General features: G+C 36.6%; 3 protein-coding genes across 3 annotated transcripts; all 3 read left to right on the top strand.

The window, feature by feature from the left end:
- Positions 1-18,133: 18,133 nt before the first annotated feature.
- LOC115702026 (late embryogenesis abundant protein At1g64065-like) lies at positions 18,134-18,938 on the top strand. The gene has a single exon (XM_030629486.2). It carries the CDS (start codon positions 18,144-18,146, stop codon positions 18,789-18,791), a length of 648 nt encoding a protein of 215 aa, XP_030485346.2. The 5' UTR covers positions 18,134-18,143; the 3' UTR covers positions 18,792-18,938.
- Positions 18,939-41,636: 22,698 nt separating this feature from the next.
- On the top strand, positions 41,637-42,628 carry LOC115702034 (late embryogenesis abundant protein At1g64065-like). Its single transcript, XM_030629495.2, has one exon. It carries the CDS (start codon positions 41,700-41,702, stop codon positions 42,369-42,371), a length of 672 nt encoding a protein of 223 aa, XP_030485355.2. The 5' UTR covers positions 41,637-41,699; the 3' UTR covers positions 42,372-42,628.
- An 18,050-nt stretch (positions 42,629-60,678) lies between these two features.
- Positions 60,679-61,719, top strand: LOC133038129 (uncharacterized). Its single transcript, XM_061116182.1, has one exon. The coding sequence runs from the start codon at positions 60,679-60,681 to the stop codon at positions 61,717-61,719; it is 1,041 nt and encodes a 346-aa protein (XP_060972165.1).
- Positions 61,720-72,089: the final 10,370 nt, after the last annotated feature.

The following is a 72,089-nucleotide window of genomic DNA, read 5'->3' as shown; positions in this document are numbered from 1 at the left end:
CCCAAAGTATCCGATAATAGTTTGAGGCCATGTAACATATAATAGATGCTTTTGAAATCTCCTGTACAAAATAAGAGAACATCATCTGCAAAGCTTAAGTGGTTTAATCTTAATGATTCACATTCGTCATAATACCCAAAATCCTACTTAAGGCCAACCTTATGTAGTATCCTGGTGAGATATTCCATCCCCAATATAAAAAGCAGATGAGACATGGAATCTCCTTGACTAAATCCTCTCTTGGTCTTAAAGAAGCCTTGCATAGTGCCATTGAACATGATCGAGAATCTAGGAGTTTGTACAATTCACTGCACAGAAGGATCAAATTGCTAATGGGTACAAGATGCTTTGGCCTTCTCAGGAAAAGATTAGATGGTGTAATGTTAGCCTATTTAGATTTTTTGAAGCTTGGTTCAATGATGTAAGCTGTATGGAGACCATTCTTAAGGGCTTAAAACGACAGTTAATGAGGACAACAAAAATCTCTCTAAGAGAATCAAAAATATCCAATTCGTACTCCAAACATGGAGCAAGAAGAACTTTGGTGATTGTCATGAAAAAATTAAAGCCCTAGAATTTCGGCTTCTAAATCTCCATTCTGGTGATGTAAACAATACTAATCTGAAAGAAGAAGAAGATACTGAAAGAAAAATTTTTGGGCAATGGCTGAGACAAGAGCTTATTTGGCATCAGAGATCAAAAGAAACCTTGTAACGCCCTAAATAATTAGGCACGCTACCCAAAATGCTTATGAAACCCTAATCCCCTAATCGGGATTACTAATTAAAATAGCGCAGAATTTGAACTTTTATATTAAACAAACTGAAAATAAACTTGTAATATATTTAAACTTTTCAAAATAGTTGGGATCCCAAAAATATTTACAAACTTATTACAAGTTCTTTCTTACTAGCCGACCTAAGCCGCAAAACAGAATACAAAAGTCAACACTGTTAGACCCATAACCCGCTTGGTCTGAAGTGGCATGAACATGTACATTCTTCGCCCTGCTCCTGAAACTCATTGTTGATCAGCCACTGACTTACCCTTTCCTGCACAGTAGAGCACCCGTGAGCCAAGCCCAGCAAGACAGTATAAATCATATCAAATATATTATGCTCATTTACATATGTCTGTCTAGCACAGACCTCATCACTATATCAACATGCCCATTTATGTCTACGTGGCGTAGACCTATGTGTTGCGCTCACACATCTAATTAAATCTACGTGACGTAGACCCCACGTGTTGCTCTCACACGTCTAAATACATTAAGGCCTTAGAAGTGGTTCATCTTGGTTATGAGTACCGAGTCTAACCTGATCATGCCATGAGCGCATAATCCCTAAATCTCATTTCAATTAACATGGCATGGCATTTATACACATATATCACTAGGGTAATAACCCTAGGCTATTAGACCGTTCCTATTAGGGTAATAACCCTAATCCCGGTTACTAAACATTCATGCATATCATTCTCAATATAAGCGCCACTGCGCATACTCTACGTGCTAATCATTGTCTTACCTGTTGTCCTGCAAAGGCAGAGATTACAAATCCCCGAGTGCTCCTGACCAGGTGCCGGTAATCCTAGTCACACACAATTCGAGATTTTTACAAATAGGGTTAACCCCTGATTTCACATTTATCAAATAAATTCAGGCATTTCAAATACAGATAATCACATAGAGCTCGAAAAGAGCTTTCCAACGGTGTAAAGAACGTCTCAAACGGAGTCTCGAGTCAAAACTTATGGCCAAAATAAAATCGGGAAAAAAAATAGCCCTCTGCTAGGTTTATGGCCGCGGCGACCATAGATCTGGTCGCGGCCACTGGGTTCGAAAAACTTAGAAAACCAGATTTTAAGATCTAAACATGCCCACTTTTCCATATAATCGAACCTCAACCAAAACAGATGATAAAAACACAAAATTCATGCATTAATCCACAACCAAAATCAGATTTTACAATATACAACTTTCAAGCTCCAAACTTGACCTAAAAATTCCATACAACATCTATTCAAGCTCTTGAATCTCACAAGCATATTTAACCACAACTTTCAGCAGCAAGAACGCCAAATGAAACATGAATTCCAACCCAGAATCACCATATAATCTCAGCCAAAACTCAATTACAATACTAAGCATCAAACATACAAAGGTTTATTCAATAACATGCTCAAATTAATCTCAAGAACACAACATGCAATTATAAGACCAAATCATTTTTTTCCAAGCTTTTCCAACATAAAATTCAGCAAGAGAATCACCAACAATTTCTACATAAACTTAGCAAGAAATTACCTAACTCCAAGCTCAAGAATCCACAATTCCAAAGCTTCAATCCACACCCAACTTCAAGCAATTTCTCAACAATTAACTTTGAAAATCAAAAGGGTTTTAGGGAAAGAGAGAGTTCGGGTGAGAGAGAGAGATAGAACTAGAAAAATAAATCCTTTTTTCTTTCAAAAATCATTTAATTCAAAGTAAATCGCTTATGGTCAAATGACCATTTTGCCCTTAGGGCTATAAAACAAACATAAGCATTTTTAAGGGCATAAATTCCATTTCACACTTAATTATATCCAAATAAATTTCAGATTATCGCATGTCAAATAAAATGCCAAATAATCAATTCAATTTACATTTCGGGCCCGAACCCGGTTCGGCCCGAAATTCCCGGTTGTGACTATACCGCGCCAACCTGTCAGAACACACCTGAAAAGACAACACAGGCATACTATATAATAATATAGTTCTATTGAGCGCGTAATTCAATTAACTTCATCAAATTACCCCCTCTCGGGTCATAATTACCAAAATGCCCCTGGCTCACCAACGGGGTCTTTAACATATTAAAATTCATAAAATTTCACATATATTGAACTGTATGATAAAATAATTCCTCAATTATTCATAATTATCTAATTAGGGTTTTGCTAATCCTTTTCTTAATTCCGGGTATTACAATTACCCCCTCCTTATAGAAATTTCGTCCCGAAATTTACCTGAACAACTCCGAATATTTCTGCTGCATATCCGTCTCGAGCTCCCAGGTTGCCTCTTCTACTATACTGTTCCTCCACAGTACTTTCACCAGTGCCACAGTCTTGCTTCTCAAGACTTTCTCTCTTCTATCAAGTATCTGCACTGGTTGTTCCTCGTATGATAAGTCCGGCTGAAGTTCCAATGATTCATAACTCAGAACATGGGACGAGTCTGAGACATACTTCCGAAGCATTGAAACATGAAACACATTATGTACAGCTGCCAGCGCAGGGGGCATAGCCAACCTGTACGCTACTTGCCCTATCCTTTCTAGGATTTCAAAAGGTCCAATGAACCTCGGGCTAAGTTTTCCTTTCTTCCCAAAGCGTTTTATACCTTTCATCGGGGATATTCGGAGAAATACCATGTCCCCGACCTGAAAATCAATATCTCGATGCTTTGGATCGGCATAACTCTTTTGCCTACTTTGAGCCGCGAGCATTCGCGCTCTAATTTTGTCAACTGCCTCACTTGTTTTCTGAACAGCTTCGGGACCCAAGAACTTTCTTTCACCCATTTCATCCCAGTGAATGGGCGATCTACATTTCCTTCCATAAAAAAGTTCATAAGGAGCCATCCCGATTGTTGGCTGATAGCTGTTATTATAAGAAAACTCGATCAGGGGAAGGTACTTTACCCATGATCCTTCAATGTCAAGCACACATGCCCGTAGCATGTCCTCTAAAATCTGAATGGTCCTCTCAGATTGTCCATCCGTTTGAGGATGAAAAGCTGTGCTGAACTTTAACTGAGTTCCCATAGCTCGATGCAAACTTTCCCAGAATCTTAATGTAAACTTCAGATCTCTATCCGACACAATGGACTTTGGGACACCATGCAGACGAACAATTTCTCTAACATATAACTCAGCATACTGATCAATGGAGAAATTCGTCCGAACAGGTAAAAAGTGAGCAGACTTTGTAAACCTGTCCACTATGACCCACACAGAGTCAAATTGTCCCGTGGTTCTAGGCATACCTACCACGAAGTCCATGGCTATATCTTCCCATTTCCACTCTGGTATTTCAGTGGTTGCAGCAACCCTGCAAGTCGCTGGTGCTCAGCTTTCACTTGCTGACACGTAAGGCACTTTGCAACATACTCAGCGATGTCATTCTTCATGCCTGGCCACCAAAACATGGCTTTCAGGTCTTGGTACATCTTTGTCGACCCTGGATGAACTGAATAAGGAGTCATGTGAGACTCATCCATGATCTCTTTCTTGATGTTCTCATCCATAGGCACACAAACTCGATTCTCAAATCTCAACATTCCCGTTTCATCTACTGAAAAATCACTAGCCTTCCCAGCCGAAACCCTAGCTCGGGTTTTTATCAATTCTGAATCCTGCTTTTGTGCTTCTTTAATTCTCTCAAGAAGAGTGGATTGCAGGGTAATATTAGCCAGTTGCTCTACAACCAACTCAATCTGAGCTCGAGTCATTTCATTTTCCAGCTCTTGAGAGATTTGCTTCATAGAATTCAGCTGACCCTGACCTTTTCTACTCAGGGCATCAGCAACTACGTTGGCTTTACCAGGGTGAAAAAGGATCTCACAATCATAATCCTTCACCAATTCTAGCCAACGCCTCTGTCTCATATTCAAGTCTTTCTGGGTGAAGAAATATTTCAGACTTTTATGATCAGTGTATATCTCGCATTTCTCGCAATAAAGGTAATGCCGCCAAATCTTTAGCGCAAATACCACTGCTGCGAGTTCTAAATCGTGAGTAGGGTACCTCTGCTCGTACTCCTTTAACTGCCGAGAAGCATAAGCTATTACCCTCCCAGCCTGCATAAGCACACAGCTGAGACCCTGTCTCGAGGCATCACAATATACCACAAACTTTTCCTTATCTGAAGGAAGAGTTAGTACAGGAGCTGTAATCAAGCGTTGCTTTAACTCCATGATACTTTTCTCACACCAATCAGTCCAAAAAAACTTCTGGTTCTTTCGGGTCAGCTCCGTTAAGGGTACAACAATCTCTGAGAAACCCTCAACGAATCGACGATAATAACCAGCCAAACCTAGAAAACTTCTGACCTCTGTAGCTGACTTCGGTGCTGGCCAATCCCGAACAGCTTCAATTTTGGCCGGATCCACCATGATCCCATCTTTATCCACTATGTGCCCCAGAAATGAGACACGGGATAACCAGAATTCACACTTTTTGAACTTAGCATAAAGCTTGTGATCCCGTAATCTTTGCAAAACCGCTCTGAGATGCAACTCATGCTCTTCTTCTGTCTCAGAGTACACCAAAATGTCATCGATAAACACATTCACGAACCTATCCATGTAATCCTTAAACACTCGGTTCATCAAATCTATGAATGTCGCTGGGGCATTAGTGAGTCCAAAAGACATCACCAAAAATTCATAGTGTCCATACCGAGTACGGAACACGGTTTTCGGGATATCTTCCTCTCGAATTCTCAGCTGATGATAGCCTGAGCGAAGATCGATCTTGGAAAAGACCGTCTTCCCCTTCAGTTGATCAAATAGATCATCAATTCGAGGTAAAGGATACTTGTTCTTAATGGTAAGCTTGTTCAACTCCCGGTAGTCAATACACATTCGCAGGGTTCCGTTTTTCTTCTTCACAAATAGAACCGGAGCACCCCAAGGTGAGTAGCTCGGTCTAATGAATCCCAGATTCAGTAACTCTTGCAATAGTATCTTCAATTCCTTCAACTCAGCTGGAGCCATTCGGTATGGTGCCTTAGATACTGGATCCACTCCTGGAGCCAGTTCAATAACAAATTCAATTTCTCGAACAGGTGGCAATCCCAGCAAATCTTTTGGAAAGACATCAAGGAACTCACATACCAATCTCGTATTCTTAGGCCCTGATGTCATAGGTTGGCTAGTGTCCACAGTAGTAACTATGAACCTTAGACAACCTCCACCCATCAGGTCTTTAGCTTTCAACAATGATATTCTCAGTATGCGTGCCCCCTGAACTTTACCCACGAACATGTTGGAATTAAATTTACCAGGATCTTAGATCTACTCACAAGTATGTTGATTTAACAACCTAAATATGAACTTCTAAAACGATAAACAAAAACACATAAAAGTTAAGAAACCTTACAGTGATGTCAGCAGAATTAAGTGTCTCTTTCCACTCAGATCTCTAACCCTTGATTCCTGTCTGCAGCAGAGTATAATCAAGATCTTAGCCCGAATGTCCTTCAGTTGGATGTGATCCTTCACAGTCTTCTAAACTATGATTGAGGTACTGTATGTTGTGTGTGGGCACTTCTCTCTCACAAGGAATTCAAAATTCACTCTCTTTTTCTCTTGATTTCGTGCGATACAATATGGCATGAATATCAAAGCATTCAAAAGCATACCAAGAGTAGAGAGGGGGCGGCTTTATATAGGAAAAGGGAAGAGCTCAACTTTCCAAATAAACAGTTTCCTCTTTTACAGTGTAATTGATTAACTGCCTTATTTAGTGTGATCCACCACTTTCCTATTATTGCAAGGCTTTTATTAGCAATTACATGGAAATTAAAATTGAAAATAATAATTGGGAAACATGGAAAAAGGTGGCTGGCCATGGTGTAATATTGGCCTCACTTGGATTTTGCAGTTTCCTCAATTTTATTTCTATTTCTCCAAAAATGCCACTTTTCCAATTCTAACCATTTAAATGACAAAACTAATTATTTAATAACTAAAATAGATTATTAAATAATATTGTCATTTAAAATAATTATTAATTAGGCATACAAAGTCTCTTAATTAATAACTAAACCTAGAAACCCTTTTATTTACAATTTCATCCTTAAACTGTGAGAATTCACAAATTAGACATAGTCTAACTTTTAGAATTATAATTGATTAATCATAAATACATTATAGAGTCTTACAAACAGTATAGTCTCAACTAGAATGGGGACCATGGATCTATATTGCTGAACTTCCAATAAGTTGAATCGATTTACCAAGTAAATCCCTAACTTATTAATTCCTTGTTGAATCCACTCTTAGAACTTGGAATTGCACTCTCAGACTTATATAGAGCATACTATATGTTTCACGATATACATATGCTATCTCATTTAACTATTGTTATAATCTTAATGTGATTAAAAGATCCTCTATATAGATGATTTACATCGAGATGGGACAAATTTACCGTTTACACCCCTCAATGTATTTTTCCCCTTAAAACACTTAGTTACCTGTAAATGATGTTTTAGTGATCTAATATATAGTCACTGAAACAAGAGCTCATCCATTTACTTCTATTTAACTAAGCTCGAAGGGAATCATCACTTGACTTCTATACACCAGTAGAAGCTATAGATTCCATATTTACGTTCAGCACTCCCACTCAGTTATGCTATCATGTTCCCAAAATATACGTATCAGCCTAACCCAAAAGTAGGCTTAACTAATAAATCAAAGAACATGAATAGCACTCCTGAGATTGAGCCTGAGCATATCAGGATTTAGATTCTCTTAATCTAAGATCAACTTCTGATATTGACTTGGAAAGATACAACGGTAAGTTTATAATATCGTATCTAAGTTTAATATCGGTCCAGTCCAATGTATACTCCATACATTCGAAACTAGTATACTTTACCAATGTCCTGGAAAGAACATAACCCTTACTCCAAGTGTAAGTATACTTTATCGCTGATTATCACATCAGTGTAAATCCAAAACACTGATGAACAGGGACTAAGTCTTTTGAATCATATAATCACAATCACATTCCACTATATTGACAATACTGTAATTGTGAATGTATATATGTTCTGGATTTAACTGATTTTGTGTATATATTAAATATATATTAAACCATAAACATGTAACATACATGTAAACATAAATCACTTCAAAATTCTATATTGATAACTAATCAGATTGTAATGGGTTTTATTTAGGGCACAAAACCCAACAGAACACTACTGGGTTAGCACTATCAGGCTCAAACACCACCATCTTCTGTTTACAGTCAATCATTTCTCCATATTTAGACAGAAAATCCATTCCAAGGATTATGTCAAAATCAGATAATTACAGTTCAATTAGATTGGCGGTCAACTCACAACCGTCAATACAAAAAGACAAGGACCGAATCCACCTTGTGGATACTATCAGGTCTCCCGAGGGTAACAGGGTTCCAAACCCCGAAGCATAAATATCACATGGCTTATGTAAACTTTCTATCACTCTACTCGATACATATGAATTAGTAGCTCCCGAATCAAATAACACAGTATAAGCACAACCATTAATAGATAACTGACCTGTCACAACTGACGGACTAGCATCAGCATCTGCCTGAGTTATAGTGAAAAGTCCCCCCGGGTTCTAAGCAACATTCTTCTTAGGCTCTTCTCTCTTAACTTGGGGACAGTCTCTGATAAAGTGGCCCACCACGCCACACTGGAAACATGCCTTGGCTCGACACTCACCAGGATGATGCTTCTTACATTTAGGGCACTCGGGGTATGGCCGGAATGAGGACCCGCGACCTTGACGGCCACCTCTGTTTCCCCAAAACTTTCTATTTCCTCCTGAAGCTCCAGAAGCCTCAGCCTTCGGCTTGTGCTCATGGTTGCTACTGTCGATCCCCTTACTGACATTACCACCAGCAGGAGGGTTTGATGCCATGGCGGCATCCTTTGCAGCATGCTCTTTCATCACTTGATGCTCGGCCTCTTCAGCAATTAAGGCCAAGTCTACCACTCTCTTATACAGAGTGTCATGGGATGTGGTAATTTTCAAGTCTCGAATGATTTTAGCATTCAGTCCTCGAACATACTTCTGTTTTCTGATAAAATCGGTAGGCACCAAATCACCAGCAAATTTAGATAACCGGTCAAACTCCAGAGTATATTCGGCCACAGACATCTTCCCTTGAGTCAACTTCACAAAGTCTTTCTGGTGTGAAGTCCTTATAGCCACATTATAGAACTTTTCCTCAAAAACTTTTTTAAATTCATCCCATGTCATCACACTGACATCCCGGGTTTGATTCACTATGTCCCACCAGACGCGGGCATGATCTTGAAACATAAAGGCCGCACAATTTACCCTCTCAGTTCCCGTCACCCCCATATTATCGAGGATACGGGTAACAGTGCTCATCCACTGATCGGCCTTAATAATGTCAATACCTCCCAGAAAAACTGGAGGTTGGAGCTTCACAAACTGCTCGAACACAGAGTCCCGGTGCGGCATAACATACCCTTGGTTACCCACCACTGGCACAGGAGCTGGTGGTAACCCTTGATTAGCTGGGACAACTTGTTGCCTCAAACGTTGCAACTCTTCTTCTTGACGAAGTATGACACTCCGCATTTCATGAAACATCTGCTTCCAGTCAGCAGGAGGATTAGCATTAACAGCCTCCGCATTATCCCCCAGATTTTGCGGAGGTGGAGGCGATGTTGGTGGATCCGTTTGGGTAGTCTCGGGCTCTACTTGCTCGCCCTGTGGTCTGGATGATTGCGGAGGGTCCATTACTAGTACCCCTGTAATCAACAACCCCAGCGAGTTAAGCACCAATACCACACTTACACACTTATTGCCTTAAACCCTAACTCATCTATTTACCTCATACATATTTACATAAAAAAATAACATTTATAGCATGGCATCACATAATACATACATACTCTAGATATTTGCATACTGCCTAAAATAGAAAACGGTAAACAGATGATCACACATACAGTCAAGTATTTACTCTCAATACTTACTGCTCAATGAGTTGAGCTTATCTCTGAAGACGAATGTACATGTTCGGCCGGTCTACAGGAAGTTTAAAAACCTTGGCGCTTTGATACCAAATTGTAACGCCCTAAATAATTAAGCACGCTACCCAAAATGCTTATGAAACCCTAATCCCCTAATCGGGATTACTAATTAAAATAGCGCAGAATTTGAACTTTTATATTAAACAGACTGAAAATAAACTTGTAATATATTTAAACTTTTCAAAATAGTTGGGATCCCAAAAATATTTACAAACTTACTACAAGTTCGTTCTTACTAGCCGACCTAGGCGGCAAAACAGAATACAAAAATCAACACTGTTAGACCCATAACCCGCTTGGTCTGAAGTGGCATGAACATGTACATTCTTCGCCCTGCTCCTGAAACTCATGGTTGATTAGCCACTGACTTACCCTTTCCTGCACAGTAGAGCACCCGTGAGCCAAGCCCAGCAAGACAGTATAAATCATATCAGATATATTATGCTCATTTACATATGTCTGTATAGCACAGACCTGATCACTATTTCAACATGCCCATTTATGTCTACGTGGCGTAGACCTATGTGTTGCGCTCACACATCTAATTAAATCTACGTGACGTAGACTCACGTGTTGCTCTCACACGTCTAAATACAGTAAGGCCATAGAAGTGGTTAATCTCGGTTATGACTACTGAGTCTAACCTGATTATGCCTTGAGCGCATAATCCCTAAATCTCATTTCCATTAACATGGCATGGCATTTATACACATATATCACTAGGGTAATAACCCTAGGCTATTAGACCGTTCCTATTAGGGTAGTAACCCTAATCCCGGTTACTAAACATTCATGCATATCGTTCTCAATATAAGCGCCACTGCGCATACTCTACGTGTTAATCACTGTCTTACCTGTTGTCTCGCAAAGGCAGAGATTCCAAATCCCCGGGTGCTCCTGACCAGGTGCCGGTAATCCTAGTCACATACTATCTGGGATTTTTACAAATAGGGTTAACCCCTGATTTCACATTCATCAAATAAATTCATGGCATTTCAAATATAGATAATCACATAGAGCTTGAAAAGAGATTTCCAACGGTATAAAGAACGTCCCAAACGGAGTCCCGAGTCAAAAGTTATGGCCAAAATAAAATCGGGAAAAAAATGGCCCTCTGCTGGGTTTCTAGCCGCGACGACCATAGATCTGGCCGCGGCCACTGGGTTATAAAACCCAGAAAACCAGATTTTAAGATCTAAACATGCCCACTTTTCCATATAATCGAACCTCAACAAAAATAGAGGATAAAAACACAAAATTCATGCATTAATCCACAACCAAAATCAGATTTTACAATATACAACTTTCAAGCTCCAAACTTGACCTAAAAATTCCATACAACATCTATTCAAGCTCTTGAATCTCACAAGCATATTTAACCACAACTTTCAGCAGCAAGAACACAAAATATAACATGAATTCCAACCTAGAATCACCATATAATCTCAGCCAAAGCTCAATTACAATACTAAGCATCAAACATACAAAGGTTTATTCAATAACATGCTCAAATTAATCTCAAGAACACAACATGCAATTATAAGACCAAATCATTTTTTTCCAATCTTTTCCAACATAAAATCAGTAAGAGAATCACCAACAATTTCTACATAAACTCAGCAATAAATTACCTAACTCCAAGCTCAAGAATCCACAATTCCAAAGCTTCAATCCACACCCAACTTCAAGCAATTTCTCAACAATTAACTTTGAAAATCAAAAGAGTTTTAGGGAAAGAGAGGGTTCGTGTGAGAGAGAGATAGAACCAGAAAAATAAATCCTTTTTCCTTTCAAAAATCATTTAATTCAAAGTAAATCACTTATGGTCAAATGACCATTTTACCCTTAGGGCTATAAAACAAACATAAGCATTTTCAAGGGCATAAATGCCATTTCACACTCAATTATATCCAAATAAATTTCAGATTATCACATGTAAAATAAAATGCCAAAGAATCCATTCAATTTACATTTCGGGCCCGAACCCGGTTCGGCCCGAAATTTCCGGTTGTGACTATACCGCGCCAACCTGTCAGAACACACCTGAAAAGACAACACAGGCATACTATATAATAATATAGTTCTATTAAGCACGTAATTAAATTAACTTCATCAAATTACCCCCTCTCGGGTCATAATGACCAAAATGCCCCTAGCTCACCAACGGGGTCTTTAACATATTAAAATTCATAAAATTTCACATTTATTAAACTATATAATAATATAATTCCTTAATTATTCATAATTATTTAATTAGGGTTTTGCTAATCCTTTTCTGAATTCCGGGTATTACAAACCTAGTTGACCCAAGGTGATCGCAATTTTAAATTCTTTCAAGTCCAGCCCACTCTTTCCCATGGTGGTCATAAGTTTATTTGGAAAACAATCAAAAACACTACTACAATATGGGCCTTTAGCTTCCCTTTTTTCAACCCATTTTATAAAAAGGGAAGCTAAAGGGTGTGAAAATACCCGCCTGATTTGAAATTAATATTTAGAGGCGGTTTTTTTGGTAAAAACCAAAGGTATAGATATTAATAAACCCTATGTTGTGTGTAGGGGGTTGGAAAATTTTGAGGGTTTTCAATAAACCCTATGCCTTCGGTTCCTAGCAAATAACCGACGGCATAGGTGCACACTTTATTGACACGTGTGCACCTATGCCATTGGTTATTTGCTAGGAACCGATGGCATAGGGTTTATAAAAATAACTTAACCTCGTCTTCTTCTTCTTCCCCACGATAGCAGACCCCTTGAAAACCCACAAAACACTCGCCAACCACCACTAAAAACCCCCTATCTCCCTCATTTATTCACCATTTCATCCCATTTTTATTTTAAAATTTTCTATTTTCAATATCTAATCCCATACACTAAAAAAATTTTATTTTTCTCCCATTTGAACTGTACTTGAACCTATTTTTAAAAAAAGGTGGTGGTACAACTCCGGCAATTGATTTTAGTAGAGAAAACGTTGAATCTCAACGTCCATTAAGGTATAAATATGATTTCTATTCATTTTATTGATGTACATTGGTATTATTTCATTTTTGTAAATTTCTGGAGAGATTTTTCATTTTATTAATATTTTATTGTGTGTGTGCTATAGGTGGCCAAATTTTTGTCGTAATTTATCGCCAGATTGCGTTTATAAGGTAAATATTTATTCACTTGATATATAATATATATGTATATATTTTGTGTTTTATTATTGAATATGTGTTTATATATATGTGTATATACTATTTGTGTATTTTGTGTAATTGTATTGTATATATATATTTATTGTGAATGAGAATGAGGTAGTAGGGATTTAATTAGTTTAGAATTAAAGTTTTTAAAATTATGTTAGTGTGATATATAATTGATTATATATGTATATGTATATGTTATTTTTTTTAAAAAAAAAAATTAACTATAGAATTTAGTAACTAGTAACTTGTTACATTTTTTAATAACTAGTAAGTAATTTAATAATTAAAATTCTTATTTGGTTGTATATTGCATAATATTATAAGTTGTGAGCTAATATTTAAGGTTCGACATATTTTGGTATTGATCGGATTTTAATGTGCAATAGGTATATACATTCACTAACTTTTTGTTATCAATGCATGCTTAGTGGAGTTTGAATATCTTAAATATCATCCTTAGTGAAGTAGGTTCTGCGAATACATGTACTGCGGTCGAATGGGTGGAGAAATTTTGTATTGTTTATGTTACTTTGTTTGTTTTGTATTGTTATATTTGTTTGTTTGTTACTTTAGGTACTTTTAAAATTTTTGGGAATGTCCAATTACAGCTGTTATGCTACTGAAATTTCGGTAGAATTAGAATAAATTTTACTAAAAAAACATAAAATTTAAAGGAAAAGTACATAATCTAAATGGCTAGTTAATTACTTGCTAGTTGTAAGATATTAGGTGACATAACACATTTATATAAACTTTTCAATTATAAATGACAAACCAAATAAATGAATGGATTCACTTTAGGAAAGTCATTCCAATTCTTCCAATATTCCAATCAACTAAACACTATCCTAGTTAGTTAATTACAACTTTTATAACTTATACAACTTAATAATAAGAACCAAACTTAAACAAGAAAATTTAGTAATATATAAATTAATATGAATTAATTGTGAGAAACCTAGTTAGTTACATTGTGTAATTAGTAACTAGTTATAATTAGTTATGGATATTTGTGATGGAAAAATCATGGATGCGTGAGGAGTGAGACACACTGCGATTTCAAGTAGGGTTCGATGCGTTTTTAGAGTTTACCTTAAAGAATTCTAAAAATCCTGAACGTATTCATTGTCCGTGTGTAGATTGTTTTAATGGATCTAAAAGAAATATTACAATGATTAAGGACCATGTGTATTTACGAAATTTCAATAGAAGTTATACTACTTGGTATTGGCATGGTGAACATTTAGCTGATGATCCATATCCATTAGAAAAGTGGGGGGTAGATGATATCGAGAGTAATGATTTCGATGATCATTCATTGGACTTGCTTAACGAAGCACAGAAGGAATGTCTTAATGATCTTGAAAAATTCGATAATTTTCTAAGTGATGTTGACTATTCGATGGTTGGTACAAAACTAAGATTACCAACAATGGTAAAGTTTTACAACATAAAAGCAGAAAATGGAGTGAGCGATAAATGTTTTACTCAATTTTTTTAGCTGCTTTTAAAGATATCTTACCATTTGACAACTGCTTCCCGGAATCTACATCTGAAGTGAAAAAAACTTTAAATTCCATGGGATTAAAGTATGAAAAAATTCAGGCATGTTCGAACAATTATATTTTATATCGTAAGGAATATGCAGACATGGATTATTGCCCGACTTGTGGTTTATCCCGCCATAAAGTAAACAAGAGTAAGGAGAATAGGAAACTTATCCCCCAAAAAGTGATGTGATACATGCATTTGCTTCCGTGACTGAAATGATTATATCGTAGTGCAAAACATTCTGAAAATTTGATTTGGCATGAGACTAGGAGAGTTAAAGATGGAAAACTTAGACATCCTGCAGATTCCCAAGCTTGGAAAAAAGTAAACTACATAAATCCTGAATTCAAATCTGAACCAAGACACATTCGTCTCGGTTTGTCTTCCGATGGCGTAAATCCACATAGATCTCTAAGTACTTGTCATAGTTCATGACCTGTCTTCCTAGTTATGTACAATCTTCCTCCCTGGTAGTGATGAAGAGGAAATTTAATATGCTTTCTTTGATGATATCAGGCCCGCAACAACCAGAACATGATATCGATGTATATTCGGAACCATTGATTGACGATTTAATGGAATTGTATGAGAATGGTGTTCAGGCCTATGATGGTTTTAAAAAAGAATTGTTTAATCTGAAAGCAGTGTTATTGTGGACTTTCAATGATTTTCCTGCTTATAGTAATTTATCAGGCTTAAGCACAAAAAGTTACGAAGGTTGTCTGATTTTTTACACTAACACATTGGCACGTCGCTTGGCAAATGGATACAAGATGTGTTATATGGGTCACAGACGGTACTTGCCTACAAATCATTCGAGGGTACTGAAGAGGGAGATATGGCTCCTTTGCCACTCTCAGGGGAACAAATTCTCCAACAAGTAGAACTTGTAGATTTTAAGTATGGAAAGATGCAAAAAAATAAAAAAAAATAAATGGTTGTTTTCAAAGAAGTCAATCTTTTTTCATCTTTCATATTGGAAAAGTTTATTTGTTCGACATTGTTTGGATGTCGTGCATATTGAGAAAAATGTGTGCGAGAGTATTTCGGTACCTTACTTGATATTCCAAGCAAAACTAAGGACAGTGTAAATAGTCGTTTAGATCTCGTTTAAATGAATATATGACAATCTCTGGCACCTGAGAAGAAAGGTGAATGATTATATTTGCCTCCAGCTTGTTTCACTTTGTCCAAAAAGGAAAAACAAATAGTTTGTAAATCATTTGCAAATATGAAAGTAAATGATGTGTTTTGTGTAGGGTCCACTCGCTCAACCGCCTTTAAGACATGATGCGTCGAAGTGGAAAGCTCCCATACTTTCTCCACAAGGCGATCATGATGAAGAGGATGAATTATTCTCGCAAAAGGTCATGGACTTGATCATTAAATCGCTAAAATAGATGGTTGTTGAATTTCTGAACCTCAAAGATAAATGTGATATAATCACAATTCCTGTGCCTAAGAGATTCATAAAACCGCGTACTCAGATCACGTTATCTGGAGAGGATTTGCAACAGGTTGCATTGTGTGACTTCATCGGCAACCAGGGAATGTTGTTTGGAATGATGTATACTCTTCTTTAATCTAATTAACATTATATATCAAATTCTAGTCAAATTATTATAAGACACTAATACTTAACAATTTAATGCAGGAACATCTGGGAGAGCATCAACGATTTGAGAAATTTTTTTAAGTTTTAACCCAGAACTTCTCGTAGTGAATGGTATCAACGATGAAGAGAAGAGTCAGTCTATTGACAATGCGGCAAGACGATTGGCTGCTTGGTTATCATCGATGAATAGCAACCACCGAATGTTCTTTATTCCTTGGAATATTGGGTAAACACTATTTAGTTCTTTAGTGCTAATTGTTCATTTCTATATTATAACTTCAAATTATTTTTTATACTATCTTACTTATATCACAATATAATTTTCTAGTGCGCATTAGATGCTAGAGCTCGTTGCACCAAAGAAAATTATACATTTAGACCCTATACGTGACCACCAAGTTCCCGAACAAATTACTCAAATGTTGGGAAGGTAATAATTCAATGACTATTTATGTAATAAATTATTTAATTAACTAATGAATTAGAATGCTAATATTATTTTTCAAACAGAGTACACAAATATATAGGGACATCAAATGCGTTTCTTTGCTCGTGGCTAGGAATTTCACTAGCAAATTGTCCAAGACAACCTAAAAATTAAGAGTGTGGTTTTTATGTTTTGAAATACATGACTGACGTCATTGCATGTAAACCCCAACCATTACATACAAGATCAAACAACTGTAAGTTTTAATTATTGATTATAGTATTTATTCTAATAACAAATAATATATATATATAAACTAATATAAATTTTTACTTTTTTAATAGTTTGGAGATAAGCATGCAATACAATCCAAAAATTGAATTGTTACCAATACAGCGACAGTGGATAGAACGGTTGATGGCGGTGATTGACGGCTTCGACGATTGATGCTGAAAGGCCTAAGAATTTTTCTTCCCAAGTATTAGGTTAACTTGTAGTTAGATTTATTAACTTGTTAATACTTGGACTAATTTTACAATATTTGTGTAATTTTTTATTACTTCTATGAAATAAAATTAGGTATTTTGGCCAATCCTAAAATTAATTTAAATAATATTTAATTTACCTTTTAAAAAATAAATATCTAAGTTAAATTTAAATTAAATTAAATAAACCGAAAAAAATAATAATCCTTATGGCTATATGACGTCAGTTATTAGCTAGGAACCGACGCCATACATACCCCTATGGCGTTGGTTCCTAGCTAATAACCGACGCCATAGGGTACTTAATAGCGTCGGTTTTTTTCAACCCTATAGCGTCGCCCTTATCAGCGTCGGTAGCAAATTTTGCCAAAACCGACACTGAAAGACCTTAAAAACTGCCTCTAAAGGTTGTTTTTGTAGTAGTGCTAGTAAGAAGTTAAGTTTTTAATGCTTGTGCAAAAGTATTGGATATGATATATTTTACGAAAATTGCTAAAAGGAATTTTTTGTGCTTAGCACCCTACTCAGTGTTATACTAGTATTAGTGTAAACCTCAGTGTTAGGAATTTTTTAATGTCACTTTAGAAGATTGGACACTACTAATGCCAAATAAACCTCATGATGATTACAAAGTAGTTCTTTTTTAAATGCCTCTCCACGGATATGTTATTTTTTAACTAAGTTGGAAAGTAAATAGAGTCAATTTTTATTACTTAACACAATTAGCAGTCATTATTTGATGCTTGTAGGACGTATTATATATTAGATGTTGGGAACAACAACTATTATAAGCACATTATAACTTCCTCAATCAATACTATTTAGCTAGTCGTCGTTCCAAATCCGAGGATCTCATCATCACCTAATCAGTAAGCCAATCCAATATTATATGTTTTATTTTCCACGTTTTGAAAATTTAGCATAATATTATATTATATCTACGCGTCACATTTGGGTATAAATACAGCTAAATCCATCTCTACTATAACATAAACTATTCAATCCTATTCCTAGTATAGTGTTTATCAAATATGTCAAGTAATAATAATAATGCCCAACAAGTTCATCCAGCTCAAAACGACGACGTCGAAACAGCAACGATGGAATCCAATTCTAAGGAAGTACACCACAAGAAAAGTATGAAACGACTATGCTACGTGGCACTTCTCGTATTGCTCTTATCGATGGTAGTTTTGTTGTTTACAACAACAATCTTTCATGTCCACACTCCCAAGTTTCTAATTCGATCAATGACCATTGATGAGCTCAGTACTAAGAGTAGCAAAAATAATGCCATTGTTATGAAATTTGAAGCTGAAATTGGCATAAAGAATACCAACTTCGGCAAATTCGAATTCGAAAAGGCCTCAGTTGGGTTCTTCTACAGGGGGGCTCATGTTGCTCTAGTCGAGGGTGATGGGTTTGTTGGGGAAGGCAAAGTCAAAGCTCGGTCAACTAAGAAGATTCAGTTCACAGGTGAAATAAGGACCAGAAATAATTCGATTTTGGTTGATGATAATGATATTATATCAGGGTTTTTGACTTTGACTGGTAAAGCCAAACTGAGTGGGACAGTTCACTTGTTAAAGTTGATCAAGAGAAAAAGATCTTCTGAAATGAATTGCACTGTCACTATTAATTTGTATGAAAAAGTTGTCCAAGATATAAATTGCAAATAGAAACTATAATTAATTAAATTTTGATGGTTCTTGAGTCTCCAGTAGTGTCCTGTAATGTGTTCTTCATTTTACACAAATATAAGTCTTTTTTTATTACATAATTTCAGATTAATTCAAATAATTAGGTAGATAGTACCGTAATTATTATGTCTTTAAAAGCAATATATTTATTTTGCAAAAAATCGATCAAAGTATATAATACGCAAAACTTTATTTTTAATTTCAAATATAACATTAGATTTTGTGCTCAACCATGAAATGAGTTCAAAAAAGTAGAAATATAATGGTTGAGGTTTAAAATATTACTCATTAAATTAATTTTTCAGAATACGGAATCTGACATGTATTTGAACAAAATATACCATTCAAACAAGTAATACTTTTCTTTACAAGTATTATTTGGAGATTGGAAATATATATAACCATTTATTTTTTTAATTAGATTACTATTAAGTACTTTTTTTAATTAATGGCATCATGCATGTACTTACTTTAATTTTTTTTTCTTTAAAAAAAGTGACAATTAAAATTTAAATCTATATTTTAACTTTGAAAGAAATATAACACCATAAAATTGGATTTATAAAATTAATAACACCATAAAATAGTAGCAATTAAAGGTATATTATTGTTTTATGTTTTAACCGTGTACATACAAAATTACGTACTATGTTGCATGTACAATAAATTTTAAATATACCAATAATTTGGTTGTCCCACGCACTTAAATTGAAACTTGAAAGTGTGTACACTATTTGTTTATATATGGAAATGAGAATACGAACATATGAAAGAAAAAAGGACAAAACATTAGTAATATGCTTCTAAAGTAGTCAAAAAGTACGTATGATACCTAATTTGTTTATTATTATTATTATTATTATTTTTTGGAAGAACGCCATGTTCGTAAGAAGGAAAACGAGATAGGAATCACAGGGAAAATTCTCTCTCCTTGATAGGAAATGGCAAACTTGCTATCTTACATTTTTTGCTAAGTCATCTACTACAACACTAAATTTACGATTAATAAAGAAAAATGAACAATGCCGAAACTTCTTAATTAAATCTAAAGTCATCAAGGAAACATTCAAAAGAGACTAATTCAGAGCACAACTTCTCTTCTGAAGAGTTTGCACTATCACTTGAGAGTCAAACAAGATAGAGATCCATTTACTTGTTCTGTAAAGCCCACTTCAGAGCAAATAAAACAACCTTTAATATCTGCTTCCAAGGATGAGGCAACAGAAGAATTAGTTAAACAATAGGTCCACGAGTCCTCAGGAGAAATTATCATAACAGAAGCAGCTCCCATGATCCCCTCGCTCCAGGAGGTATCAATGAACAATGTCATTTTTGACCCTAATCTGCTCACATCTATGCCAGAAGCATTTTTCAAAATTCTATCTGCACTAGAACCAGGCAGATTTATCATCTCCTCAAAAGAGTTATGCACTTTTCTCAACATCACTGCCATCTCGATGTTCTCCCTAGAGATGTATGCTCTACATCCTCACAGACCAAATGTCAGAGAAGATACAACCCATTGAGATAATGGCTTTCATTCTACAATTTTTGGGGACAGAGGAAATCAGGATTTCTGTAAATTAAGTTAGAGAAGTTCCTAGTATGGATTCACTCGAAATCGGCGAAGCCCTAGCAAACTACAAAGCCCTTGCCACACTGTATTCTTTGAACAAATGCATACAAGTCTCCTCACTTGAACTACACAAACAACAGTATTTTTCCAGAGCAAAAGGCAATCTACACTTGGTTGGTATAGCTTTGTTTAGAATTATCCATAATAAAACAAAGATTCTTCGATGAACATCCACATGCCAGATCCATTTCCACAAGTCTCTTTGAGCTCCAAACCTGAAAGCTTGATCCAAGCAATAGGCATTCTTAGTAAGGAAATACAGAGAAGATAATTTTTGTAATGTTCAGCTCAATGAGCATCAATTTATTAATTTCTTTTTATAGTACAATACAGGATCATTCTAGAATTATACACCTCAGCAATCAGAATAACAGAAAAGGGAATATTCTTTAAAAGGTAATAACAAAAACGTGATTAAATTAGAGTATGCAATGATTGCTCAATGATGAGCTGTCAGTCGAATGAATGACGAGGCAGGACCACAACGGTTGAACCAGAAAAGCAGAGGAAATGTACTGAAGGCTAGCCACTGGTTCTTTCATTTTTCTCAACACCTCCTCTCAAACTAAGTGGGGATTCAACCACACCTAGTTTGTCAATTAGAAAATGAAAACGAGTCCCAGTTAGACTTTTGGTGAGACAATCGGCTGTTTGATCATGTGATGGAATGTATCGTATTTCCAGTTGTTTGTTGAAGACTTTATCCCGCACAAAGTGAACATCTAACTCTATGTTTTGGTCCTAGCATGATAAACAGGATTTGTTGCAAGTGCACTTGCCCCCATGTTGTCGCACCAGGTTATTGGAGTTGTTGGCAGAGGAAATTTGAGTTCTTGCAATAGAGACTGGATCCAGGTCAATTCAGCCGAGACTTGTGCCAAGGCTCTGTATTCGAACTCTGTACTTGAGCGAGAAACGACAGCTTGTTTCTTCGAAGACCATGAAACCAGTGTGTCCCCAAGATAAACGCAATAGCCTGCTGTTGATCTTCTGTCGTCTGGACAGCTAGCCCAGTCGGCATCGGAGAAGCCTACTAAGCCGAGTCTGTCACAAACTTTGATGTGCAAGCCATGGAACATTGTTCCTTTTAAGTACCGTAGAATCCTCTTAGCAGCAGACCAGTGGGCTGTGGTAGGAGCTTTTAAGAACTGACTTAACTTATTGACAGAGAAGCTTAGGTCAAGTCTAGTGTGTGTTAGGTACTGCAAGGCTCCGATTACACTCCTATAATCGGTTGGATTTTCAAGTGGTTCTCCATCAGTAAGTGAAAGCACTTTTCCCACTGTCATGGGAGTTGGGCAAGGCTTTAGGTGCATCATATTAGTCTTCACCAGCAATTCATGAACATATTTTGATTGACTAAAGTAGATTCTAGTTTCATCTCGCACTACTTCAATGCCCAAGAAGTAGTGCAGGTCTCCAAGATCTTTAAGAGCAAAAACTTGATTAAGTTTGTCTCCAAATTGTTGAAGTTTAGCAGCATTGTTTCCTGTAAGTATGATATCATCAACGTAGATTAGAACAATTATAATGTCAGTTGGAGTTGAGTACCAGAACAGTGAGGAATCAGCCCGAGAATTCTTGAATTTCCAGTTCACAAGGGTGCTTTTCAGCTTGTCGAACCAAGCACGAGGTGCTTGTTTGAGACCGTAAAGAGACTTGTTTAAGAGACAAACATGATTTGGCTTGCTGGAGTCTATTAAACCTTCGGGTTGCTGCATGAAGACCTTCTCTTCTAGCTTTCCATTAAGGAAAGCGTTATTTATATTGAGTTGTTTGATGGCCCAACCTTTTGAAACAGCAATGGTGAGTATGATTCTTATGGTGGAGGCTTTCACTACGGGACTAAAGGTCTCGCTGTAGTCAATACCAGCTCTTTGGTTGAAACCTTTGGCAACCAAGCGTGCCTTGAGCCTTTGAACCGAACCATCAGAGTTGAGTTTTATCTTGTACACCCATTTATTCCCAACAACATTCATACCTTCTATGTATGGAACAAGGATCCAAGTATGATTTTTCACTAAGGCAGTGTTTTCTTCATTCATGGCCTTGTTCCAACCGGGGTGTGCTAAGGCTTCTTCAACACTAGTTGGCACATCAAGATATGGATTCTGCTTGTACTTTGTTGCACCCAAGTAAGCTTTTGGTTTAAAAATTCCTGCTTTCCCTCTTGTTATCATAGGATGTGTGGGTATAACAGGGGTTGTAAGAGGTTGAACGACATCCTCATGATCTTCTCCAGGCATAGTCTCAAGTGTAGGAGTCATAGCAGGTTCTTGAGTTACATCGTGATCTGTCTCGGGCACATCAGGGATCAGTGGTGTAGATAAGTTTGTTACCTGATCATTGTGATGTGAAGACCTTGGTGTAGTCGGTGGTTCTTCTGAGTCAGCTTCAGGATGTGTGGCTGTGTTTTGTTTTGGATGAGTGGAATGTGTTTGGTTTATTGGCATGTTCAGAATCGTGGACCAGGAGGGAACCGAGACATGAACATACTATTCATTTTGATGTGTGTTAAGAAAACCTGCCATAAAAGGGAATTCATCTTCATTGAAGATGACATTCCTAGAGATGTAAAGTCTGCCCGTGCTACTAAGACACTTTTATCCTTTATGTCTATCACTATATCCAAGGTTTACACACTTGGTTGAGTGATATTGGAATTTTATGAGTTTGGTAAGGTCTTAGACATGGGTAACAAGTGCAGCCGAAAGTTTTCATGAACTTGTAATCGGGTTTCTTTCAAAACAAAAGTTCTAATGGTGATTTGTCTTTAAGAACCGGGGTATGAAGTCTATTAATCAAATAGACTGATGTTTGGAAAGCATCCCACAAATATTTTTGGGGAATTCCAGCTTGGGCAAGGAGAGTTAGACCCATTTCAACAATGTGTCTATGCTTTCTCTCTGCCCTACCATTTTGGGCAGAGGTATGAGGACAAGATTGTTGGAAATCGATGCCTCTTTCAGCAACATGGTTACTGAAGGCTTGATATTCACCCCCTCCATCAGACTTTAGTGATTTTATTTTCCTGTCAAGAAGGTTTTCAGCTAAGTTTTGGAAATGAGTAAAGGCTGGAAGGGCATCGGATTTGGCTTTGAGTGGATATATCCAGGTATATCTACTATAGTTGTCTACAAAATGTATGTAGAACCTGAAGTTGGTGTTTGACATTACTGGGGCAGGACCCCAAATGTCAGTGTGCACAAGTTCTAAGGGAAACTTTGCTTTCTCAGTGTTTGTTTTAAATGGCAGTGAGTGTGACTTTCCAAGTTGGCAAGCCTCACAAAAATGTTCAACATCTTTCTTAACAGATTTTTCATTAATTTGGGACAAGACAAAGTTTAACACACGACTGGACGGATGGCCTAATCTCCTATGCCATTTATCCTTGATTGAATTAAAAGACTTATCAGCAGTATGATGTGTTACATTAGACTCGGACAGGCTAGACACACCAGTAAACGGTGCAAACTAAGAAATAAAGAGACTACTATTGCTACTGTTATGACTGGAATTTGTTGCAGTGTTTGGTGAGTGAAAATGGTAGAGACCATCTTTAAGCTTCCCCTGAAGAACCACCTTCTTTGTTTCCTTGTCCTTCACATAACAAAAATCATATGTAAACTCAACATTAACACTGTTATCTCGGGTTAGTTTTGAAATGCTAATTAAATTTTTGGTAATATCAGGTACATGTAGCATCTCTTTCAAAGTAAGAAAACTTTTATCAGCAGTATATAACCTTCCAGACCCGATATGATCAATTTTTAACTTGGTACCATCTCCTACTGTCAATGTTTCCTTACCATTATACTTTGTTTTCTGGTTCAGGTTGTTGACATCGGCAGTGGTGTGATTGCTGGCCCCTGTATCAGCGTACCAAGAGTCGTTTTCCATCATCTCTGGTGTGGCCACAAATGCATAGGCATGTTGTTGGTTGCTGCCTTTGTTGGGTCCTGTTGCACCAGCAGCAACTGAGCCCATATAGCTCTCATCAAACCGGTTATTGTTGGAATTTATTTTACCAGGATTTTAGATCTACTCACAAGTATGTTGATTAACATCCTAAATATGAACTTTATAAAACGATAAAATAAACACATATAAAGTTTAAGAAACCTTACATTGGGTGCAGCGGAATATAATGACTCCTTCCGTTCAGATATCTAGCCCTTGATTCCTTTCTGTAGCAGAGCATTATCAATATCTGAACCTGGATCTCTTTCTTGAATCTTTGATGTTGAAACTCCTTCTTGCTGAAAGTCTTTCTTCACGATCTTCCTCACTATGATTGAGGTATCACTTGCTGTGTGTGGGCACTACTCTAATCACTAAGATTTCGAAATTTAAGAGGGAAGAAAGAGAGAGGGAGTGGTCAGCTAGATAGGGAGAGAGAAGGCTCAGTTTTTTCTGAATCAGAAGTGTCAGAAGAAAAGTGTAAATTTCCTGAAGCCTTCACTATCTATTTATAGCATTCCACTAGGGTTAGGTTTGAATTATTTGGCATTAAAATAATAAAAAAGTCAGAGGTAAATTCCTATAAAAGTGGCTGGCCCTATACTAGTGGATTTGGGCCTCACTTTTTGCAATTTTGCAGTTTTATCTTTTCTGCATCTGATTTTCTCAAAAACGCCAATTTTCTAATTCAACCATTTAAATGCCAATTCTAACTATTTAATAACTATAAATAATTATTAAATAATATTGTCATTTATCATATTTATTAATTGAACCATACAAAGTATCATAATTAACAAATATGCCCCTAAAACTCTTTCTTTACAATTTCGCCCTTACTTAGTGAAAAATTCACAAATAAACATAGTCTAAATTGAGAATTATAATTGATTAATCAAAACCAATCACATGAGTCTTACAATCAATATTATCTCAACTAGTGGGGGGACCATGGGTCTATATAACCGAGCTTCCAATAAGTAGATCAAGAATTTAACACTAAAATTCACTAACTTATTAATTCTTCGTTGAATCCACGCATAGAACTTAGAATTGCACTCTCAGTATATAGAATGCTCTATATGTTCCACCATATAGACACATCATTAGTTATCCAATGTTATAATCCTAATGTGATCAATGATCCTCTATATGAATGATCTACACAGTAAAGGGATTAGATTACCGTAACACCCTACTATGTATTTTATCCTTAAAACACTTGACCCCGTATAAATGATATTTCAACTTATGTGAAATGAGATCTCCACCATTTATTTTCGTTTGGTCAAGCTCGAAGGAGATCATTCTTTGCTTACTATTCACCAGATAGAAGCTATAGATTCCATGTTTATGCTAGCGCTCCCACTCAATTGCACTACCGTGTTCCCAAAATGTACGTATCACCCTGACCTAAAAAGTAGGCTTAACTAACAAATCAAAGAACACGAATAGCCTTTCAAGATTGAGCCTAATCATAACAGGATTAAGATCATTTGATCTAGGATCAACTAGGCGATATTGACTTGAATAGATATTACGGTAAGTTTAATAAATCTAAGTCAAAGTTCAATATCGGTCCCTTCCGATGCATACTCCATGCATCCAACATGAGCTTTACTTTAACCAATGCTCTGGAAAGAACATAGCACTTCTCCAAATGCAAGTAAACTCTGTTGTAGATTATCATATCAGTAAAACCCTATGTCTGATAAATTTAGGAAACTTTATTCACATAGTCATGTTTACTTTCCAATGTGTTGACGGCACAATAAACAGGATCAAGTATGTGAAAAGGGTTTCAGATGAATCTATACATTATGTACATATAATCATGAAATAAATCATGTGAACCATGCAACATTAAATGTTATTTCTGATCTATATTAATAAGTAAATCTGATTATATTGAAACGAGTTTTATTTAGGGCATAAAACCCAACAGTTATAGCAATGGGCAACGGAATGACCATACTTGCCACAAACTTGGCAAGTAGGTTTTGGGCCTCCTGACCTTCCTCCTCTTCCTCTAGTGCCAAATCTGCCTCTGTTATTGTTCTTGTAACCTCCTCTGCGGCCACCATTGTGACTTGAATCACTGGAGCCTCCCAAGTATCCTTGGTTTCCACTGGAGTGAGGTGTTTTATTGGCATAATTCGCATTTGGAGCAGCTGGATTGTTGGGTTGTTTGTTGATGCCTGAGATGGCACTTAGTCTCTCTATCTTGCTGTCAAAACTGAGAAGGATATCCTGCAATACTGGCCAAGTTGTAGAGGCTCTTGCCTCTATTTGCAAAACAATAGGAAGATAATCTAGATCCAAACCAGATAACACATTAGATACGAGCAAGGATTCAGGATAAGGGTCACCTGCAAGGGCCAAAACATCTGCCCACTGCCTTTTTTGTTTCAAGTAATCAACCATACTCACTGAGCCCTTTCTTGCTGTCTGGATTTTAGTCTGATATTCGTCCATTTTGGCTTTCGAATGAGCTCCGTACAAAGCTTCGAGTGCTTGCCAAAGTGCTGCTGAATATTCACATCCCATAACTTCAGTAGCTATCCCTTCCGTCATGGATCCTTAAAGCCATCCCATGAGAAGCTGGTCATGCACTATCCATTGTTCGAATTCTGGATTGATTTCCAGATCTGTGGTTTGTTCTCCACCTTCTTTTGCAATAGCAGTGATGAACTCGACTGGCCTCGGTTTAGTGCCTTTGAGGTATCCATCAAGGCAATGTCCTCTAACAATGGCGGACACCATTGTTTTCCATAAAGAGAAATTGTTTCTGTCTAGCTTGAGGGCAAAGGGCTGGTTAAAGGTGGTTCCGAACTGTGGGACCACTACTCCATGGCCTGTGTTGACTGCTGTAGTTGAGGACGTTGGAGCTGAACGATTTATGGGAGTTTCTGGGTTGGATTGATCACCAGTAGACATGGTGTCGAGGGTTGCTCTGATACCAAGTAAGGAAATACAGAGAAGATAATTTTTGTAATGTTCAGCTCAATGAGCATCAATTCATTCATTTCCTTTTATAGTACAATACAGGATCATTCTAGAATTATATACCTCAGCAATCAGAATAACAGAAAAGGGAATATTCTCTAAAAGGTAATAACAGAAACGTGATTAAATTAGAGTATGCAATGATTGCTCAATGATGAGCTGTCAGTCGAATGAAGGACGAGGCAGGACCACAACGGTTGAACCAGAAAAGCAGAGGAAATGTACTGAAGGCTAGCCACTGGTTCTTTCATTTTTCTCAACATTCTTCACAGACAACTTCTCATTGCTATTATCCTTCCATATAATCTAATCATGATGTAGAGAGAGAATTTTAAGAATATCTAGAATTTAATACCCTAATTCCTCTCCAAACACCTGAATAACAAGCTTCTCATGCCAATCGTTGCCTCTAGAAAGATCTGCCAGTAATTTGAATGTAAAACCCTTCATACTTAAAACTTTTCATAAGCCTACTAAAACTCAAATAATCTAACAAACGTATCCAAGGTTGTTTCTAAACATCTATATCACTACCATCTGCTGCCAATGAAACTGAACCTTTTAAAATGATACCTCTAACATCCAATGAATTCTTCCACATATACGAGTTATTACTCTTAGAGTTCACTGTTCAGAAACTCTCAGTAGAGCAATACTTATTGAGAAGACAGCAAACCCAAGGCCTGGTCTCATGTTGAGCAACAGACCACACCAGTTTTTCCAAAAGGGCTTGATTCATGTCTTCAAGCCTCCTGATACCTAGGCCACCAAAAGATCTTAGTTGACAAATTTGGTCTCAGGTCTTAAAGCCATCAAATGATCCTTTCATTCGTTACCTATCCACCAGTACTTCCTCAACATTTCATCTAAATTACGTTGTTGGTGGACATACAATAAACCGACATGGAAGATGTGAAAGATTTAATCAAGGTAAGGCAACCCGCATAAGATAATAGCTTCAACTTCCACCCCTCAAGCCGTTTTATCATGTTGGTTTTCAGGATGTTATAGTCTTCCTTCTTCCTTCTCTTGAACACAAACGAGTTGCCTAGACTTGAGAAACTTCAAGGGCTAAGAGCAAATCTTTCCTTTTTATTGTTATTTAGATTTTTTGAGAATAAGACACTAGACTTAGCTTTGCTGCAGACTTGTCTGGACCATGTCTCATACACCTCAAGGCATCTAAGCAGTTCCTTGGCTTCCCCCACATTTGCCCTAGTAAATAAGATGGTGTCATCAATGAACATCAAATGCGAAATAGCTAGAGCTGCTCTAGCAATTTGGACACCATGGATCAAGTTTAACCTCTCATCTCTACATAAGAGTTTAGACAGCTCTTCTTGAGCTAGAAGAAACAGAAATAAACCTTATTTTCTGATTATGTGAATATAAAATTTATATATATTGATATATCATTTTAGGATGGGAACCTAAATTTGGAAAACTTTCTTTGGAAAAATTGGCAAATAATAATATATGAATTCTCATTGATTACGGTTGATATAAATATATTATGTACACACGTCAAACAAGTAATTAAAAGTACACATTGAAATTAATTAATAGCTTAGTAGATTATAGTAAGAGTGTAAATGGATTGGGTCAAATCTGAACTGCCTATGATCCAACCCGATACAAATCATTTAATGATCTACCCCGCTAGATCCGAAACCTGAATCTCATCCGATCCAACCCAACTTATTTGGATCAGATCAGATCCAACCTGACTTATCTTTCTTTTTTTTTTCTTTTTTTGAAGAATTTTAATTTTATTCAGGTCCCAAGTCTTAGGTTTGGGTCCGGGTCCAAGGTCTCGGGTCATACTGTGTTCAACAAAATTTACAAACCGCCCAACCTAAATAAACCGCCCAAATCAAACAGAATAAATCGACAAAAAATACAACCCAAAATTTACAATAAAAATCCAAACCACCCAATAATTATAATGGGTGGTTTACAAATTATTCTAAACCACCCAATTAACCTAAATAAACCGAATTAAATCGATTTATATATTTTTTAATAAATGTATATAAGATATTACATAAATTACATTTATTAGTTAAACTGTTTTGTATTTAAAGTTTAGACATTTTAGTGTTTAACTTAATTTTTAGACTTTATAGTTAATAATTTTTATTGTATTTAGATATTAAAGTAAAAATTTAAAATCTACACCATATTATTACTTTTTTATTATTTTATTCAATTATTTTATGTTAACTCAATTATATTTATCTAATATTAAAGTTCTTAAGATTAATTAACACTATATTATTTTTTAGCTTAAAATATAAATAATATATTCTATTTTTTTAAAAATTTAATTATTTGAATACTAGAAACTAACAATAACAATAATTATAAAAAGTAAAGATCGATTTTGTCATTGGGCGGGTTGAACCTTTTCTAATTTTTAATTGGGCGGGTCGCAACTAAATATTTGCAACTCGATATTATATTGGGTTGATAAAAATATGCCATAACCAGACCAAACCGACCGACGTACACCCCTAGGTCATAGGTTCGAATCTGGACCTTAGTCTGGTCCGAGCCTGGGCCGAGTCTAAGCCCAGGTCTTGAGTTCAAGTCTGGGTCCAAGTCCCAGGTCCTAAGTCTAGGTTCGGGTCTTAGGTTCGGTTTGGGTCCTAGGTTTGGTCTGAGTCTCGGTCTGGATCTAGGTTTGTGTCCAGGTCTCGTATCCTCAGTCCTAGGTCCAGGTGCAGGTTCTGGTCCAGGTTTGGGTCCAGGTCTCGAGTCTAGGTCTAGGTTTGGGTATGGGTCTCGGTCTGGGTCTTGATCTTAAGTCTAGGTCTGTGTCCCGGCCCTAGGTCTCGACTCCGGGTATGGGTCTCGGTCATGGGTCTCGACTTCGGGTCTAGGTCTGAGTCCAAGTTTGGGTCTGGGTCCCGAGTCTCAGGTCTATGTCCCGAGTCTGGGTCCGAGTCATAGGCTCAGGTCTTGATCTCGGGTTTGGTCTTAGATCCTAATTTTGGTCCCGATTTGGGTTTGGATCTTGGTTGTGGTCCCGAGTCCTAAGTCTAAGTCTGGGTCTCGGTCTCAGCTTTAGGTCCCGGGTGTGGGGTCTGAGGTTCAAGGTCCCAGTCCTGGTCTAGGTCCGGGTTCGAGTCTAGGTCCAGGTTTGGGTCTTGGGTCCAGGTCTAGGTCTTGGTCCTGGGTTCAAGTCTGGGTCCTAGATTCTGGTCTAGGCCCCGAGTGTCAGGTTTAGGTCCAAGTCTCGGGTTTGGGTCCCAGGTCTTGGTCTGTGTCTAGGTCTAGCCCCGGGTGCAGGTCTAGGTTCATCCTCGGGTTCAAGTCTAGGTCCCGCCCCGGGTCCGAGTCTTGAATCTCAGTTTTGGGTTAAAGTCTTGAATTAAGTTTTTATATATATTGAATCCTAATCAGATCAGATTCGATCCGAAAAAATTAGACGTGTGGAACAGATTTGATCCGAGATCCAATAAGTATCTGGATATTTCGGACCAAAAATGATCCGTCAGATCAGACTCTGACCCGATCCAACTAAATAGATCTTTTTGACATGCCTAGATTAGAGCCTAAAAAATGAAATCTAAAATAGATATTAATAGATAACACATCTTTTTAATGGTAATTTCATTATTAAAAGGTAAATCATCAGGATCAGATCACCACTAACACCACAGACCCAGGGGCACCTCCACGAGCCATCAGAAATCGACCATAAACGGGCTCAAAGGAGACCGAAACTCTCAACCTAAATCTCCACCTTGAATCTCGACGGATATCTAACCTTCACCTACCCTTGTCACTACCAAACCAATCTTACGAAAATGACAACAAACCCCACACCAGCCACAAGCCAAACCAATTTCCAGGCAAAAGAAAACACACCCACGTCGACAGATCCCTTCAGCTCACATCAACACCCTCCCCATGGAACCACCCCCACACTAGGACCGGTCGATCCTGATCCCCCCAATTACAAAATTGAACCCCCCAAAACCAAAGATGAATGACCTCGATCCTCTCCCAAAACCAATCTTCAAACGGTGACCCCCGAACCATGGACACGACTAGACCCACATTAGGTTTGGCAAGCCATGGAGAAAAAGCAGACCTATAGCAGCAACACTCACAAACCTTATATAGAAAACCTAAGTGCATGCCAAGAGAGAGAATCAATTTGCACCACTACAAAATTGGCTTTTCTCAACGGTTTATAACTTTAATAAAAATACAGAACTTTAAAAGACGGTTTATAACTGTTGGGAAAAGTCAATTTAAATTACGGTTTACAACTGTCGGAAAAAGTCACATTAAATGACTGTTTATAACTGTTGGCAAAAGTATTATTTGAATTGAATTTAATTTTTTTTAATATATATTTTTAAATATTAAATATATATAATAGTATTAATTTTTATAAAAAAAATATAATATTAATTAAAATAAATGAAATTAATATATTAATAAATTTAAATATCATAATTCATTACAGAATTTATTAAAAAAAATATATCATAATTCATTAAAACTATACCAAAATCAATGATTATTACAAAAAATACATATGATACAATTCTGAAAAAACAAATAAAGATAAAACAATAAAGAAACTAGATCGGATTATAGGCTATAGCCGCCGCAGACCAGATCGATGTTGTGGCCATCATAATTCCAACGAGTTGTGCACCTCCGATCCATGGTCAGGCAAACAACTCGCACAAATCTCCTTCAAATCTGAGAAAAAAAATTTACAAAACGCATTAAAAAATTAAAAGCTGAAGCACAATCGTTCGAATCATACATGTATAGTATTAGTTAACTTAATTCTATTATTATACAGATATATTTGTATTTACCAATCATACATGTATAGTATTTAAAGAACAATTGCTCTAATAATCAATAACAGATTCACATTTACTCTCATTTCTTCTCTGAGCTCTCTGGTTTGATCCAACATTTCTCTCTTCAACTTCTTGTCAAGCCCACATAACTCTCTTAACTCTCTTAATAATGCATGATTGGAGGATTCAAAATATTTTAAAAAACTCAAAATGAGATCTATAATTTCTATTTCTAACTCAATGTCCAAAATATGGCTAAACAAATGTCAAAATCCACTATGATCAATTTCTAATTTGTAATACCTGCAAGCTCTTCCAACTTTACCCGTTTTAGAGAGAGAAAATGCAAAGAGAGAGAGAGAGAGAGAACGGGAGCAAGAGAGAGACAAGGATGAGGGAGAGGAGTTGGGGTTTTCTGGTTCATTTGAACCATTAGTGAGAGAGAAAATGGAGAGAGAGAGAGAGATAACGGGAGCAAGAGAGAACGATACCTGAAACATCAAGTTTCTCATCAAGCCGAGGCCGCTTCGGCTCCGTTTCTTCGGATGCATCGCCATCAGGTGCGTCGTGCTCGGCGTTTGAATGGGCCTATTCGTCGGTGTTCAGCTCGGCGTGTTCCAATGCTTCGAGTTCCAGCTCTTCCACCATCGCGCCGCACAAAAAGAAGGTAGAGAGAGGGGATCAGGAGAATGAAAGAGAGAAGGGATTAGATTTTCACTTAGGGTTTTTTTTTTATCATTTTCTATTTATACTTTTTAATTTTCCTTACAAAATTTATTTTATTTATTTCATTTTAATAAATAAAAATTTGATATAATTAAATACCCCAAATTAAAAATCCCAAACCTTATATAAAAATAAAATGCCATAATTTTTAATTAAAGACCCAAATTAATTCTCCAATGATATTTTAATTAAAAATTATTGTCTAATAGTATTTTAGTCCTCTAATAATTTTTCTCTTTTAGATAATTTTTTTTGAATAACTTCTACAATAAATTTTTAAATACAACTAATTTTTAAAATTATTCTCTAATTGAAAATCTATAAATTTCAAATTTCCTAATTTTATAAATTCTCAAATTATAAATTTAATAAGCAAAAAAAAATATATATATACATATATTTTCATTTTTAAATCAAAAACATTTTTTTTTTTTTGGTATTTTATTTAAGGTAAAATTTATTTACACCCCAACAATTTCTAAAGACAACCCTATTTTAATAATTTTTATTTTATATAAAATTTATATCATTAATTGTACTAAGTTTTTTAACTTTTTTCTTTCAATTCATATTCTTAAAAAATATACTTATCAATTAAAAATAAATTATATTTTAAATATTATGATAAAAAATAAAAATAAAAAATTATATGAAAATTTTTTAGAAAAAAATAAAAAAAATGCATGATTTACAAAAAATTATGAAAATAAAATCAAAATAAGTATTGAAATTAACAGAAAAAAATGTGTGGAAAAAAATTTACAAAAAAATATTAAGAGTAATTTTTAAAAATTATTTAAGTTTATTTCTTTAAATAACAGAGTATTTATCATTGTATGGGGGTGTAAATAGAACTCCCCTTATATTTATATTGTTAAATACTAATTTCTTTTATTATGCAAAAAATAAAAGTACAAATTCTATTTTTGTTTTTCAAAAAAATCTGAAACTCTTTTTTAGTATTTTCTTTTATTAAATATAAAAATTTTTTATTAAGCAAAAAAAATCTTTTTCTTTTTCTCTAATTTGAATTTTTTGAAAACTAAAAAGAACATTTCCCAACAATTTATAACTGTTGGGAATACTAAGTAAACTGTTGGGAATACTTAGTATTCCCAACAGGTATAAATTGTTGGCATTCACTATTTTCTTTTAAAAAATTCATTTAGTATTGCCCACGGTTGTCTACCGTTGGCATTGGTTTTTCCCAACGGTTTTTTTGCTTTAGTTTTAAACTGTTGAGAAAAATCTCCACTTACTTTTTCCAACGGTTTTCATAATTGACCCTCTTATTAACCGTTGGGAAACCAAATTTTGTAGTAGTGTTGTTTTTTTTTTTTGGAAAAGAGAATCAATTTTATCTATATAACACAATTAAGAATTACACAATTAGATAAATACTTTTTTTAATAAATAAATAAATAAATATAATATAATATAATATTAAGTTCTTGAGTGATGATCAAGATGTTTTGGGTAGTGGAACAAGAAAAAAAAAATAGAAAACAGAGCAGTCATTGTTTGACAAAGATATAGAAGAAGCTACTTATACTATATGAGTATAATACAGACTTTAAGGAATATAAAAATTATTATATTGTTGAATGGTTGTTATTACATTATTACATGTGTGGAAAGAATCTACACAAGATGGACGATCCAACAATATCTGACACTGTTTGATTAAATATATTAAATTAAGATTAAGATAACCATTAATTTATTATTGTAAATCTTCATTCCAAGATTCGAGTTATTGCGTAGTAGCGATGGATTTGATAAATGATATGAACATTCTTTCCTAATTATTTCTATGATTATATGGATATATATATACACACTAGTGGGGAGTCATGTCTTGCATGTGCTGCCAGTAATTTCCAGTTATTCTTTTATTAAATTATAATTCATATGTAATATGTATTTTAATTATTTTATAAAACAACTATAATAAAATTTTATATTTATAGTTAATAATTTTTAGATTTTAAAGTTAAGATGTAGTATTGATCAAAATAATTTACTATAAATATAATTACGAATTTAAAATTTAGGAATTTTTTTATTTTTACACTTTCAAAAATATGAGGATGAGTCTAATTCTAGTGAAGAATTTGTTCCAAAAGAACAACCCCTGCTGATGATTCTAGATTTGGAAGTGAAGTGCCTGAAGATGATCCTGTCAGAACCAGTGACTGTTCCTGCTGCTACTGATCAACAAAAAGACATAGGAAAAAGACCCACTATTTCTCCAAGTCCTACTCTTCCGCGAAAAAGGAAAAGACCCTCCGGTATTACTCTTGAAAACTTCAAGCCTCATTCTCATTATTTTTGTTACAATGATCACGCTAGAGATATGAAATTTTATGAGAAGAGAAATTTTACTGTGGAGAAAAAAAAATTTAATGTTATTCTTCATAATCCTTTTGGGGTATATAATCTGCTAAAAGAAAAACGATGGATGGATACATTGATCGGATTTGATGGTTATGTAGATCGTATTGTCAAGGAGTATTATGCTAATATAACTTATGAGAGTCTCGATGAGGACTCCTTTATGTTCGGCAAAGTTTTTGTTAAGTGACACTGGTATTCTTTTATTGTGAAGGATGTGGCTAAAGCTTTCAATCTACCTTTTGGAATTGAGCCATCTAGAGTAGAATTTGAACGTCAAAAGGTGTTTAGGTTTTTCACTGGTGACAATGATTTGGAACACTTGGGCACAATGCACATGTCTCAATTTACCTATCATCATGCTGCCCTTATGAGGTTTGCCCTATCCAACTTGTTTCCTTGCTCCGATCCAGTAAATGTTGCAAATGAATTTGCTTTCTTTTTGTATAAAGTTTCTACTAGTGTAAAAATTGATTTGACTTACATGATTTGGGAGCAAATTGTCTCTCTTCGAAAGGGCAAGAAACTTAGGTCTAATCTTATTTTTCTTCACTTGATTTATAAGATTTTGTCTAACCAAAAGGAGTTGATTCTTGAGAATGAATCCATTGAAACGTCTATTGTTGGTACCACTTTCAAAGTCCCAGAAAAATCTCCCCAAGGAAAATCTGCTAAGAAAAAGGCTCGGTTTGCTTCCCTTAGTGCTACTGATGAACCTGCTGCTCCATCTTCCTCCACTTCTGCTCCAACAGAATTGGCTGAATTCAATTTGTGTTTGGGAAGGATGGAGACTAGTCAAGCTCTACTTCTCAGGAAGATAGACATCATCATGAAATTCTTCCACTCTAATGATGATTAAGTGGTTCATTTTTTATCTTTTGCTTTTCATCTATGTTTTTTGTTGAACTATTATGAATTTGTCTTTTTTGTTTGTTATCTTTGGCTCCTTGATAGACAAAAAGGGAGAGTAGTATCTATTTTTTAGATTGTTGGTTACAATTATTGACCCTTGTTTTAGGGGGAGTTATTTTGCTTATTGTTTGTACACTTTTCTGATTGAAAAACTATTTTGTTTTATGTGTCAGTATGTTTTCATGTAGGGGGAGTACTTTTTATACTCTATTGTTTTTGTTTCTAACACTTGATGTATGTTTCCTCCTTATAAAATATTTTGTCGATCAAAGTGCCAAATGGGAAGATTATTAATACTATTTTTAGCATTTTTAATTTGAGATAAATATTTTATAATTTATTAATTAATTTTAGCTGTGATATTTATTTGGTTTCTATGTTTTGTGTATTTAACTTTTATATTTTTGTATTAATGTAACGTCCTAATACTAAGGCACGCTACAATGCTTTTTCAATTACAATGCAATCTTTGCTAACCAAAGAATTTTTCCCAAAAAACGTGTCAAATTAAAACTTTTATATTAATTAATAAACTTTACAATATAATAAAATATTTACAAGTGCCGGGATCCCGTTTTTAAATTTTTTAAAGTTAATATTCCAAAATACACATTTTTCAAGTCGCACAGCGACTACCAAAATACAATCCTCAGATGTCCCGAGACCGAACACTCCAGGTCGCGCTGCTTGACATGTACAATCTCATCCGAGCTCAGGTTCACTCCTGTTGAGTTTTCGCCTTTCCTTTACCTACACATGGAAGCAGAACTGTGAGTCGACAGACTTAGTAAGAAATGGATATAACATATCACATAATTTCTGACCTATAGTTAGGCGCCCATACACCTATTTACAGGGCTTAACAGATGAGCATGAACGTTCAATACTAGGGTACAGCCACTATACCACATACACAACGTACCTCACTGTACGAGTGTTTGTAGGGTTTGTTTCGTACCCAGAGTACCACTGAGTGATATACCACACACCTCAGCACTTTCCCGTACTTGTGTTGGTATAACTGTATTGTACCCACAAACAACACTCACTATACCAATACACTCTGTATCATAACCATACAAGTGGTTGTAGTGCAAATAACAATCTAAGCATGCATATACACACACATATACATACATTCGGATAATCATATCACACATTATATTCAGTTCTTACCTGATCTCCGAATTCAAGTGTGCTGGCCGACCTGAATGGAAATTCTCGCGCTAGATGGATGCTCTAATCACATTAATTGTAACACAGATGAGTGACTCGCTAAATCACTTTCCGGGGATTTAGACTTGAAACTAAAAGTTTTCCTATCGATAAATAACATGGCAATACCCTAAATATCTCAAAGATGGGACAAACTAGGGTTCCAAAAACTCCCCCAACTGGCAGACCGGTTCCAAACCGGAAGTTCGGTTCTGGGTCACCAACCGGTCGACCGGTTGCCACAGGTCCCCCAAAACCGGAATTCCGGTTCTGTACTGGGAACCCGAAAAATTCTCCCCTTGATCTCAAAACCAACCCAAACACTACCAAACTTTCCAGGGTACCTAATAAGGGTATTCACAATACATTCCAACCAGAAAATCACAAAACAAACCATTGAAACTCAAGTTTCCATTAAAGCACAAAGCTTTGAACTCAAAGCTCAAAGTTGCATAAAATTTAATCCAATCAACAATACCAGCTACTAGGATCCTAAAACAACTCAAATTAAACATAAAATTCGAACTCCAAACAACCCTAACCCTAACAGCTCCTAAAACTCAAAATCACTTCTTGAAACCAAACAAAACTTGAGAAAAACCATAACTAGAGAGCAACTAAGGTTACCTTGATTAATTCCTCCTTGAATTCTTGCTAAATCCCAGAGAAATGGAAGAGAAAAAGTGGTCCTTTCCCTTGCTTTGTCCCAGCCGAAAGAAAGAGAGAGAGAGTTCAAGAGATAACTCTATTTACTAATTTTTCTTCTTTTCTTAATTTTTCCTCAAATGAAAAAGAACTTTTCCCAATTAACTCATGCTAAAAATTACTTGGCTAGGTGTCAAATAATAAGGCAGCCACCTAACTCTCACCAAAGAAATGACTAAAATGCTTTTACACATAAAACTAGGATATTCCAAAAGCTAGGGGTAAAATGGTCAAATTCCATAACCCCGCTTAACCTTGATAATTTATTTTCTCAAAAATATTTCCCACTAAAAAATAAAGTTCTAAACTTACCCATGTGATCAAACTAGCCATCCATCACATTTTCCGTTGTCGCCGAGCAAAATTTACAAAAATTGCATATTTCACATATAAGCTAAATAATACCCCTAGAGTTTAATAAAATCTCCGGAATCGAGAAATTATAACTCTAATATTTATGTTTAAATATTGGGGTCCACAATAATTAAATTCATAATTAATAATAAAATAACAGAAATTAGTGCTAATTGCCTTTACTAATCCAAATTACTAAAGCGGTCATTACAATTAATTAATTTATATTTAGAAGGAAAGTTGTCTACATTTTCTATTTATTGAAAATAAGATATAAATGGTAAGTTTAAGGAGTTATCCTTTCTCTGTCTATCCGGCTGTGTTAATCTGATCTTCTGTGAGTTTCCTAATATGTTTGATCAGATTTGTTATGGAGAAAACTGCTCACCATTCTGTAGGTACAGAAATGGAAATTCCAGGGCTGATTGAAGATCTACTTTAATAAATTGTCTAGTGAGTTGTGGTCTTGTTTGGACCGTGTATGAACTGTCAATAAGGTGTCTATTGATTATAAATACACCTTACAGCAGTTAGGTCTTGTATCTCTTTCTTACACTTTGAATTGTATTTATATCTTGAGAAAAGAGTGTTTTTATTTAGTAGATAAGAGAGAGTGTTCGTCTCTTACTCTGTTTATATGTATTTTGTATTGTCTTGATTCTATTTACAACTCTGTAAAAGAAGAAGAATAACAGTGCTACCTTCGGGAGAAAGTTTTACAAGCTTTCGAGAGATTGTTTTTTAAATCTTGTCTCGGGAGGAAGCAAACACTCTTCAAGGAGATCGAAGGGAGTTCAAGCACTTGAAGTTTCAACAAGATTCGATTGGAAGGTGGAATACATCAAGCTTGTGGCATACAATAAGAGGGAGTCTATTTATGCATAACTCAATTACTTTATATTTTTGAAATCTATCTAATAAATTTTATCTCTTGGCGTGACTCTGTGGACTAGTAACAATCTGAAAGGATTGTTGAAACCACGTACAAAAATCTTGTATGTTTTTACTTTTCTACACCATTTATTTTTCTGGTTTATTTTGGAGTTACAGAGTTATCTTCTGTACCTACAGAAAAAAATTATTGTAGTACCAGTTTTATTATTCCGCATTTAATTAAATAATAAACTCGCATGATATTAAAATACAGAATTTTATCATGAAAGGTCCAAACGTATTGATATCAAGTTACACTCTGTCAAAGACATTCTTGCTAGCAATAACGATAAAGTGAAGAAGATTAACACACATGAAAATCCAATTGATATGTTTAATAAGTGTGTTACTACTGAGAAGTTTAGGCTATGTCTAAAGCTGCTGAATATGAAGATTGCTGATCCTCTACTCATGGAGGAAAACCCTGCTAATGGAACTATTTTGCCTAATTATTTCTTGCTCAGAGTTTATACTTGTACAAGTATATAAATCAAGTGGAATTTGTGGGGTTATACACTTGTACAAGTTAGACTGTTAAGTTAATTAGGGAATAGTTAGTTAATTTCTGTCGTGTTAGTGGCTCGAGTTCTCATTGTACTGGTCTATATAAATACTATTTTGTTACTCAGTAAGTTGTTGAGTTGAGAGAAAATTGATGTAAAGGGTCTAAAATTTGTATAATTCAGGCCCTTGGAGAGAGTCATTTTTAGAGGAGTAAGAATCCATTACTGATGAAGAACTATGTCCTTGTGATGTACTAACTCTGAGCATCATCATCAATCAATAGGCAAAATTTCAAGGTAGTTTTATCTAAGGAGTAGATCCAAGCTCACTGCTTGTGATCATTGAACCTTGTAATCTCTGTCTTTGCTTTTCATAGCATTGTCATTTTAGTATTTTCTTTATTATTCTCTAATTCTCAGTGTTTGTTATGTTTTTGGAGGGTGATTAATTCACCACACATAATATGTAAAAAAAAAATGTTAAAAAGTGATCTCTAATTGGACTTTGATAATAATTGTTTATTTATAACTTATATATACTATAATCAATAATAATAATAAAAAAAAAACTATTCTATTAATTTTATTTTAAGGGAGCAGACACTCACCCGGATCTATGTTGGTTACCTCTGGAACATAATCAAATGAAAACACATTAATTAAGGAGAACATTCATAATATTAGTTTTGCTACTATTGTTATATATATTCTTACACTTTTTATTTTATTTATTACTTTTCTTAACATTTATATGATATTTACCTTCGAACTATATATATATAACCACTATCAAATCATGTTCTTTTTCATTTTTTTTTTCTATTAAAAATTTAAATTAAATAAAATGCGTACATGAGTTTTTAGTGGATGATGTGTTATTGTCATGCCAATATATACTACATGTGAAACTAATGATCATGGGAAAATATTAATTTTTGTTGCTATGTAATATTGAGATCTATTCTACTACTCATTATCTTACATATTGGCTCAATAGAATATATCATTTCCCATTCAAATAATTACTATGGATATTTATAAGATATATATTTTTTGAATTAATATAGATATATAAGATAAATTAGACGTATTCTTCAATACGTAAAGCAAAAGCAACTAATTAAAAACTGATTTAAGACTTCCTCAACATAAAAGATATATAATTATCGTACAATTTTTTTATTTGATTTTTTTTTTTGTGGGAAATAATCGTATAAAATTGAAACAATATACTTTATTTGAAATTTATTCAAAATTTATCATAAAACGCAAATCTGTTCAAAAAAATTAAAATCTAGCTATAGTCGGCTACCAAATTCTCTCATTATATAATAGACAACATTTAAGTATTTTTTTTATTTTAAAAAAAAATTACCCATTAATTTAAACCAAAAATTCTATATATAGCACATTTTATATATATAAAAAATTCTCTTATTAAATATAAATTTTTGATTAATTGGTTCGCACGTAAAAATTCATTATTAGGATAACACAAAAAGTCAAAGTCAAAATGTATTACATTGTTTAGGAAGAAAACTTAATCAGATCGAACTCAAAATATATACATTATCCCAACATTTTTTAGGTACGTTACGTACGTAACAATAAGCAGACTTTTTATTTTTAAGTTTCATATATAAATATGATAAGACCACTTTAATAGAACAATAACATAAAATCCAACATTATCACCAAATTAAACAAAACTATGGAAACAGAGAAATTCCCCTTAGCTCCACCCCACAACACCATCCAAAACGATCATCACGAAGTGTCACAGGGGACCGAGGACGAGCTCCGCCGAAAAATGCCGAGAAAACGGATCATACAATGCATAGCATTCGCAGCCTTTGTCGTTTTACTAATCGTTGTCGTTTTGGTGTTTACTGTTGTCGTTTTCCGATTCAAAACACCAAAATTCAGAATTAGAGAAGCCTTGATCAAAAGCTCATCAATCGCCAGCAGTTTCACTACCAATAACACAGAAAAGTATTCAGTTAACTTGTTATTGGACGCTGAATTCACCATCAACAACAGAAACTATGGCCGTTTTAAGTACGAGCCAGGCTCTGTTGTGTTTTCTTATAGAGGTTTTGCTCTTGGCCGGGCCTTCATTGATGATGGCCGGGTTAGGGGAAGGTCATCCGAGAAAATCAACGCCGTTGTGGTGCTGAACTCGGCTGGCTTGGATGGTCGAGCCGAGTCACAGCTCGGAAGGGATGTTGAAGCCGGAGTCTTGACGTTGACAAGCTACGCCGAGTTAGAAGGAAAGGTTCGAGTTTTAGGCATTAAAAAGAAGAAGTCGCCTAAGCTGAGTTGCAGTATGGATTTTGTCATCGCTCCTGGAAGTCATTCGATCCAAAATTTCAAGTGTTTGTGAAATGGTTTGGGATCTTCAACTGAAGTGTTCAATTATTGTGTATTAATGTTGTTTGGTTAAATTAATTTATAAATGTTCAATTATATAATGGTATGTATATATTGTTTATAATGGAGGCCCCATTGGTTGTGAAATACTATGATAGTTCTGATATCTAAAGAAAAATTAATATCATCAATTTTCTGAAGGATAACATATTGTTATTTGTATATTAAATATTAGGGTTTATATAATTTATGAATATTTTTATTGAGTTTTATCTAGCACCTTTTAGAATTGATCACTTCCTAGAGTTTGTTAATCAGAGACCTTTTAAAAATTATTACATTAAATTATACATTAACTCATACTTAATTATACCAAACATAGATATGAGACTTAAAAAAGTACTAGATACTGATTGTAAATGTATATGTAAGGGTTGTGAAGCAAAAATATATAGTTAAATTCATTAATCAAATTATTTCATTTAAAACATACATTATTTTAAAAAAAATCAATATAGAATTTCTAATAATATGGGTATTTATTTCATCATATTTCATGAAAATCTTTAGAAAGTAAATTTTAGAAAGAATTTAAAAAAGAAATTTACTGCAAAAATCGCTAAAAAATTCAATTTGATGCAAATTAATTATTAATTTCGAGAAATAGCACCAATAATCTCTAAATTAATAACAGTGAGTATTAGCGACACGACATCGCAATAGCTGGCTAGAGGATGGGACAATTGGGGCCTACGCCCTATGCACTACAATTTTGGAGGTCTCCAAAAATTTTAATTTATATATATTATATAAATATATATATATATATATATGAAAATAAAATACAACATATAAATCTTAGTTCAGTATATATTGCATAAAAAATTATAGCAAAATTGGTTAATTAAAATACATATTTTGGTGATGGGGTGCAATGTTCGATCCTCATTGTATTCACTTTTATTTTCCTTTTTTTTAAATTCAAGGATTTTCAATGAGAGTTTTTTCAGTTTTAACCAAAAAATGTAACAATATTACAAAAATACTTCCAGTCGGCCGAATAAACAAATATACGGACCAAATAAAAAATTACACAAATACCACTTACACACACCTTCAACCCACAATCCATGTTTTTTGGGATTAAAATTTTCGTCTGATATGCAATCTTCGGGTAACCACCCAGCAACCCAAGTCAACTAAAATAAAATCTAACCACAAAGAGAACCACCATTAATTATGGTGATTCACCTGAGAAGACAATTGGAATCAATCAAAACATGGTCTGTTTTGAATTCATGAAAAAAAAAAGTACAGAAAAACTACTATGAAACTAAAATTCAACTAGAAATCCAGTTTAATTCACATAAAACTAATGTCCTGACTTCAATTTTCAGATTCATGAAATGCAGATCTCAAAATAAAGTAGAACTGGAGTTTCCAAACAATCTAACTCGGGTATAATCCAAAAAAAAATTACATCAATACTATAGTAAAATAATTTATCCTGGTGTACTTTTGTTGTTTTATATATTTCTAATGGTGAATTTGTTCATATTAAATCATAAAGAGACATGGAGATAAAGTTACGTACGTGAAAATACTGTTTTGATTTTTAATATTGCATAAATATTTTGCTAATAGTTATTTCTCTGCATATTACCATGGACCTATAATAAGCTCTAGTAAAATAGATTATTTATTGAGTCTCATCAACCAAATAATTTATTGTTTATTAATTTTATGATTACTTTACTATAAATATAGAATTGAACTCTTAGTAATTATACGATTATATTTAGTAAGATTAACTGTAGTGTCTTTTAATATAATCAATTCCACTGATTAGCCCTCAATGTGTTGGTTTATAATTATTTTTGGTTAAATTACTATTTTACCCTTCTAATTACTTCTTTATATATCCTTTAGTTCCATTAATTCACTAGTGGAAGTGTTATTCAAAATTCCATCTAAATTTACACTCGTAACTTTCTAGTACTAGAATTAAGACATAAAAGGAACCAACATTAGATCCGTTAGGAAAGTAAGGATTCTATAACTGTAGATCATGTTCTCACCCATCTACACTATTAGATTCTTAAAATAGAAGTTGTAAGAATCATCTTCTCTAAGAAACTTTAATGAGTGAATTAAAAACACTAATAACATGACTAGGAGTTCATGATAACTCACGACTTAGGCCAATCTACTATTGAACATCGTATGATATGAATTAAGTCTTTATGATAAATGTCATGTTAATAAAGATAGCTTTTATTCATATCGGTCCTTGTCATACATAATTTTTATTATATACAATACTTTCACTTAAATGTCTCACTACATTAGTAATCTGAACAAAGATAACTTGCAGCGTAGAACGGGCATCAATGAACCATACTATCAACCATTGATTAAAGATTCTAAAACTTTAATATGTTGCTGACTGTTTTATTCATAGCTAAGTGGTCTTAGTTCTTTATACAGCTACAAGCCACAACCTGATATATGAATAAGGAATTTTTCGATATTTAATATAAACTATTCAATAATAAATCTTAATTATTTAAATATAAAGCATATATCAAAAAGTTCAACTCTTTATTAATAATCAGAAATGTCCTTATAAGATTTTTCAGGGCATAAACCCCAACAATCTCTCACTTTCACTAAACACAAACTAGGAATCTCCCTTAGTTTATATGACCCATAGAAGATTTTGCTTGTAGCGTCTTTGTGAATGGATCTTCCAGGTTATGGTTTGACATGATATCCAAGATTGCCACATCACCTCTCTCTACTATATCTCGTAATAGATTGCAATTTCTCTGAATATGCTTGTCTCTCTTGTGGCTTCTTAGTTCTTTGGAGTTGGCCACCGCTCCACCGTTGTCACAGTACACACTAGTGGTTTTTCTACTTTTGAAACTACTTCCAGATCAGTGTAGAATTTATTCAACCAAACATCTTCCTTAGCTGCTTCACAAGCTGCTATAAATTTGCCTTCCATGGTTGAATCTACAAGATTGGTTTGCTTTATACTTCTTCAGACTACAACTCCTCCAATAAGAGTAAATATTGATCCAAATTTCAACTTTTGACTATCTTTGTTCGAATTAAAATTAGAATCACTATATTTAGTGAGATTTACCTCTCCACCGAAATATACAAGCATGAGATCTCTCGTTCTTCTAAGATACTTGAGAATGTACTTTAGTATTCCAAACCTAGACTAGGTTGATAACAACTAACAATCCTTACAGCGTACAATATGTTAGGCCTTGTACACAATATTACATACATCAAGCTCCTACCTGCTAATGCATAAGGATACTTTCTCATGTCCTCTTCCTCTTGCGGGGTGTTTGGAAACTGATCCTTGCATAGAGTAATTCTATGTCTAGACGGTAACTATTCTTTCTTCGAATTCTCCATTGAGAATCTTTCTAGCACCTTATTGATACAAGTTTCTTGAGAAAGTGCTAACGTTCTCTTCTTTATATCTCTATAGATTTTTTTATCCTAAGAACATAGCTTGCTTTTCTCAAATCTTTCATTTGGAATTTATCAGCTAACCACTTCTTTGTATTTATTAACTTTTCTACATCGTTTCTAATAAGTAGAATGCCATTAACATAAATGGATTATCACAACATTACCTTTAATGTATTAGTATGCACAACCTTCTTCTTCATTTTGTTCGAAGCCATAATATTTAATACTCTTACTAGATATTCAAAAATCTAGAGGCTTGCTTCAATCCATAAATGGATTTAAGCAACTTGCACACATTTTGATCTTCCCGTGGTAATACATACCCTTCTGGTTGTTCCATATCAATGGTTTCATCAAGATCCCCACTTAGAAAAGCGGTATTAATGTCTATTCACTATATCTCATAGGCAGGTATGGAAAGTAAATTGCGCATAGATTTAAGCATTCCCATGGAAGAGAAAGTTTTATCATAGTCGACGCCTGCTCACTATGTGTAGGCTTCGGCTAGAAGTTATCTTTAAAGCTTACCTTCCCTTCAACATTTCTCTTCTTCTTGAAAATCCACTTACACTTCATGGTTTTAATGTCCTCAGGTGGAGTTTCATATTCCTAGACCTTGTTGATGCGCATGGAATCCATTTCATGATTCATGTCATTATTCCACCTATCTGATTCAGGGTAATCCATTGCTTCTTTGTAAATCAATGGATCGTCCTTTTCTATTTCAAAAACAAGAATATGTGTTTCACGTTCATAGCGGACATGTTATCTCACAATCCTCCCACTACGATAAGTACTGGGGTTTTAATTTTAGGAAATGTGGTACCACTGTCGGTCGTTCAACTAATAGTGCTAAAATTGCTGGTTCAGAAATCTCATTTCTGATTTCTTCGATAACCACTAGACTTTGTGGCTTGTGACTTTTCATATAGTCATGTGCAAGAAAAGTAGCATTTGTTGACACAAATACATTATTATCATTGTTAGAATTTCTCCCAAAACACATGGCAAGTCAGGAGTAAGCCATGTGGCATGAAAGACTAAGCACCAGGAGTGATTACATTAAATCCTTAAGAAAACTCTCGGAAACTCATTGGACACATTTAGGAAGCTCTTCTAGGAGCTCAAGTCATGTTTCACTAGCTTAGGGAATCAAGCCCACCTCGAGGAGCAAGATGAAATATATAGGAGCTCAAGTCATGTTTTCTCCATGCCGCTATATAAATGGGGCATGGAGAAGACGTCTGCAAGTGGTCTGGAAAATATGTGTCAAGGGCTTTAAACCCATTACTCTCTGATTATGCACTGCCCCATGTTCCTCATGACAGCTGTATAATGAAGAATCACATCAATCACCAAGGGCAAGGACCTATCTCACCTAACATCTAGGGAAAGCCTATGTGTTGCCTACCAAACAGACAAACATGCCCTATTATCCAAATTCAGGAGCTTATGCAAATAATGCTAAAATTAACACAGTGGTAATTTTTTCACTATCTTTATGAGGCTATAAATACCCTAACTACATTTTGAGAAAGGTGTCAAAAAAATGATGTAAAAACCCTCTGTAAAGAACTACTACATTAATATCAGTCACTCGTGAACTAAGGTTTATTAGTGCCAAAATCACGTAATAATTCTTCGTATTAAATTTCTTCTAATCATTAAATTAACTCTAATTAATAGTTGCTGAAAATCTTGGTCAACATTTTGGTACTTTAATTTGGAGTTGTAGGAAGCTTTCCGTAGAAGGAATATCATAAATAAAGTCCTAGTACAATGGTGTTGGCCAGAAACCACAATAATTGAGCACATCCACCTAAAGATCCTGTGGGTCCAGATAGAGAAAAAGTGGCTTCACATGTAAAGACCGCTTAGTTTAATTTGGAAATTAGCAGTTAATCACGTTTAATTATGAAATTATTTATAGCTATTCAAATAATTTATTATACTGTTATTATTGAATTCAGAGATGCATTTTTATGTCATGTAGTAGTTTTCATAAGTTTGCATTCCGGTGCCCGGTATTTTGGAACTCGGTGTTTGGCTCAGTAAAAATCACAACTTAGTTTGTTAGTAGTTTGGGACGGTTTATTAGACATTGGGAATGTCGGGAATAGCCGAGAATTTAGAATTTCCCAAAAAAAAATACCCCCTTTAGTGTTATTTATGTTATTTTAGTGTGGAGGGGCAAAATGGTCTTTTTGCCCCAATGATATTTTGTCTTTTTGTGACTTATTAATTGAAAAATAAGTGTTTATTTTCTTTAAGTGTTGGCTGAAATAAGAGTAGGACTTTGCATGATTTTTCATTTTATTCAAAAATTCAAAAGTTAGAAAAAATAGATTTTTCCAAAGCTTTTTTCTCTCTCTCTCTTTTCGGCCAAGCTTGGGAGCTGCTAGGGCTGGGTTTTCTTGGTTGATTCAAGTGGTTTTTAGCAAGATCAAAGTAATCCTAGTTGAGGTAAACCTTGCTCTAGCTCCTTTTCTTGTTTCTTGGAATTTTTGGATGAATTTTAGTGTGATGCATGCATGATTATTTGAGGTTGTTGCTGCTGTGATGTTGTTGTTAAATTCTGTGATTTAAGCATTTTTAATTGAAGTTAAATGAGCTGTTTGTGAAGCATGATGGTTGGGTTGAGTAAAGCTAAAGTTTTTCTATGCAAAAGTTTGGTTTTCAAAGAGAAATGTCTTGAATCTGTTGCTGTGATGTTGTTGATGTTTGTTATTGTTTTCAGAGGTTATTCTAGGCTTGATTAAGTAGATTTGAGCTAGTTTGGTCGCATGTTAGCTAGGTTTACTCAAGTTTGAGTTTAAAACTCAAAGCTTGAGCTTTAATGGTGATTTTTGATTATGTGCAATCTGGGTGGTTTTGAAGCTTTAGAAATGTTCTAGGGGATATATAGAACAGGTCTCGAAGGTTTCATGTGAATTGGAGTTGATTTGAGAAAGATATGAATTTTTGATGTTGCTGCCTGCGAGGAACCGGAATTCCGGTTGTGCATCCGGAATTCCAGATGGGGTTCTGAAATTTCACAGAACTGGAATTCCGGTTGGGCAACCGGTCTACCGGTTGGGGAAAATTCAGGAACCCTAGTTTTCCTCGATTTTATGTTTTAGGGGGTATTGCCATGCTTTTTATCGATAGGGAAACTTTTAGTTCCTAGTTTAAGTCCCCGAGAAGTGATTTAGCGTGTCACTTATAGTGTTGTGATTTTTATGGTTTAGGAGCCTGTAATCCGCTGCGCAGATAGTTCCAGTCAGGTTGACCGGCACACCTGAATTCGGAATCCAGGTAATATTAGTATAACAGTATGCATATGTAGATTACATGTTTAGCGTGCATGTAGGAAGCCTGTTAGATTACATTAGTTATGTATGTTGGCTTCGAACCATCCAACCCTGTCACGTCGGTACAGGCTGGAGTAGGACCAGCAGCCGGAGTATGACCGGTTCGACCGATCAGGCTGACACTTAGGTTGGTGGTTCCGTACTATTGACGTATCCCATCGGTACAGGCTGGAGTATGACTAGCAGCCGGAGAATGACCGGTTCGACCGATCAGGCGGATACTGTAACACGTCGGTACAGGCTGGAGTATGACCAGCAGCCGGAGTATGACCGGTTCGACCGATCAGGCTGTTACTTGTCAATAGTACCGTCCCTGTGAACGTTCAGAACTCAGTACCGTGTTGGACACGGCAGTAAGGGGGACTCAGTATCGTGTTGGACACGGCAGTTAGGGTTATGGTCAGGGGTATGGGCGTCTGACCATGACTGGGATTTATGTATGAATATTATTATGCTTTTCTTACTGAGTCTGTCGACTCACAGTTCTACGTTTATGTGTAGGTAAAGGCAAGGCTAGAGCTGATGGACCGTGAACGAGCTCATGAAGATTGTACATGTCGGGGCGGTTAGGCCTGGAGCGTACGATCATCGGGACAGCAAGGCTAATTTTTGTAACTAGTCGCTAGGCGACAATTAGTTTGTATGAACAGTAAACTTTTGTAAATGTTTTTGTAATCGGGATCCCGAGTCTTTTGTATAAATATTTTATAAGTTTAATTAAAAAGCAAAAATTTTAATTAATCACATTTTCCATAAACCTCGTTGATTAGCAACGAGCTGCACAGCATGTTTAAAAAATCACGTAATACGCCTATGTTCGTTAGGGTGTTACAATTTGGTATCAGAGCCGCCAGGTTGTCTTCCGAAGATCGTCACGACATGTACAATTATCATCAGCAGTTAGCTCGTTTCACGGTTCAGTAAGCCTTTATTGCTTTAGTAGTTTATATATTTATTTATGAAAAAGAAAAGCCTGTTAGGAAGCATGTTAGTAGCCTGATAGTAGAATCGGTGCATGTTTCGTTTTTAATTTCCAAATTAAGCGGCATTAGTAAGCTCTCCTTGAATACGACCTGATATGCCAACTCTTGGTTTCGCAGGCGGTTCTAACTAGATGGATGCCAGGCGGACTACCAGGAGTCAGAGCAATTCAGTGGGGTCGAATCAAGGTCAGGGAGCTCAGTTTCCCCCGCCAGTTAGGGGCCGAGGTAGAGGTCCCCGAGGCAGGGCTCATGGTTGGGGTGATGAGAACCCACCACACGCTGCCCAGGCTCCCCCAACCGATCAGGGAGCCCAGAATTGGGAGGTTCGGTTTGCTGAGATGCAAGCCCGGATAGAAGAGCAAGACCTCGAGATTCAGAGGTTGAGACAGCAGGGTGCTCCTGCAGTTCCGGTGCTCGTAGTTCCAGTGGCACCTGCCCCTGCTACTCAGGCCGAATTAGTGGTGGCGGCCAATAGATTGGAACCTTTGTATGAGCAGTCCTGAAAGCAAGCACCTCCGGTTTTCTTGGGAGGTCCAGACGTAATGAAGTCCGAACAGTGGCTGACGGTGATCACCAAGATTCTGAACTTCATGGGTGTCACCGGTAATGATAGAGTGGTGTGTGCCACTTTCCGGTTCCAGGAGGACGCTCTGGTCTGGTGGGACATGGTGTCTCAGATTCATGACGTCACCACCATGACCTGGGAAAGGTTCCAGGAACTCTTCAACGCCAAGTATTACAATGAGGCGGTCAGAACGCCAAGAGGAAAGAGTTCGCTCACCTGACCCAGCGTGAGAATATGAGCGTGACCGAGTATACTACTCAGTTCGATCGGTTGGCGAGGTTAGCCTCGGGAATTGTGCAAACCGACTTCAGCAAGAAAGAGAAGTATCTGGATGGGTTGAATGCAAGGATCAGACATGATTTGATGATCACCACGGACGACAAGACCACCTATGCTGAGATGGTGGAGAAGGCACTGCAAGCTAAGGGCGCAGTTGGGTGTATGTCGGAGTCAGCTAGTACTCCGGCGAGTGGCGGGGCTCCTACCCCTCCTGCATCAGGCTTTAGCAGGGGGAGTAGTGGTTCGGCCATTGCTCAGAGGAAGAGAGCACCCACTGCATCCGGTGGCTCGAGTCAGAACAAGAGGTTCCGGGGGAACCAGAATAGAGGTAGTCGTTCCGGTGGTACTGAGACCCGATTTTCCTATCCCGAGTGCCCTAGCTGTAAAAGGCACCATCGGGGTGAGTGCAAAGGTCAGGGATGCTTTCACTGTGGCATGCCCGGACACTTCAAGAGGGACTGTCCCCAGCTCCGTTCTGAAGCACCGAGAGCTCCGGCGATACCCGCTCCAGCCAGGGTGTTCGCCATCACTCAGGCTGATGCAGATGCCACCCCATCAGTTGTGACAGGTCAGCTTTCTGTTAATAACTCGCTTTACTCAGTACTATTTGATTATGGGGCTACACATTCTTATGTGGCAGCCAGAGTCTTTAGTAAATTGGATAGACCGTACGATAGTTATGAATCAGGGTTTGGAACCCTATTACCTGGCGGAGAATTGGTTATCTCCAACAGATGGATTAGGTCTATGCCGATCAGGATAGATGGTAGAGAGTTAAGTGCTGACTTGATAGAGATGAGTTTAGTAGAGTTTGATATTATTTTAGGAATGGATTTCCTATCTAAATATTCGGCGAGCATTGATTGCAAAAGGAAGATGGTGATCTTCCAACCGGAAAGTGAAGAACCATTTGTGTTTGTTGGTTCAGTTCAGGGATCTCGGATCCTGGTGATTTCGGCCATGTCAGCTAGAGAATTGTTACACGGCGGATGCTTAGGGTTTCTGGCCGTGGTGGTGGACACCGCTCGGCCAGATACCATTCGGCCAGAGGACATCAAGGTGGTTCGGGAATTTTTGGATGTTTTTCCCGAAGAACTTCCAGGATTACCACCTCAGTGGGAGATTGACTTCGTGATAGACTTGGCACCAGGGGTGGAACCGGTTTCCAAAGCCCCATATAGAATGGCTCCAGCTGAACTTAAGGAATTAAAGATTCAGCTCCAAGGGTTGCTTGACATAGGGTTTATTCGGCCCAGTGTGTCACCCTGGGGAGCCTCGGTTTTATTCATCAAGAAGAAGGATGGATCTATGAGGATGTGCATCGACTACAGAGAATTGAACAAGCTGACGGTGAAGAATAAATATCCATTACCTAAGATCGATGATTTGTTCGATCAGCTTCAAGGGAAGACGGTTTTTTCTAAGATTGATCTTCGTTCGGGTTATCATCAATTGAGAATCTGAGAGGAGGACATTCCGAAGACGGCTTTCCGCACTAGGTATGGACATTACGAATTTCTGGTTATGTCGTTCGGACTAACCAATGCTCCTGCAGCATTCATGGACTTGATGAATAGAGTATTCAAGGATTTCCTTGATATCTGTGTGATTGTGTTTATCGACGACATCCTCGTGTACTCTCAGTCAGAAAAGGAGCATGAATTACATCTTCAGATGGTATTGCAACGGCTTCGGGAACACAAGCTTTATGCGAAGTTCAAGAAATGTGAATTTTGGTTATCTCAGGTGTCCTTCCTAGGGCACATTGTGAGCAAAGGTGGGATCAAGGTAGATCCCGGGAAGATCGAATCCGTCAGGGATTGGCCAAGACCGAAGATAGTGACAGAGATCAGAAGCTTCTTAGGTTTAGCTGGGTACTACCGTAGGTTCATGGAAGGGTTCTCTAAAATTTCAATGCCCCTAACCGAGCTTACAAAGAAGAATCAGCGGTTTGTCTGGTCAGACAAGTGCGAAGCTAGTTTTCAGGAGCTGAAACAGAGGTTGATTACCGCTCCAGTGCTAGCTTTGCCTTCGGACAAGGAAAGTTTGTAGTTTATTGTGATGCATCCAGACAGGGTCTGGGGTGTGTGTTGATGCAAGCCGATCGGGTCATCGCTTATGCCTCCCGTCAGTTAAAGGATTATGAACAGCGATACCCGACTCATGATCTAGAGTTGGCCGCAGTGGTTTTCGCTTTGAAGATTTGGCGGCATTACCTTTACGGAGAAAGGTGTGAAATCTATACCGACCATAAAAGTCTCAAGTATTTCTTTACTCAGAAAGATTTGAACATGAGACAGAGACGTTGGTTGGAATTAGTGAAAGATTACGACTGTGAGATCCTCTATCACCCTGGAAAGGCCAATGTAGTGGCCGATGCCCTGAGCAGAAAGGGTCCCGGGCAAGTGGCTAGTATGGTTCAGATCTCACCTCAGCTAGCAGAGGATATGGTTAGATCCAGCATTGAGTTTGTGGTAGGTCAGCTTCACAACTTAACGCTGCAATCTGATCTGTTGGAAAGAATAAAGGTCGCTCAGATGACGGATCCAGAATTAGTGAAGATCAGAGATGAGGTGTTGGCTGGCCAAGCCAAGGACTTTTCAGTGTCAGACAGCGGGATGCTTCTGTATAAAGCTAGGGTTTGTGTTCCGAATAGTGTGGAACTCAGGAACGAAATCTTTGAGGAGGCTCATTCTACCCCGTATTCTCGGCATCCCGGCACCACTAAGATGTACCAAGATCTGAAACCGTACTTCTAGTAGAGCGGTATGAAGAAGAATTTGGTAGAATTCGTATCGAGATGCCTCACTTGTCAACAGATTAAGGCTGAACATCAGAGACCAGCAGGGTTGTTGCAGCCTCTAACCCTACCAGAATGGAAATGGGAAGATATCACGATGGATTTTGTGGTCGGGTTACCTAGGACCACGGGTTTATTTAATTCCATCTTGGTAGTGGTGGACCGATTTACGAAATCTGCTCATTTTCTGCCGGGTAGAACAACATTTTCAGTGGATCAGTTGGCAGAACTGTATGTCAGAGAGATAGTAAGACTTCACGGGGTTCCGAAGTCTATAGTTTCGGATAGGGATCCAAAGTTCACCTCCAAATTTTGGCAGAGTTTGCAGCGAGCAATGGGTACAAAGCTGAAATTTAGTACAGCATTCCATCCTCAGACAGATGGTCAGTCCGAAAGGACAATTCAGATATTGGAGGACATGTTGCGAGCCTGTGTTATGGATTTTGAAGGCTCATGGAATAAGTATCTACCGTTGATAGAATTTTCTTACTACAACAGTTATCAGAGTACAATAGGGATGGCTCCCTACGAACTGTTATACAGTAGGAAATGTAGATCTCCCATTCGCTGGGATGAGACAGGGGAGAGGAAATACCTAGGTCCAGAGTCAGTGCAGCGGACCAATGAGGCAATAGAGAAGATAAAAGCTAGAATGCTTGCCTCACAGAGTAGACAGAAGAGTTACGCAGATCCGAAACGCAGAGATATTGAGTTCCAAGTAGGGGATCATGTGTTTTTACGAGTATCTCCGATGAAGGGGATCAAACGTTTCGGGAAAAGAGGCAAGTTATGCCCTAGATTTACAGGACCTTTTGAGATTCTCGAGAAGATAGGTCAAGTGGCATACCGGTTAGCATTGCCTCCAGCTTTATCAGCAGTTCAGAACGTATTCCATGTCTCGATGTTGAGAAAATACGTTTCAGATCCCTCTCATATACTCAGTTATGAGAGCCTAGAACTGCAGCCAGACATGTCTTATGAGGAACAGCCAGTGCAGATCCTGGATAAAAAGGATAAAGTCCTTCGGAATAAGACCATAGTATTGGTCAAAGTTCTCTAGAGAAACAGCAACGTGGAGGAAGCCACCTGGGAGCTAGAGTCAGATATGAGAGCTCAATATCCAGAGTTATTCAGGTTAGATTTCGGGGACGAAATCCTTTTAAGGGGGGAATAGTTGTAAAGACCACTTAGTTTAATTTGGAAATTAGCAGTTAATCACGTTTAATTATGAAATTATTTATAGCTATTTAAATAATTTATTATACTGTTATTATTGAATTCAGAGATGCATTTTTATGTCATGTAGTAGTTTTCATAAGTTCGCATTCCGGTGCCCGGTATTTTGGAACTCGGTGTTTGGCTCAGTAAAAATCACAACTTAGTATGTTAGTAGTTTGGGGCGGTTTATTAGACACTGGGAATGTCGGGAATGGCCGGGAATTTAGAATTTCCCAAAAAAAATACCCCCTTTAGTGTTATTTATGTTATTTTAGTGTGGAGGGGCAAAATGGTCTTTTTGCCCCAATGATATTTTGTCTTTCTGTGACTTATTAATTGAAAAATAAGTGTTTATTTTCTTTAAGTGTTGGCTGAAATAAGAGTAGGACTTTGCATGATTTTTCATTTTATTCAAAAATTCAAAAGTTAGAAAAAATAGATTTTTCCAAAGCTTTTTTCTCTCTCTCTCTCTCTTTTCGGCCAAGCTTGGGAGCTGCTAGGGCTGGGTTTTCTTGGTTGATTCAAGTGGTTTTTAGCAAGATCAAAGTAATCCTAGTTGAGGTAAACCTTGCTCTAGCTCCTTTTCTTGTTTCTTGGAATTTTTGGATGAATTTTAGTGTGATGCATGCATGATTATTTGAGGTTGTTGCTGCTGTGATGTTGTTGTTAAATTCTGTGATTTAAGCATGTTTAATTGAAGTTAAATGAGCTGTTTGTGAAGCATGATGGTTGGGTTGAGTAAAGGTAAAGTTTTTCTATGCAAAAGTTTGGTTTTCAAAGAGAAATGTCTTGAATCTGTTGCTGTGATGTTGTTGATGTTTGTTATTATTTTCAGAGGTTATTCTAGGCTTGATTAAGTAGATTTGAGCTAGTTTGGTCGCATGTTAGCTAGGCTTACTCAAGTTTGAGTTTAGAACTCAAAGCTTGAGCTTTAATGGTGATTTTTGATTATGTGCAATCTGGGTGGTTTTGAAGCTTTAGAAATGTTCTAGGGGATATATAGAACAGGTCTGGAAGGTTTCATGTGAATTGGAGTTGATTTGAGCAAGATATGAATTTTTGATGTTGCTGCCTGCGAGGAACCGGAATTCCGGTTGTGCATCCGGAATTCCGGATGGGGTTCTGAAATTTCCCAGAACCAGAATTCCGGTTGGGCAACCGGTCTACCGGTTGGGGAAAATTCAAGAACCCTAGTTTTCCTCGATTTTATGTTTTAGGGGGTATTGCCATGCTTTTTATCGATAGGGAAACTTTTAGTTCCTAGTTTAAGTCCCCGGGAAGTGATTTAGCGTGTCACTTATAGTGTTGGGATTTTTATGGTTCAGGAGCCTGTAATCCGCCGCGCAGATAGTTCCAGTCAGGTTGACCGGCACACCTGAATTCGGAATCCAGGTAAGATTAGTATAACAGTATGCATATGTAGATTACATGTTTAGCGTGCATGTAGGAAGCCTGTTAGATTACATTAGTTATGTATGTTGGCTTCGAACCATCCAACCCTGTCACGTCGGTACAGGCTGGAGTATGACCAGCAGGCGGAGTATGACCGGTTCGACCGATCAGGCTGACACTTAGGTTGGTTGTTCCGTACTATTGACGTATCCCGTCGGTACAGGCTGGAGTATGACCAGCAGCCGGAGTATGACCGGTTCGACCGATCAGGCGGATACTGTAACACGTCGGTACAGGCTGGAGTATGACCAGCAGCCGGAGTATGCCGGTTCGACCAATCAGGCTGTTACTTGTCAATAGTACCGTCCCTATGAATGTTCAGAACTCAGTACCGTGTTGGACACGGCAGTAAGGAGGACTCAGTATCGTGTTGGACACGGCAGTTAGGGTTATGGTCAGGAGTATGGGCGTGTGACCATGACCGGGATTTATGTATGAATATTACTATGCTTTTCTTACTGAGTCTGTCGACTCACAGTTCTACGTTTATGTGTAGGTAAAGGCAAGGCTAGAGCTGATGGACCGTGAACGAGCTCATGAAGATTGTACATGTCGGGACGGTTAGGCTTGGAGCGTACGATCATCGGGACAGCAAGGCTAATTTTTGTAACTAGTCGCTAGGCGACAATTATTTTGTATGAACAGTAAACTTTTGTAAATGTTTTTGTAATCGGGATCCCGAGTCTTTTGTATAAATATTTTATAAGTTTAATTAAAAAGCAAAAATTTTAATTAATCACATTTTCCATAAACTTCGTTGATTAGCAACGAGCTGCACAGCATGTTTAAAAAATCACGTAATACGCCTATGTTAGTTAGGGTGGTACATCACAGGTAGATGTGAAAGAACAAGATGACATTGAAGATCCCAAGTACGAGGAAAACTAAGAAGAGTATAAGGCATATGATGATGGTAGCTATACTAAATTAATGGCGTTAAGACAGAAAGATGTTGACCACGAGGCTGAGTAGGAAGTGTAAAAGGAGCAAAATAGAAAGATGCAGGAGATAGTGATCACCATGCAAAGAACGGTTGAAGTTGCATGCATTTATGTGCATCCAAATGTGGGACCTCTTCGACAAGACAAGATGAGAGAAGGATCTCCTCAGCCATCAACGAATTAGAGGCATAAGAATCAGGAACCAAGCCTCAACTGATACCTTTCCAAAAGTCCCCAAAAGGCAAACCCTACAGCCATTTCGAAAAGGAATAAAAAGGCTCAAGATCCACGTAAAGTTCACTCTGATCTCCTTTAAGGGAAAGGTCAACAAAGAAGCAATTTTCCTAAGGGAAAGACTCGTCATCAATATCAGGAAGACCAAAAAGGTGTATCCGTGCATCAAGAGTGGGAGGAGAGAAAGTGAAAATTTCAAAGGGATCCTCTGGTCGATTTAAGACAAAAACTCAATGCCAAGCCCTGTGATCTTAGGGATCGCTTAGAGCGAAAGAAGAAAACCTTATCAGTCTCAAACAACACCCATAATGAAGGAATCCTAACTGAACTCACTATTCTCCCAAAGGATATAGCTAAGGTCTCCCAAGGAAAAAGGGGAGATGATTCAGAGTCTGAATGCAACGACAGAGAACCTTGTACGAGAAACATACTTGAAGCGAAGCTCCCAAAGAGTTTCAAAATGTCTGAAATAACCTTATACATCGAAGACACAGATTCTTGTGATAACTTGTCAAGATTATTCAACTGCGTGACGACAGTCATTACAGTCAGTAATGACGTAAGATGCTTGTGTTTCTCGTAGTCACTAGGGGGATCACCTGAGGAATGGTTCAAAAAATTGGAGTCCAAATCTATAGACAGTTGGAATAAGTTACAGACTAGTTTCAGATGGTATTTTTTAACTACCAAAAAGATTAATTTTGAAGTCAATGACCTAACCAACATTAAATAAATACCAGCTGCGACGTTGAAAATTTTCATCAAAAGGTTTAAGGAAGAAGCTTTAAAAAAAAGTGGATGATGGACAATAGTTAGCGTTATTACAAGTTGGTATTCAGACGTGACTCCTTTTTCGAATGAGATTCAGCGAGAAGGAGCTGTTAGCCTTTATGACTTCCAAAAAGGGCTCAAAAGTATATCAGCTTGGAGGAAGATATTACCCCACTCCCGGTCATGGATATGCTCTCGGAGCACAGTTTCCAAGAATCATCCTTCCTATCACGCCAAAAACAAGTAAAGCAGCTAGTGTGCAATTTTTAGAACCACTAAGATATTTGCATAACCTTGCTCTTACCCCGTCTCAGTCCAATTTTAGGACACCAAGAAGTAACATGACTCTGGGGTGAGATTATAGTATCCCGCTCAATCCACACCGTCAACAGTAAGTGGGCCTGAAGCTCCTCAGACCTCTTGGAGTAAGAGGTCATCAAAAGGAAGCACGTGGAATGAAAGTAAGAGGAAAAGAAACGCCACAACTCCCAGTATACTTATGATTAAGGCTCAAATTTGTACATTTTAAGCCATTATTTATGCATATATAATTAATATAAATTAAGTATTCTGTGGTTTTAATAATAAATTTATTTTTGTTGGGAATATTTAATTTATTTTAATTTTGTGTTATTTTTCAGATTTGAGCAAAGTATTATAATAGAACCTCAACCCAATTGGATGATTGATCAAAAGCCCAACATCTATTTTTAATTCACATGAAGAGATGGTGCTGGATGTTTGCACGTTATCTTTTGAAGGCCCATTAGTTAATGCCTAATGTGGAGAAATAGTCCATATCAACTAAGTTTTTTAGTTGACTATCTCATATGACTACCACAAAGAATGCAACAACAAAAACGTGTCTCTTTCTTTGCCAACGTCATTCCATCTGACGGGAGTAACTAGCTCACGCCACCTGTCCCATCGTCCCCCATTCTCTCCAACATTTCCTTACACGAATGGTCCCATTTTATCCATTGTGTTAAGCTTTTTGTGCCATTTATCCCACTAAATGGTACACGAAAATACCATATTTGAGGAGCAAATTTGCACTATAAAAATGACCCAAATCTATTGTAAAAGGCATCAGATTTTAGATTAGAGAAAATACACTTTGTCATTCTATTTTTCAATCTTATTACTATTTTATCTATACTTATTTTAGTGACAAAAATGAGTGTATTAGAATAGTAATATTGGTGAGGCTAGAGTGTAGATTTTGTAATTCTTATTTCTATTATTGATATTGATTCTTTTGTGCTTCATCTCCATATCTCATTTATTAAATTGTTCTTCATCTTCTAATTTGTCTTCCAAAGTTAATAGTATCTTTTATATAAGTTCAGTCATGCTTTTCTTATGTAAGTTAGGCTATTAATTATTTTGGTATATTTATTATATTGTATGTCGTTTACTGCATTCTGCCAACAGTGGTATTTTGTCGATTTATAATATATAATATGATATGCTGTTAAGTTAGAGGTAAGATTCAATTTATGCAAGAGTAATTAATTTGTGCTTTTAACATATATATCTTCCAGTTGTAATTAATGGTGTAGAATGGCAACTGCGTTCGAATTAATATCGGTATTAGAATAGGATTTGTATAACTACATTTCTACCTTACCAAACTCTTTATCTGATCAACTTTCTCACCTCATCATTTCATTATTTTTAATTCATTCCAAATTCTATCTTTTTCTATCTATACTAATCTTTAGTGGTAATTTACCTCCCTGTGGATACGAAATTAGCCTGTTTACTACCACGACCGCAGTGTAACTAATTGGGCGACATCAACTTAGTATACTGATTTGGTGGACACCTAAGAAATTGTGTACTTGGCCACGAGGTAGAACACTCACTACCAGAGGCTGCCTCCTCTATACTGGGAGAATTTATGGAGGGATCCAAACAAGAGATGTGAGTATCTCAACAACATTTGACATACTACCAATGAATGCAAAATTTGAAAGGTGAGATCGAAAGCCTAATATGGCTGGGCCACCTGTACGAATGGATAAAAAATACATTACCACACATGATTTGGGCGACAAGCTCGAGCACCACTGCCACCTAGAGTGCAAGTCCCAGTTGCATAGGCTCCTCTGAGAGCTTTTCCCCAAAACCAGTCAGTGCTTGGATAGCTGCCTAGTCTAATTTAAAGATTAGCCATGATCTCGAGCGAGCCTCATAATGGAGGAACAACATGCAATGAATTAAAATGTTATGCTAAATGAGGTAGTTGCAGATTTTGGCTATTTCTTAACTGCTAATAAGGAATGTCAAAACTCTATCTCGAAAGGAATTCAGCCTACACCTCCGGTTCTTCGAGCAGAGCCAGTGATGCGCAACCTAGATTCAGCTTTTCTGAGTTCAAACAGAGAGGGGAAAGTGAAGATAACAATGGATGACATAGAGGAGGAGGTTGCATACTGGAAATCGGCTATAGTTTGTTACGTTCTTTGTGCGAATCCACCTCTTGCAGTTCTGGAAGGCTTTGCACGACGGATCTGGAAGGACAAAGTGGATAAGATAGGTATGGTCTCTTATGGTGTTTTTCTCATTAGATTTACTAGTATTAAAGATAGAGATGATATTCTTGCTGGAGGTTATATCTTCTTTAACAAGAGGCCTGTCATTATGAAGGCTTGGGATCCTAATTATAATGTTAAGAAAGAGGATATTAGAACCATTCCTATTTGGATTCAGCTAGAGGACTTAGAATTGAAGTATTGGGGGCAGAAATCATTGTTTAAAATAGTTGGGCAGCTAGGAAAACCTATTATGGTTGATGAGGTTACTAGGGAAAGGGATAAGCTACTTTTTCCTAGAATCCTTATTGAAGTTTCAATGGAGCAAGAGTTTCCTGGCCTGATCTATTTTGAGAATGAGTTTGGTAATGATGTGTCTGTGGTTGTCAATTATGAGTGGAAACCTATTCTGTGCAAACATTGCAAAGGAATGGGACATAGTTCGGATGATTGTAGAAAGAAGGAGGCAAAAAAGCAAGAATGGGTGGTGAAAGGGGTGAAGAAACAAGTGCCCGAACTGCCTAAGGAAGATGCAGATGGGTTTCAACAAGTGGTGAAGGGTTGGAAGCTTAAAAATCAGCAAGCTCCTGCTGAAGCATCTATCTCGAACCAGTATACTGCTTTACAGAATGAGGAAGAAAATGAATTGCAGAAGGAAGAGGATCGGGTGACTGAAGAAGTGCATGAAGCGATATTAACTAGAGGAGGGGGAGAACCTCCTTTAAACAATGGATAGGATTCTAAGTTGGAACGTCCGGGGAATCAACAATCAACAAAAGCAAATGGATGTTAAGCAATTTATTGCTAAAAATAATGTTGGTTTGGTTGGTCTCCTTGAGACGAGAGTTAAGGCTTCGAGTCTTGGAGCCTTATATGTTAGAATGTTTTCCAATTGGTGTTTTACGGCAAATAATGCTTGGCATAAAGGGGGGCGAATTATAGTAGCATGGAATCCTTTGCGTTACATAGTTGACATACTTTTTTGCTCAAGCCAAATAATTCATCTTTCGGTTACAACCATGGATAATAGGAACAAGTTTCTTGTTTCTTTTATTTATGGTTTTAACAAGGAAGAGGATAGGAGGCTTCTTTGGAAAGAATTAGAGGGTTTGAGATCAAATGAACCATGGGTAGTGCTTGGGGATTTCAATGATATTCTTGAGAAGGGAGAAAGAATTGGGAAGAGAGCACATTTTACACCAACAACTTTTCGGGAGTGTACAATCAGGTGCCAATTAGAAGATGTGAAATATGGTGGGAATTTTTTTACTTGGAATAATAGACAACAAGGAGATGATAGAATATACTCTAAGATTGATAGAGTTATGGCAAATCCTAGTTGGCTGAATCTATACCCGATTGCTGAGGCACTATTTTTGCAGGAGGGACTCTTCGATCACACCCCCGTAATATTGACGGTTTACCCATCACTTCCAAGTGGTAGGAAACCGTTTAAATATTTTCGAATGTGGTCGAGTTCTCCTAATTACCAAAGGCAAGTTGGGGATAGTTGGAAGGGATCGGTTGTGGGAACTAAAATGTATCAACTAGTCACTAAACTGAAGCGTCTCAAACCAGTTTGGCGCAATTAACAAGTCTGGGTTTCTTTGATATACGGGGAGAAGAAATGAGGGTGAAGGAGCTATTGATTGAGTGTCAACAAAGATCGAACTCCTGGACCCGTTGAATGAAACATTAATGCAGCAAGAGAAAGCAGTTCGTGAGCAGTACGCTGGGAAACATAAAGCACTAATCTCTTTTCTGCAACAAAAATCCAAGGCCATTTGGATGAAAAATGGGGATTCCAACACATCAGTTTTCCATTCGAGTATCAAGGACCGAACAAGGCAAAATAGAATTCTATCCATTGTCAATGCTCAAGGTGAAAGAGTAGATGAACAAGAGAAGATTACTCAGGCTTTCCTAGATTACTACAAAGATCTATTGGGGACAAGCATGGTAGGCAGGACGAAGGTTAAAAATTCAGTCATGAAGGAGGGTCCATTGATAACACCTACACATGTTGCAAACTTGATGGCAGATTTTTCCAATGAGGAAATAAAAGAAGCTATGTTTAGCATTCCAGGGGTGAAGAGTCCGGGGCCAGATGGTTTTGGGAGTTACTTTTTTCAAGATAACTGGGATCTGGTTGGGGGTGAAACTTGTGAAGCAATAGCCTCCTTCTTGAAGTCAGGTAATCTGCTAAAAGAAATTAACTCAACTGTCATTACCTTGATTCCTAAAATTAAATGCCCGAATATGGTGAGTGATTTTCGGCCTATATCTTGTTGTAATGTGCTATATAAGGTGGCTACCAAGTTGATTTGTTCTAGACTTAAACACATCTTGCCTGAATTAGTCTCTCTAAACCAGGGAGGATTTATAAAAAGCAGGTATATAGCTCATAACATCATGATTTGCCAAGATCTAATTAGGAATTATGGTAGGAAGGATTCTAAGCCTAATTGTATGATCAAGCTGGATCTTCAGAAGGCGTATGACACAATGGATTGGGAGTTTTTGGAAGAAATGTTACATGCTTTCGAATTCCCGGAGAAGTTCATTAGTTTGATCATGACTTGTATCCGAACGCCTATATACTCCTTAATGTTCAATGGATCCATGCATGGATTCTTTGAAGCAAACAGGGGTTTGAGGCAAGGAGATCCAATGTCCCCTTTGCTTTTTGTCTTGGGCATGGAATATCTAAGCTGAATTATGAGCAAGATTGGAAGGAAAACAGATTTCGGGTATCATGAGAGAAGTGTAGAAATGAAGCTAAATCATCTTAGTTTTGCGGATGATGTGCTGTTGTTTTGTAGGGGAGACTTTAAAAGTGTCTATTTGTTGATGAAAGGGCTCAAATTATTCACAAACACTTCTGGTTTAACGCCAAACAAGGGTAAGTCTGCTGTTTTTTTCAGTGGAATGGAGGAAAGCGAGATTAAAAGGGTGCTGGACATGACAGGATTCTCGAGACAGGATGCTCCTTTCAAGTATTTGGGAGTTCCCATTTGTGCAAGGAGAATTGCAGCCTCGGATTGTGTCACACTTGCTCAAAATAACTAAAAGGATACAGGTATGGGCAACCCGAAATCATTATCTTTGCCGGGAGATTGGTGTTGGTTAACTCTGTGCTTAGTACAATTCATATGTATTGGAGTCAAATCATGGTTCTCCCTAAAAAAGTCATTAAAGAAATAGAAGGAATTTGTAGATCCTTCTTGTGGACAGGGAAGAGCTTAATGGAAGGAGCTGGAGCTGTTGGTTGGGAAAAGTTGTGCTACCCGAAAAAAGAAGGTGGGCTTGGTCTTTTGAACATTGCTCATTGGAATATAGCTGCCATGTTTAAACACATATGGGCTGTAGCTAATAAAAAGGATAATCTTTGGGTGAAATGGGTGCATTGTGTATATATAAAAAATCATAATTGGTGGGAGTACAAGGCTCCCCAAGGTAGTAGTTGGTATTGGAGGAAATTGGTGTCTATCAAAGATTTAGTGAAACAATCTTTGAACCATGAGGAATTCTCCAAAGAAGAGTATAAGATTGCAACAGGTTATAGGGTACTGGTTCAAGAGCATGAAAAGGTGGACTGGTGTAATGAGGTTTGGGCTAGAATCAACACCCCGAAACACAGTTTTCTCACCTGGTTAGCCATCCAGCAGAGGCTGAAAACCAGAGAACGTTTATGCAGGTTTCATGTAGTAGATTCTCCAATCTGCAGCTTCTGCAACAGTGATGATGAAACAACTGAACACCTGTTCTTCAGGTGTGTTTTCTCTCAGCTTTGTCTGGTGCAGGTGAAGAAATGGCTGCAGTGGAGAACTCAGGCCGATACATTGCAGGCAGTTCTTAAAACAGTTAGAAAAGCTAAGCAAACTAAATTCAGGAAAAATGTCAAGGCTTCAAGTATTGCAGCACTTGTATACTTGATTTGGAAGGCAAGGAATGAGCTCATTTGGCAAAAGAAAGTCCCCAAAGTTGAGGAATTAATTCAGCGGCTACAGCAGGTGGTTAAAACTAGAACAATGCTTGTGTTGCCTCAAAAAGTGAAAATCAAAGATAGAGAGTGGTTTGATAAGTTGTAAATAATTGTATAGATTTATTGAGGCCAATGTTGGTGCTTTTAGGATGTAAATAAAAGTTTTGTGTAATGAAATCTTCTGATTCATCAAAAAAAAAAAAAAAAAAAAAAATTCCAGGATCATGATGGAGAAGTGGGGGAAGTTAGCCAACTTCTAGCGCAAAGGCCTCATCTCATGGACTAACCCATCACATTTATGGAAGAAGACGACCAGATGGTGCATTTTGCTCATCATTACCCGTTGGTGATCGAGACTCCCATTGCCAACAAAATTGTTGCCAGGACTCTAGTAGACAATGGAAGTTCAATAAACCTTTTACTCAAAGACGCCTTCCTTGCTATAGGTCTCATAGATGAAGACCTCTCCTTGAGTGGTTCTTAGCTCACCAGGTTCAATGGGACTACACTCATCCCCATATGGAAAGTGAGGCTTCCTATAGCCTTATGCCCAGACACCCCACAAAGCATGTTCAAATATTTCACTTTTGTTGTAGCCTTGGTGGTTTTTGGAGCCATTACCTCGATCAGACACCTATGCCTCAAATTTCCTACTCATCCAGTAAGAATAGGAAATGCTCGCAAAAATAAAAGAGAGGTGAGGAAATGTTATAATGTGGCCACCCAACAAGCCATTTTTATTGTTTAGGAAACCAAAAACATAAGCTTACTGAAAGGTCAAGACGAGTTGGACCTTCACATATGATCCAAGACCGTTTTGGAACCTATGGAGAAATTGAAGAAGTAAGAATTTGTGATCAAGATCCAAATAAAGTTATTCGCATAAGAAAAGCTATGGGTCCCAACGAAAGAAACAAAATTGTAAGCACCATCAAATAAATTAGCTAATGTATTTGCATGGTTTCATGGAGACATGACTGGAATTAGACTGGATGTAATCACTCATGTCCTAAAATGTTAACAGGGATATGCCTCCAATACAACAAAAAAGGCATCCTCTCGATCATAAAAGTTAGAAGCCTTAGAGAAGGAGGTGGATAAAATGCTATCGAACACCTTCATTAGAGACATGTACTATCCAAAATGGTTAGCTAACCCAGTTCTTGTGCTCAAAATGAATGTGAAATGGTGAATAAGCATTGACTTTAAGGATCTAAACAAGGCTTGTCCAAAAGACTGCTTTCCAAAACGCAAAATTGATCAAATGGTGGATGCCACCTTCAGGTTTGAACTACTATCCATTATGGATGTGTAATCTAGGTATAACAAGATCAAGATGCATGTGGCAGAGACAAAGAGTTCACTAGCTAGGGTATATAGCTACCTAGTCATGCCCTCTGGGATGAAAAATGAGAGAGCCATATATAAGCACATGGTAAACTGGATGTTCAAAAATTTATGAGGACATATATGGAGGTATATGTAGATGACATGCTATTTAAGTCCAAATCTGGCAAAAATCCCTCAAATGATCTCAAAGAGTGTTTTGAAGTGGTGAAAAAATATGGCACGAAGCTCAACCCTAAAAAGTGCATTTTGTTGGAATTATATTTTACCAGGAACTTAGATCTACTCACAAAATGTTGATTTAACAATCTAAACATGAACTTCTAAAACGATGAACTAAACACATAAAAGTTAAGAATAACTTACAGTGATGGCAGCGGAATTAAGTGTCTCCTTCCACTCAGATCTCTAACCCTTGATTCCTATCTGTAGTAGAGTATAATCAAGATTTGAGCCCGAATGTCCTTCAGTTGGATGTGATCCTTCACAGTCTTCCAAACTATGATTGAGGTACTGAGTGATGTGTGTGGGCACTTCTCTCTCACAAGGATTTTCGAAATTCTCTCTTATTTTCTCTCTTATTTTCGTGTATAGTGATTGCACACAAAGACATGCATCAAGAGAAGAGAGGGGCGGCTTTATATAAGAAAAGGAAAGAGCACAACTTTCCAAATAAGCAGTTTCCTCTTTTACTGTGTAATTGATTAACCGCCTTATTTAGTGTGATCCACCACTTTTCTATTTAGGCTAGGCTTTGATTAACAATTACATGACAATTAAAATGAAAATAATAATTGGGAAACATGCAAGCATGTGGCCGGCCATGGTGTGTATGGGCCTCACATGGATTTTGCAGTTTCCTCAATTTTATTTCTATTTCTCTAAAAATGTCATTTTTCCAATTCTAATTATTTAAATGCCAAAACTAATTATTTAATAACTAAAATAAATTATTAAATAATATTGTCATTTAAAATAATTATTAATTAGACCTGCAAAGTCTCTCAATTAATAATTAAACCTAGAAACCCTTTTATTTACAATTTCATCCTTAAACTGTGAGAATTCACAAATTAGACATAGTCTAACTTTTAGAATTATAATTGATCAATTATAAATCAATTATAGAGTCTTAAAAACAGTATAGTCTCAACTAGAATGGGGACCATGGATCTATATGCTGAGCTTCCAATAAGTTGAACCGATTTACTAAGTAAATCCCTAACTTATTAATTCCTTGTTGAATCCACTCTTAGAACTTGGAATTGCACTCTTATATAGAGCATATTATATGTTTCATGATATCAATATGCTATCTCATTTAACCATTGTTATAATCTTAATGTGATTAAAAGATCCTCTATATAGATGATTTACATCGAGATGGGACAAATTTACCGTTTACACCCCTCAATGTATTTTTCCCCTTTGAACAGTTACTTACCTGTAAATTATGTTTAAGTGATCTAATATATAGTCAATGAAACAAGAGCTCATCCATTTACTTCTATTTAACTAAGCTCGAAGGGAATCATCACTTTACTTCTATACACCAGTAGAAGCTATAGATTTCCATATTTATGTTTAGCACTCCCACTCAGTTATGCTATCATGTTCCCAAAATATACGTATCACCCTGACCCAAAAGTAGGCTTAACTAATAAATCAAAGAACATGAATAGCACTCCTCAGATTGAGCCTAAGCATATCAGGATTTAGTTTCTCTTAATCTAAGATCAACTTCTGATATTGACTTGGAAAGATACAACGGTAAGTTTATAATATCTTTGACCTAAGTTCAATATCGGTCCAGTCCAATGTATACTCCATACATTCAAAACTAGTATACTTTACCAATGTCCTGGAAAGAACATAACACTTACTCCAAGTGTAAGTATACTTCATCGCTGATTATCACATTAGTGTAAATCCAAAACACTGATGAACAGGGACCAAATCTTTTGAATCATATAATCACAATCACATTCCACTGTATTGACAATACTGTAATTGTGAATATATATATGTTCTGGATTTAACTGATTTTGTGCATATATCAAGTATATATATTAAACCATAAACATGTAACATACATGTAATCATAAATCACTTCAAAATTCTAAATTGATAACTAATCAGATTGTAATGGGTTTTATTTAGGGCACAAAACCCAACACATTTTTGGTGTCAAATCTAGAAAATTTATTAGATTCTTAGTAAGTCAGCGAGGGATAGAAGCAAATCCAAGGAAGATACATGACTTGCTAGACATGCCTTCTCCTAAGAAGCATAAGGATGTGCAAAGCTTAACTGGAAAAATAGCTACTTAAAGCTGATTCATCTTTAGATCTACCACCAAGTGTCTCTTTCTCTTCAAAATTTTAAAGAAAAGTCAGAAATTTAAATGGACCAAAGAATGTATTGAAGAATTGAAAAAACTTAAAGAACATATGGCCATGCCACCTATCCAATCCCAACCAATACACGGGGAAGACATGTAATTATATTTTGCTATCTTTGAGAACGCAGTTAGTGCTACTTTGGTCCGAGAGAAAGAAATTAAAAAATCTACCACCATATATTACGTCAACAAATAAATGATAAAGGCTGTAGTCCGGTACCCTTTGATCGAGAAATTAGCCTTCTTCCTCCTGATAGCATCGATAAAGTTGTGGCTATACTTTTAGGCACATCCAATCAAAGTTTTCACCAACCATCCACTCCGATAAGTCCTACAAAAATCAGAAGCCCTAAAAGACTGCTTAAATGGGCAATGGAACTGAATCAGTTAGACAAGCGATATGTCCCTCACATTTCAATTAGAGGACAAGCCTTAGTAGATTTCATGATAGAATGCAGTAAAATGGAGGCAACCACCAATTTATTAGATCTAGTTGTTCCTACATAGAAGGTGTATGTGGATTGTGCGTTAAACGAGAATGGATTAGGAGCAAGGATAACAATGATATCTCCTAAAGGGTTGAGGCTTCAAGCTTCCTTGAGATTCAAATTTCCAGCTTCTAACAATGAAGTCGAGTATGAAGCCTTGCTGGCAAGGTTGAAATTTGATAAAGTTATGGGATCCCGAAAAATAGAAGTCTTCAGTGACTCCCAATTGGTTGTCAACCAAATGTTGGGAGAATATCAAACTCGCAGAGAAAATATGGCTACATATGTCTCTACTACAAGGGAATTGCTTCAAGAATTCAAGAGTTACAAAATCAAACAAATTCCCTGAGAAAAGAATGCTCATGTAGACTGCCTAGCCAAGCTAACATCACATTGGGAAATAGAAAAATTGGGGGTAGTTCCTATCGAGTACCTCCTTGAGCCAAATATCACACTCAAGGCCGAAGTTGCGACAACTGATCAAGTACCAGGCTGGATGGATCCAATTATCAACTATTTAACAAAAGGAGTGTTACCCCAAGGCTGGGCGGTCTGTAAGAGGATCTAGTATCAATCCCCCTGTTACCTCATGATCGAAGGCATCCTACACTGGAGAAGTTTAAGCATGCCCTACTTCAGCTATATCTCAAACTATGAAGCTAAACAAACATACAAGAAAATCCATGAAGGATTTTGTAGAGACCACAATGGTGGTCCAAGCCTCTCTAAGAAAGTCTTAAGACAAGGCTACTTCTAGCCCACTATGAAGAAAGATTCATAGACTATGTCTAAAAGTGTGACCCATGTTAAAGGTTCACAAACATCCCAAGGGCTCCTCCAAATGAAATCACTTTAATGATGAGCTCATTACCCTTTGTAGTATGGGGTATTGATCTCATTAGATCTCTCTTGACGCGAAAATGCAGAGTTAAGTATGCAATAGTGGTAGTAGATTACTTCACAAAATGAACAGAAAAGGAGCCGATGAAATCGATAACGGCCAAGAAATCCTTGGATTTTGTAATAAAAAACATTGTCTATTGGCAGGGACTATCCCATAAGATAGTCTCAAACAATGGCAAGAGATTTGATTCTGATGCATTCACAAAGTTATGCGAGAAATATAGAGTTACTAAAAGTTTTTCCACAATGAAAAGACCCTAAGAAAATTTTCAAGCAGAAGTTTTGAACAAAATATTAAGTCATCCTCAAGAAAAAACTCTTGGCCTACAAAACAATTGGCCAGAAGATTTGCCACGAGTACTCTAGGCATACAGAACCACTGCTCTGACCACCACTAGACATTCTCCATTTTCAATGGTATATTGATGTGAAGCCATGGTCCTTGTGGAAAGTACAATCCGCTACCACAAAAGAACTACTTACGATCCACCCATGAACCAAGCACTACTACAAGAATCACTATATCTCATAGAAGAACTCCAGGAGGAGTCCCAAATACATATGGCAACATACCAGAGGAAGGTGGCAAAACAACTTAACTTAAAAGTCAAAGATTAGAAGTTTTCAATATTGGATAACTAGTCCTAAGCAGGGTATTCCCTGCTTCCTAAGATCTGGGAGTGAGAGTAATAGGCCCACATTGGGAAGGACCATACAAAATTGAAGACGAAATAGGCTTTGAGACCTACAAGCTAAAACGTATGGATGGATCCCTACTCCTAAGAGCATGGAATGTCGATCACCTCCTCAAGTACTATCAACAGTTAGGAGCTTAGTATTTAATTTCATCTTTAAATTTTTAAGTTAAGAATACCTTTTGTGAACTAACGACGTAATGTAATATCCTTTTAAATTCAGACTAAGTGACCCAAAATTATTTTAAGCCACTTAGGATGTAGTGAGGCATATATGCATAAGCAAAAATAGCAAAGCATGATTAAACATATGTACTCATAGATGCCCATAAAATGTACTTATCAAAGTATGTAAAAACAAGAGAGAGAAGGATAATAGAAGCTCGGAGAAAGGCTATTAAATGTCTCCCCAACATGCAAAAAAAAAACAAAATATAAAAAGCGTAAAATGGCAAAAATAGAAAAATATATTTCTGGCAAGGGGAAAGATAAAGGAAAAGTGTCAAAAAGTGATTGACAATCAATCGGCTTTCAAAGGCATACAGAGAACTTGTAAAGACCACTTAGTTTAATTTGGAAATTAGCAGTTAATTAAGATTTAATTATGAAAATTATTTATAGATATTTAAATAATTATTTATGTTGTTATATTTGAATTCAAAATGCATTTTTATGTCATATAGTTAAATTTCATAATTTTGCATTTTCGCTGCCCGGCAACATGGAACGCGGTGTATGGCTCCGTAGAATCACAATTTAGTATTTTAGTATGTTGGGGAAGTTTATTTAGACATTGGGAATGTCGAGATTGGTCGGGAATTTAGAATTTCCCAAATTACCCCTTAGTACCCTTTTATGTTATTTTTGTGTGGAGGGGAAAAATGGTCATTTTTGCCCCATAGGCTCTTGCCCTTTAGTGGACTTAGTGTTATGAAATTATGTGATTTATTTGATGTTTGTTGGCTGAAATAAGAAAGGAATTAGGCAATTACTTCATTTATTCAAAAGTTAGAAAATTGAAAAAAATCAAGAATAAGCAAACCCAATTTTCCTCTCAAACTCTCTCCCTCTTTCGGCCCCTTGGAGCAGCAAGGATTTGTCATTTTTCTTTGTGGATTCAAGCAGATTTTGAGTACAATCCAAGCTCTAGGTATAGCTCTTACTCTTTCTCTCTTTAGTTTCTTGAAAATCAAGTAAGAAAATGGTTGCATGCTTAGTTTTTGGTGTTGTGCTTGTTGTTAGTTGTTGTTGTTGTTTTCAGAAGTTTTGATGTGTTTAATTGAGTGA

This window comes from Cannabis sativa, chromosome 5, assembly GCF_029168945.1.
Source record: "Cannabis sativa cultivar Pink pepper isolate KNU-18-1 chromosome 5, ASM2916894v1, whole genome shotgun sequence".
Lineage (NCBI taxonomy): Eukaryota > Viridiplantae > Streptophyta > Magnoliopsida > Rosales > Cannabaceae > Cannabis > Cannabis sativa.
The sequence above is the reverse complement of the archived record's forward strand: the minus strand, read 5'-3'. Positions and strand labels throughout refer to the sequence as shown.

What these genes read in the sequence shown, in the direction of transcription:
- LOC115702034 (XM_030629495.2), top strand. Translation starts at nt 41,700, where the DNA reads ATGGAAACAGAGAAATTCCCCTTAGCTCCACCCCACAACACCATCCAA.
- LOC115702026 (XM_030629486.2), top strand. Translation starts at nt 18,144, where the DNA reads ATGTCAAGTAATAATAATAATGCCCAACAAGTTCATCCAGCTCAAAAC.
- LOC133038129 (XM_061116182.1), top strand. Translation starts at nt 60,679, where the DNA reads ATGCTAAATGAGGTAGTTGCAGATTTTGGCTATTTCTTAACTGCTAAT.